The sequence below is a fragment of the Dendronephthya gigantea genome, unplaced genomic scaffold (assembly GCF_004324835.1).
Source record: "Dendronephthya gigantea isolate DGI-Jeju-01 unplaced genomic scaffold, DenGig_1.0 000060F, whole genome shotgun sequence".
Lineage (NCBI taxonomy): Eukaryota > Metazoa > Cnidaria > Anthozoa > Malacalcyonacea > Nephtheidae > Dendronephthya > Dendronephthya gigantea.
Window position 1 is genome coordinate 257,863 of NW_021163070.1, and position 72,089 is coordinate 329,951.

The following is a 72,089-nucleotide window of genomic DNA, read 5'->3' on the forward strand; positions in this document are numbered from 1 at the left end:
CCACAATATCTTGTAAAAGACATTGAACGTATACAAAAGAGAGCATTGAGGACAATATATCCTGACTTGTCTTATAATGATGCTCTTTTCAAAGCTGGTATCTCCACCCTGGAAAAAAGACGTGAATATTTGTCCGAAAAACTCTTCAATGATATTGTATCAAATGCTGACCACAAGCTTGCAAAACTTCCACCATCGAAAGCAGGCAATAGAAAATTACGGAAAGAAAGAACTTTCCAAGTCCCACCTGCAAGTACGAATCGCTTTGGGAACTCTTTTATAAATTATTATGCCAAAAAACACTATAAGGAAACTTAAACATTTTATCTTTTTAAATAGTTTAAATAGTATATTATAAATAAATTAGTATTATAAAAGTATTAGTCAGTATTATAAAATGTACTATTAAATTGATATTCTATACTATATTCTAAATTTTGTATCCAACACATGTAATTCAGTCTTAAGACTGCGAGATGTTGTTTTTAATAAACTACTACTACTACTATTTCCCTATCGCATGGAAAACCACCTATATATTGCCAATACCCAAAGTGGGTGAATGCCTTGTGTCAATTCTTCCTGCGTTATCTTAGGTGTTTGAAAAATGAGTAATTCATCAGGTAACTGGATTTATGGATTAACAAACACTTTTCGCCGAGAGTATGTCAGGATACCGTAAGGGACACTCAACTGTGACAGCTCTTCTTGCTATAAAAGATGACATTGTTCGATCTATGAGACAAGCCTAGATGACACTGATGGTACAGGCAGACTACTCAAAAGCATTTGATACAATTAACTTTAAATCTGTTATACCGAAGATGTACTCTATGGGCTTTTTTAATAAATTTCTCGAGTGGACATTACATTATTTCACTAGCCATCATCATTTTGTTCAAATTGACAATAGATTTCTCAAGTGGACATTACATTATTTCACTAGCCATCATCATTTTGTTCAAATTGACAATAGGTGACCAGTAAACTTGTAAGCAATTTTGGAGTCCCACAGGATCGATATTAGGACCTCTTATTTTTAATATCTATGTGTCACATTTACAATCTGTTATTAAATGTCCCTGTCATCAGTACACAGACACAACACTTTTACTTCAATCGAGTTGTTGAGGAAATGTGTATCTGAGATGAATGAAGCTGTGTCTAGATTAATGCTGTGTCTAGTAATTATTCTGTTGACTCAAACCTGGCTTTTAAACTAAATAAAGACCAAGTGGATGACGTTTTCGACCCGGCAAACGTTACAAGTGCACTCACTACAAAAATATGGTGTAGTGATCAGCTGTAGAGGAGTCTTGTTGGAACATGTCTTGAAGACAAACCTAGTAGAGGTTTACATGGATGAAGTGGGAGGAAAAAGTTTCAACTCTTCTGTCATCCTGTTATGCTTCTTTGTCTGTGATCAGAAAACTATAAAATTTAGCACATATCATGTTCGTAAGCATTTATTTGGTTGAAAGCTTGGTTTTGTCTAAACTTGATTTTTGCAATTCAGTGTAGAGTCCACTTCCTGATTAACAAATAAGGATTCTCCAAAAAATTCAAAATTCTAGTGCAGCATTTGTATTAAAAAAGTATGCTAAAAGAGACAATTTAAACAAACTTAAATGGCTTCCAGTTGATAAAAGAGTTGAAAATAATATTTTGAAACTTGTTCACAAAGCATTATATAAATTGGCCAAATTAGGCCGGTGTTAAACATTGTGCAATAAACAAATTTAATGCAACCTATTTGATTTGTCTAAAATGCAACATTTAGCACAACTAAATTTGTCAACATTAATTAAATTTGTCTGACACGATTTTTTCATCCTAAGTGGATAAATTCTTTTTCACCCATAGGAATGCTTGGCACGCTCGATTGGCACCAAAACAAATGAATGAATAAAACAAGATGGCGGCATGTTCGATGTGTGGATGCTATTCCTGAAAATAATGAAGATAGTGTTGGTTGGATTCCTCAAAGGAGCATTGCTTATTGTAAATTATGTTCTGCTGATAAGAATCAAGAACCACAATACTCTTCTAGTATGAACAGAAAACATCAAATGAAACAAATTAATGATATTAGTACTTCTGGGGAATCAGATCTCGATATCAAAGAACATAATCTGAAAGCAGCAAAGAAGGCAAAAAGTCAGAAGGGCAGGAAGGCTCTTGGGAGAGCACATTTCAAGCTCAAGCTGCTGAAGCTTTTAAAAAACTACCAAAATACATTCACTCCTTAAGGAGTATGGTAGATTTTGCAGCAAAGTAAGAAATGATCTATTACAGTTGTGAAGGGTAACCTGTCCTTTTATGAGTATACTTTGTAACATAATATATAAACTGTAGATAACTTCAATATAATTTTAGATTGCATATCACTTGAATTAACAGGCGAATAGTCACCTTGTGGATGTAATATTAATAAAATCATCATTATTACTCCGGCGTCGCTCAGCGACGGAGTTGAAAATTCGCCTCGGTTTTATTATTTTTTTTATTATTTTTCGTCCTCGCAAGTCTGTAATGGCGTGAAATATACTAGTATTTGAAATGTGTATGTGATTGCATTTATCTATGTCCCAGTCTTGTCTCCAGAGAGTTGTGGTGCACAGCTTTGGCTAATTTTCCGATGCGTCCAATTCCTCTAAGAGGAACAAATAAATCTTTCCTTTGATGCTGTTCGATTAAGTTTAGATTGAATTGGGGTAAGAATATATTTAATACATGTAGATTCTGGTTCTATTTTAAAGTGCCTATATCACTTGTGGGATCTTTACGGATTTGAATAGAGCTTGAAAAATTAGTTTATAAGTTCTACAACCCTTTTTGATATAATTAAATAGTTTCGGAAATATTTACATCTAAACATGACGATTTGCCTAAATTTCCGTCGTACTCGAGGCCTGGGACTCAGGAACCGAGTTCTTGTCAAACATAATATAATCAATTGTAATTTTACTTTGATCTTCCAATAACGTAAAACATTTTGAGAAAAACTCGCCCAGTTGCTACAGCTATACACAACGCACCGTTCCTGCATTTTTGTTGAAAAGTGAAAAGTGCAAACTATATCGCCAGTGAAACTCTTCATGTTTACATTATAAAAGACGGCGTGTTTGCAAATCATTCCTGAGTCCCAGTACCCCCAACCGACGTATTTTCGAAACTATTTAATTATATCAAAAAAGGTTGTAGAACTTATAAACAAATTTTTCAAGCCCTATTCAAATCCGTAAAGATCCCACAAGTAATATAGGCACTTAAATAATATCGCTGCTATTTCGTTGTTTAACAAGATGTGGCCGTGTATGGGCACGTTGACAGATCAGTGGCGTTGACACATTGCAGTTTGCACAGGATTGAAAATTTAATATAACTTTATAAGCACAAATTCCAAAGGCAAAGTGTAAGACAAAGTGAATGTATCATGCGGTTTATTTACATTTTTGAACAATTAAACTTCTTTACTTTTTTAAAGTACGATGTGCTTCTGAATTTCACAATTGAACTGTTAGGTTCGCAAGGCATCTAAATGAATATGAACATTATTGTTTATGTTCAGAAGCTTTATATTGAAGACTGGCATGTGCGCACCACGCCGGAGTTAACGCCAGAACAGGCGTCTTGTTATTATTAATTTCACAATTAAATTCTTTACGGCATGTCACAAAAAAACAAACATTTTGTGATGTTTTAGATTTGACATTTTTTTATGAAAATTATTTTAACAATTTAGCTGAAATACTCTTCAATTAACAGTGGAGAACAGTCAAAGTAATCTGATGTGGTTGCACCAGAGAAATATGCCCTTGAATCCTGTAATATACATTTTTGCCACAACACTTAATTCAATTTTTAGTTGTTTGTGGAAATCTAAAAACTTGAAATAATTTATAATATTGCCAAAGGACCAACTGCACTTCTTGTTTCAATTCATCTGTTGTTCACTCAATTGTGTTCATCTGAATGGAGCTTGGAGTTGCTGATGTACAGGGTATGCCGGATCACCATAGATTAAAAAGAAATGACCCATCTAACAAGTACGATCTTACTATAGTGGACCAGGAACTGTGTGACCGAGTTTCTGAACTGCATTGTATTTACAACAATAGAGAGGACAATGTATTTCTAATCGTTTGCATTTACTTATATATAGTATGAATATTAATGATATGTATATATTATTTGCTGCACATAAAGTCAAGAATTGCTTGTAACTTGCTTAAACGGTCAAAAGTAAAAATTCTAACTCCGTCAATCGATGCGGAATATTGCTTAGAGTAATTGTGCCAAGTTTCATTCTGATCAAACAAGTAATGATAGAGCCTTAGGGTTTTTTTAAAGAGCGTCGCCCCCTAACAACAACAACGACAAGAAAATTAGCAGCGGTTAGGGACCAGTTCCTGGTCCAAAAATCCCCAACAATTTTGCAATGGTGCACCATGATCATGAATAGTTTGGGGATATTGTTATAAGCTCGCAGGTGAAAGCCATTCATCCTCAAATGTTTGAGGTAAATTACCCCAGCGGTCATAGGCGTACGGGGGGGTGGGGCTGGGGGGGCTGTCTATTCGGGCAAAAACGTTACGACGGTCTGGTGATTAGACGGGGAATCTATTCACCCATAACGCTAAACTGAAACTGTTGTGTATATTAGCATAGATCGCATAACTGGTTCAAGCATGTGCGTCAAATTAACCTTTATTAAAGGTTAAGTGCTATAAATTAACCGGATTTGGTTTTGATCACAATCGGATAAGTAATTTTATACCACACAGTTTAGACTAGTGTAACGGATATCGGATAATGGATTAAATGTAAATATAGGCTAATACTAATAGAATAAGAAAAAGTAAGCTGCCGCGGATGCACCATTGCAAGTGCTTCCGAGATTAATATATAAATATAGCAGTTGATAATAAATATAGCATTCTAGATAATAAAGGAAGCGTACACGCCCTATGGAATGAGAGCATAAATACCAAATGCGAAATATTGAATAATAGAGTTGGATCTAAACCACATGTGTGTGCATGTGAAGTAAACTTACACTAGTCTTTCCAGTTTCCTCAGGCCTTTATCTTTTTTGACCGCTTCGTCGCTATATAAATAATCGCCTGGAATATTACAAAACTCAATAACCAAGCTCTAATAAAGGGTATGGCATCTCGTAAAAGGCGGTACCGACACCGTGTTCGGTGCGAGGAATCCAATAAGGAAATCGATAGTGATTATCAAGAGGTGCATTCTCGATTGGTTCATAATGGTAAAAAAGTAAAATGCCATCCAGTAATGGAATCATCAGACTCATCCCAGTCGAAAATCAGTAATTTCTAAAAAGTAACATGACAACCAAGGACGATGACCTGCAGTATGACATAACCCAACCTGGAACTGAATCGAGTGGTAGTAAAGACTTTGCAGCCACAGTGTCTTTTGATGAAGATCTGCCGGACAAAAATGTGAAGGAACTCGTGAGCAAAGGACCAATAACGGCGTTCATTGATGATGTTGAATTAAATGCATTGTCACAGCTCAGAGAAAATAGTGAACAGAATACAGTGACAGATAGCGAAAATGTTACACCAGAATCAATGACGATGTCTAGTATTCTAGCAGCTACACCAATGGATGATCTTAGTTCACCAGCACATATTCTAGACGAACAGCCTGAAAAGGTTTCCATTCCCATTGAAAATACAGAACAGATCTCGTCCCCCCACGCCCCAAAACAGCCTATAATATTAGCGGAGTATCCTGCAAGAAAATTTGGCAATGAAACATTTGTGCGAAGATTTCAATCTGAATGGTACAAGAAGTATCCGTGGATAAGTTATGAAGTGGATAAGGATGCATGCGTGTGTTTTGCCTGCGTGGAATTTGGGAAAGATACTTCATTTGTGTTTAAGAATTGGAAGAAGTCAGCAAAGCTAGCAAAACACGGCAAGAGCGAGAACCATGTCAGGTCCATGGCAAGATGGCTTCAGTTCAAAGCAATGCAGAGAAACAAAACTTCCATCCTACAGCAGCTGAGTACTGCACACAAGGACCAGGTTGCCAGTAACAGACAATACTTAGAAGTAATCATACAATCCTTGATGTATACTGCGCAACAGAATGTTGAGATTAGAGGTCATGAAGAGACCCGGAATGATATATGGGAGGTATCTGACATAAATCGAGGGAACTTTCTCGAGTTACTTTGCATAAGATGCAACGATTTGCCTTGGCTGAGGTCTAAACTGCAAAGCCAGCTCCAGTTACATGCTCAGTGGACATCGCCTGTTGTTCAAAATGAACTACTAGAAATAGTAGCAAACGTCATGCTTGAGAGGATAGCAGCTGAAGCGAGAAGTAGCGACTATTACGGAATAGTTGTAGACGAAACAGCAGATATCAGTCGAACAGAGCAGGTATCCATTTTCCTTAGATATGTTTTCAATGGCGAAACTAAAGAGACATTTATTGGTTTCTATTCAACTAAATCCACGGAAGGGGAAGTATTATATGAGCTAGTGAAGACAGCCATTAGCAAGCTGGAGTTGAAGTTGAAGACATAGTTGCAGAATGCTTTGATGGCGCTGCAAATATGAGTGGCGCTCGTAAAGGGCTTGCCGCACGTATGAAGGAGTGTTCACCTCTTAGTATCTACGTTCATTGCCATGGACATCGGCTTAACTTGGCGCTACAAGATACTATGACCACAATTGAGCCACTTCAAAAGCTTTAGGCGTGATCCAGAGTCTCCATAATTTTTTGGAAGGAAGTCCCAAACGCCACGCTATCTTCAAGGATATCGAAGTCGAAGATGAGGCGAAGATTTTAAACTGACAATTAAATCGCAGAGCGCTACTAGATGGTCTTGTCGCTGGGCAGCTGTAAAGGCAGTGGTAAACCAAATGCCTAAGATCATCGAGGCTCTTCTCTCACTCTCGAAAGATCGTGATCCGAAGACGTACAATGACAGCAATTCCCTACTTAACTCGATTTGTGACTTTCGATTCGTTTTTGGTTTGATGGTATTAAAGGTTGTTTTGTCCAACACCGATGGTTTGAGCAGATACCTACAAGGAAAGCAGATGGATGTCGTAACGGCAAAGAAGAGTGTTGATGGCGTGATCAAAACACTAAGTGAATGTCGTACCCAGGAAAATTTTGATCTCTTGTGGTCGCGCGCTGAAATCATGGCAGACAAAATCAAGGAACAAATTGAGGGTACCGATTTCAATTTCAAAGATGCAAAGGTACCAAGACTCAAACAGCCATCACGCCGGCTGCAGACACTCGTCGGCGAAATGCCTGAAGTGAATGCAGAAGTGGAGTACCGAACAGTGGAAGACCACTATCGTATCACATGTTACTACCTAAGCATTGACAGGATTGTCGCTGAGATGAAATATAGATTTGAAGGTAATGATCAAGAGGTGCTATTGGCACTTGCAGACATAGTCTTCAGCAGCTCTCCGACCATGAAGAATATTGAGTTGGTATCAGACTTCTATAGTATCGACAGTGAGCTTCTTGGCAGTGAGAAAAACGTCTATGAGAATATTGATGCTGATAACCCTGTTCCTGAAAGAAAAAACGCCGCTGAAATTGTGAGGAAAATGTTTGAAAATAGTGTTCATGAAGTTCTTCCTGTTGCTTACAAAGTATTTTCGATTCTGGCCACGATCCCTGCAACATCCTGCTCTGCTGAGAGATCTTTTAGTGCTCTTCGCCGCTTGAAAACCTATCTTCGAAGTACAATGGGGCAAAAACGCTTAAACAGCATTGCCCTTATCAATATTGAGAGAGCTTATGCAAATAGTACTTTAAAGAACGATATGGAAAAGATAATTGACATTTTTGGACAGCGACGTAATCGTAAATCATATTTCTTCCAGTCTAGATTATAGTTTTACAAAACTGAATTCCTTGCATGTCTAGTGCAAAACATGACGGAATTTCATATATCAAATAAAATGTTATTATGTTAGTCACTTTTTCTTTCGTTGTAAATCGTAATGAATATACTTAGTTTAGAATTTAAATGGCTAGGGATGATATTTCTTTTTATATTACGTCTGTCAATCTTCAAAGGAAATCCTTTCATTTGTAGTCTTCTCAGATTATATAATTTTATGATGACGTCACAAAATCTATGACGTCATGTCATTCGGGAAATTGAGCGCAGCCCCCCTAAAAAAAATATGCCCGTACGCCTATGCCAGCGGTTGTAAACAAAGTTCATAGACATAGACAAAGTTCAGTGACAATATATAATACAATAATTACACTAATAAACTATATAAACTAAGGCTAGCTAAGATGTCATTAAAAATTATATTATTACTCTAAGATAGTTCAAACTCATTTCTGGGCTGGTTTTTTAGATTGTACTTAAAGTGCATGTCAGTAAAAATCGAGTATATGAGGTATTTTGCGGCCACAACTGAAAAATCGTTTTCGCTCAAATTTTACCCTGATATACCTCATTACATCCGAAAATGCACCATACATTTTTTTAGGTCAAATGCTTTTTTAACTTTGAGAAAATGCTGTTTTAACAAGACCACCTAAGATGGCCATTTTATCTGGGGAAATATGCTCTGTTTTTACTGATAAATTTAAAGACGATAACCGTTTCTAATCGATCTAAAACCCTAAGAATCTTGTTCTCGACTATTCAGAGGATTGGATATGTGACTTAAAGGAAATCTGAGTTGCTTTTAGATATAAACAATTATCTTACTTAATGAACGATAACCCCTTAACAAAACCGATTTTCACCATGGGATAAAGCTTTAAATCGCTTATGCTTCAACTTGTTGGCTCTTTAATAAACAAGCTTTCATTTGACGTAAATGTATCTTTGGGCTAATAAATACGCGATAAACTATAGCGTGTTGAAATGTCCCTCCCTATTTTTGACATCTTGCAGGTCAATTTCTGTTAATTTATATACAGGCTTTAAACAATATACTCAAGTATTCTAAGTGTTTTACACCTTTAGCGAAGAAGAAATATTCTTCAATGGAGACTTTTAGCTTTGCTAGGTTTACAAGTGGCCCAGTGGCCTCATAATAAACTCAGATCCATCACTTAGTCTAGGACCTGTAAAGGAGTTTGTATGCATTTCATTTAGGACAGATTATCTCAACTGTTTTAGGGTAAAATGACCATGGCGGTCAACATGGCATGTGTGCCAAAATGTGAATCCTGGACGAAAGTCCTGAAAATGACCACACCCAGAAACGGCATAGTCAACATAGCTCTAAATCCTGAATTATCAAAGCTACAGTCTTTCTGAATTGTTTATATGGTTCAGAATGGTTGCTTTTAGGGGTGGTCACTGGAGAGTGAAATTAGCCTAAGTTTCATATCTTACAAGAAAACGAATGTTTACTATTTCAGATCAACTGCTAATTATGCATAAAATTACAGATTCATCTGACAAAGTCTAATTTTCCCTTTTTTCTAAACATTTTTGCCATATGATGAAAAAACATGCTTATTTTAATATATTTATTATAAATTTCCTAGGAAATAACAATGTTTTGTTGCAATACGACATATTTCATTTTACTTACCCCCCGCCATAACATGATTTTACCCATATTTTGCAAATTTGATCGCTGTTTTTCGTCGTCCGTCGCAAGCACCATCCAAATACTGTACTTTAGCATGATTCTAGTGGACTACGAAGTAGTGCTATGTAACATTTTTTTTCATTTTTGTGTCCTTTGACATTTCATCAATTATATCTCGAAAATATGGCAAAAATTTTTAGAAAATAGGGAAAATTAGACTTTGCCAGATGAATCTGTAATTTTATGCATAATTAGCAGTTGACCTGGAATAGTAAACATTCATTTTCTTGTAAAATATGAAACTTAGGCTAATTTCACTCTCCAGTGACCACCCCTAAAAGAAACCATTCTGAACAATATTCAGAAAGACTGTAGCTTTGATAATTCAGAATTTAGAGCTATGTCAACTATGCCGTTTCTGGGTGTGGTCATTTTCAGGACTTTCATCCCGGATTCACATTTTGGCACATATGCCATGTTGACCACCATGGTCATTTTACCCTAAAACAGTTGGGATAATCTGCCCTAAATGAAATGCATACAAACTCCTTTACAGGTCCTAGACTAATTGTTCAATATGTCAACGATCAGCAGTTGTAAACTTTAACGGAAATATAAATCGATGAGCTGTTTAGGGACTATATCGCTACTAAATTTCCTCAAATTAGAACTACATCAATTGTCATTTTGTTCCTATATTTGATCCATAATATACCATTTATGTATCGACTATATAGTCGCCTAATGTTTACATTTATAAATACATACTGTAAGTTAATTATTAAGTTATTATAAAGTAAATTATTTTCCCAGGACCCCAGCTGAAAAGGGCAGGGGATACAAATTTTTAAGGGGATAAAAACCTTAATTAACTTCTTATTTGGCCTTTTACATGGCACTGGATGTTGTTACCATGCAGGATAAATGGTTGGTAAGAATATATATTTTTTTGTGTCTTTGTAGAATGTAGCAAATCAGTCTGTACCTACTGCAAAGAGATTTGTTGACACTCAGGCACTACAATGCTAGCTGTCAACCAAGTGTTTTACGCATATTGGTTTATGCAGTTAAGCTTGAATACTCAAGAAAGTTGAGGTATTACACATCGCAGCTGCAAGTCCCGATTAACTCCACATTAAGTAAATTAACAAATGGCTGTTTCTGTGTATCCTTGATTGCAGAAGTGTCCAACTCAAAAAACATGCATATTTCCTTCAGCATTTGTGTGGAGGATTTGGAGAGCTTTGAGCATTTACCTACACGCAATAGGTTCCAGAACACCCAGATGAGATATAAGACACAACATCCAGGACATTGATTTTGAAGTCGATTGATCCAGTTTTTTAAACATTTAGAACTGCTTTATTATTTTTAATGTGAAGCCCTAGTCTGAATTAAAAAAAAAACCAAACATTTTTTATATTCTTAACCTGGATTAAAATTTTTCATAATTGTATTTTATCTATATATCAAAATTGTCTATTGTACTGAAAACATTATATTCTTAATAATACTATAGTTTACTTTGTAAAATCTCACATTTTAATTAAAATTTATTACATTGAAAAAACATGGGTTTATGAATGCCTCGAATGTGTCGCTCCTCACTTCTTTATATTGTGAATATTGATCAAAGCCTGGTGGTGACATATAAGAAAAAAGCAGGTGTTTCAGGGGGTAAAACAAAACCCAAACCACAGAAAAGCAATGCTTCAAAATTGACAGTAAATCCTCAATATTTTTGTGAACTTACCAAAAGGAATAGAGAATTAACAAATAAAATAAATTAAACTGTTTAAAAACTTTACATTACTGATCATGTACAAAAAATTACTATAAGCATAAATCAACATACGCCCTGGAAAGTTTACACTATGACTGACTGACTCGGTTAAATTTCCGCCCCTCATCACAATACTGCAAAGTTTCTTTGCGCTAAAAAACAGTGAAACTGCAACGCCAAATGCAAATTTGTTCACGAAGTGTGTAATACCCTTTGTACTCTTTATGACTTATAAAAGCAGCAAGTCCTAATACAATCCCAAACCGGATCCTTAAGCAGTTTGGTCATAGCCATGCTGAACCTTCATTCAAAAATCACCACCATTTTTAAGAAATCACTTCCCCTCTAATGCTGTTCCAAAAATTTGGAAGGAAGCTATATCCTTTACCCCTTGCCTGTCTGAAGTGTTGAGGACTTTGTAAGCACTACGTAATTAGCTAATTACTTCGCTGTTTGAACCAAAACTTGAATGTTACACTGGTGATCCTGTAGTTTTAAATGAAAGTAAGGGGGCAAAATTCCACAAGGCATGTCCAGTTTCATATCCACTACAAAAAAGAGTTGAAAGCTCTCTATTAAAAATGAAAAAAGATAATGTCATTTAAAGAGTTTCCTCTGCTGTAAATGTGGCCCCTATAAATTACAGTTGGAAAAAAAGGCTGGGGATGAAGTTTGTGTTTGTGGTGATTTAAATGTCACTTATAGTTCATGTGCTGAAGTTGAGACTTACCCTGTGTCTAAAATAGAAGACAATGCATTCTGCATTGCAGGGTTGCCAAGTATTTAGTGTATTAAATAGACCTGAAGCAAGCTTATCATCAAATTCCTATTTCAACTGAGTCTCAGAAATTATCTTACTATCAATACCAACCTGGGCTTTTCACTATATTGGTGCTGCTGAATAACTTGCTTAAGAAAAATGTACCTTGGAGGTGGAGCCACAGTTGATAAAATATACATGGTTTAGAGACTACATAGAATTACAATAGAACTCATTAACTATGTCGGAGAACATTTATGCAAAAAATTGTTCTTATTCGTCACGTGTCCATTGTATTTTAAACAAATAAACCAATAATAAGGTCGGAATTGACATGTTGTTCAAGTCACGGTCGAGGAGCTAAGCCAAGCCATTGCTATTGGTTAGTTGGGCAAAAATACAATAGACATGTGACGGATAAGGAACCATTTTTTGCATAAATCTGGACAATAACATAGGTAATGAGTTGTATTGTACCATCTAGTCTCCAAACCATGTATATTCTAATAATTGTGGTGGACCAAAACAGAAGATACAGCTTTTAAAGCAGCTGAAAATATTTTACTTAACTCAAGAACACTAGTACATTATGATGAATCCCTGCCTCTGGTTTTGTCATGTGATGCTTCTTATGGTGCAGGAGCTGTATTGTCACATGTCATTGACGGAAAACACTGGCTGATAGCATTTGCATCATGCTGAAGTCCAGAAAAACTAATCACAGCTTAAGAAAGAAGCGTTCAGCATAATATTGGACTTAAATGATTTCATCAATATCTTTGCGGTAATTCATTTACAATCTCTGACCATCGTCCCCTTCTTATGTTATTAGGACCGCATTGTTTTGCTCCAGAGGAGGTTGGACAGCAGGCCGCAAAGCATGATGGGTATTGAGCGCTCAATTATGCGAACGCTTCATTTGACGTTTTGACTGTCGTGATGTGAAGAGCTCTGCGAGTATAGGAAAAATGGATGCTTTCGAAAGACAGGATTTTCAAGCTGCGATTATTTTTAAGTATTTTAGTATTTTTCAAGTGCAAAATACTATGATGTATATGTATTGTTGCAATCCGCATTACAACTCATCTTTTATTGTACCGAGTTTACCGTTTTTTAAGCTGCATGGGCTTTGCTGCCATTCGCATTTCATAACACTCCGTCTGAAAGAAGACTTTGTATTATAGCAAACACCGAAGCACCGCTTTCAAAGTTGAATGGCCTTAAATCTCCTTGTGTCATCAACGTTAAAGCAAGTACTATATTTGAGGTTAGTATAAAGTACTTGTCAACACCTCATTTTTTAATATTTTTTATTAACTTTTAAGGCTTGATTTGTGTATTAAAATTTAACTGAAACTTTTTTTTAGTTTGGATGAATTTATTCATTGTAAAGCGGAGAGAATGCTTTTAATTTGGGATTTTGATGTGGATCGTGTATTGACAGAAAATACGAGCGCTGTGGATGCGGTTACTCCTGATTTTGATGACATCGAAGAAACTCTGTTGCTTAATATCAACGCAGTAAGTTGCAATTGTTCAAACTTTTATCCCACTCAGAAAGTACTTCTACCTCCTTTAGATAACACATCTGAATCAGGGAGCTCTCAAGCCTCTCAAGAACCAAGTGAAAGTAACGAAAACGATTTTGGTCATGAAAGAACAGAAAATAGAGACATTGATGATCATTATTGGTTCTCTGATGAATCTGAAGGTATAGTTACTGTATAAAGTTTTGATAGTTCATTTCTGTTTACGAATGTTTTCTTTACACATGCTTTGTTAATGGTTTCATGCTTAAAGTAAAAATTAATCTCAGAGTCGTTCAATTTTATTTTTAGAAATTACTAGTGAGTTTTTATTTATAGACATTACAGTATTAGACGGGCATTTTTTTGTTTTGCTTTATAGAAAGAGATCTACTTGAGCATTTGGCTGAACTAGAAAATGCTGGAGAGGAGAATGGGGATGAACAAAGTAAAAGAAATGAAACTGTCAATGAGCAAATTAGTAATGAGGACAGTGAAGAAGATGAAAGTGAAGAAGTTGAAAGTGATGAGGAAGAAATCACTCATGCTCTACCATTCAAGTGCATTGGAGCTGCTCATGAACAAAGTTACCAACATCATCTGGAACAGGCATATCTTGCCCTTGAATATAATGAATCAGTAAATGTTAGACTAAGACCAGAGCCGGAAAATCCTCGGGACCAAAATGCAATTGCTATTGATCTTCATTATGGAACTCAATGGGAAAATGTTGGATATATAGCTTCTGAACATTGCAAGTATTTACATCCACTGATTGCAGCAGGAGATATACTAGACGTCTATGTTGAACACATCAAGTTTCGGGTTAACTTTTTAAAAATGGGATTTTATCCAAAAATCTGGATAAAGAGGCATGGTGAATAGGAAGGTCAGATTGTAAGGGCTAGTATGAGTGTACGTTGACATATAATTTCACAAGAACCAGGGTTTGCAAGTTGTGAATTTCTGCAATTATTTCCATTGGCTAACCTATGTAGATTTTTCCAGCATTTTTGCCATCAACTTGTTTTTAGTCTGGTTTCCATATGACAATCAAGTTGTTGCATAATAACTAATAATGATAGATATTTTTTTTAATGGTTAACACAACACCCTGGCAATGTTGTATGGAAACCAGGCTTTCTATTTTATATCCTCAAAACCTATTGTCTATAACCAAAGCACTTCACTGTCATGTGATATTTCATACAAACCCTTGCAGTATTAAGAAAATTAGAAAAATATTCATACAATACATGGTATAAATATGTAAATCTGTATTTATTGATGGAACAAATAAATAAACTCATCAAATTTTTTGATGGTTATAAAATATTGTAAGTAAAATTGCCTTGACAAAACAGCCAAGATTTTGCATTTATACATATATTTACATGATGTTCAAAAAAGTAAAAACCTGCATACACACACCATTGTTTTTTGTTTCTATGCTATTGTTTCTATGCTAATAGCATTTACCATTCATGCAAACTTGAAGATCAATTGTACTACAGGGTGTCCCAAAAAAAACGAAAACTATTGAAATCACCCAAAACAATGCAATTGTTAGAGTTTGAATTCCTAAGAATTCTGTTGGGACCCACAGGTGTATAAATGTTTACCATACTCATTTTTATGCATGCATATGATGCAGTAAAATTTGCTTGTTTGCAAAAATGATATTTATTAACAACATTTACAATTTACAAATATGGATGACAATATTTAAATGCGGATCTCAAGGACCATGACCTTCGACATGTCCCCTTTCTCTAGCAACACAAAGCATTTAGCATTTTGTAAGTTGCATTAAATCCCCTCGGGCTGAAATTCGTGAACACGGCATTCAAATTTTAACAATGAGTGATTTCAATAGTTTTCGTTTTTTTTGGGACACCCTGTAGATAAGGTGTTCATGCCTTTAGCTTCTCAATCAACCTAATATACATAAATATTGCCAGTTCTAACACACAATGGCTTAGTAATGCAGATCTTAACTCACACTAACTGTAAACATCAACAAGCATCTAAAGAACAGAACCAATATAAAATGTCAGTTTATTTTACTGAAGAAGTGAAAACATATAATCACACAATATGTTTCATATTTATCAATTTTGTGAAGGTGGTGGTGGTGGTAAGCCTTCTGATTGTTTGAAATGTGCTGATCTAACACTCAATTGACCACGTTGTGGATTACAGCTCTGTTGGCAACAAATACTCCAGGGTCAGCTCGCCTTGAAATACAGACACGATCTAGACGTTCTTCCCCACTACTAGAGGGTATGTTAAAAGATTGCAAGCATCCATCATTGTATCTATCATTGGATCCAGTGTAATAGTAAAATGGCAGATCAGGATCACACTTCTTTGTATATTCACTGATAACTTTTGGAAAAGCATCATGAAAATCCTTCTCATCAAAATCGGTCCCAGTAATCCATGTAAAAAGCAAAGATGCCTTCAACATCATCTGTTGATCCTGCCCGTGGGTGTTCAGGAGGAAGCCCTTTTTCAATACCATATCGACGTTCAAACTCCTACAAAAAAACAGTGATGATTAAAATTGCTAGGTTCCAAGATCGAAAAGCATCACCATAACAAAAACAAACAAACCTGACTCTCAATATTTGTTGTTAATGCAACCACAACTTCTCTGGTGAATCCACTAACTCCTCTGATCGGTCTAAAAGTTATAAACACATACATTAAATATGTCCATACAATATGATCTGACATATGTACTGTACCTGTTAACATCCATTGTAGAGTAGTCCCTTAAATCCTTGTACCATGGCATCCAGTCTTCTAGCAGATAATCCAGCATGGCCAGGTTGTTTTTTGAACGTTCTGTTTCCGTTAGACCACGACCATCACTTGCCTTATGCCAGTTTGACACAATCTCTACAAATCTACCTTCACTCAAAAAACCGTTAGCTTTCAGCCACTTAGCTACAGCAGGTGACAGCAATTTTTCAGCATCACCTACACTTTGCTTCCTCTTACCTGTTAATGTAGTATATGTCAAACCTGTATTGGGGTCATTCATTGCTTTCACAAATGCTTGGAGATCCACATTTGGGATGTGTCCTTTTCTTAAACTTCCAGCAATCCTCTTGCAATCATCATGGTTGTGATCTTCACGTTCATGTTGAGGTTCCCCTGTTTTTTCACTTACCTCGGGCACATACAAATGATTGCAGAAGTTAATACCTTGCTCACAGTACATACTAACCTTCTTCTTGTATAGGTACATTGCCATTAAGGATTTAAGGCTATCAGATTTGAATTCAGTTTTACCTTTAACAGAAATAACAAAGTTTGTGAACCTAACATTGCACCTACAACCCAAGGGTGAGGATCATAAAAGAATGGAAACTGTTTCCTGCGAGGAATGCTGATAGCATGGGTAAATGAAACCTTTTGTTCACCATTTGTGTATTCAGCCAACCACTGAACATCTTCCAATGGGACAGCCTCATGACCCTTTACTGGTAATATTACTCCTTCTGGTATGTATAAAATACATGGAAGAAAAGAACAAATTAACATGGTAGTAATACATGTAGGCTAGAGTTAACATTTCATAGACAACATGCATTAATTAGTATGTACTTAGTACACAACCTTTTTTCACAGACTTGAAGTACTTTTCAATCTCCTTGGAAGGTATTGCCTTTGCTTCATTCTTGGCATCCATAATCAGCTGAATGACTGAAACAGGTCTATCTTTTCCTTGTGTTCTCAACGAGTTGAATTCACTATCAGTAACAAAACCTTCAAAATATAAACAAGTACATATTAACGTAAATCAAACAATCCATTATTTAAATGAAATGGAAAATTATTCCTCAAAAATTTAATTCAACCTGTGCAAAAAACTATATAAAAAACTATTTACATAAATGCTGCTCAACATACCCACAGTTGTCATGCCAATATCCTCCATAGCAGTTTTTAACTCTTCTTTAAGGTCTCTGTCATTCTTGTCAGTAAGGCTGGTGTACTTAAGAACACGAACAGAAATAGCATATGGTTTGAAATTTCTCAATTTGTCACTTACCATGAATATCAGTATGTGAGATGCCGCTACTCATGTCTTTGAAGTAATTCCTTAACATCAAATATAACTATATCTGAATGGTAACTAAAGCCAATGAACTCGTTTTTATGAAACTTTCCAACTGACAACAACAGTATAGTCACATAAACATACTGGTACATTCTAAATCAACAAAAAGCTGCATGTGCACACTGATAATACCTTTAACATATTCCTGTAATTCTTCACGCATACTGGTCAAAGTTGCTCCCATGTTCAATGAATGATTGTCACCACTGTCTATAATGCTGATGATGTTTTTTAGTGACTGAAAGATGGACACATTTTTCTCAAATAACTTACTATATTCCTCTACTTTCCATGCACATGCAAACAATGCTTTCTCTGTAGTGTTGGCTATCTCCAATATTTTCTTGTACTCCTTTTTAGCATCTTCATGACCTGAGCTTAGGAACTCCTTCTCTGTGGATAGTTTAGAACACATCTCTTCAAGGTCTTTTTTTATGTCATCAGGTGAAGTCCTTTTGTTTAATCCAATATTGCGGACAAACTCAAGGTATTTTATATACTTAGAATGCTTAAGTTTTAACTCACCATCTCCAAGATCAAAGTCACCTGACCATTCATTCCTCATGGATTCCCTGAGTCCTTCTTGGATATCAGTGCCATCAGCTTTTAACCACCACCTTCCCCCAGGATGGGCTTCTTGAAGAAACTTCAATGCAGATGCCTGTGAAATTTCAAAATTAGTTAATTTTACATTTACAATTTACAAGTATATCTAATTTATATACAGTAAAATTCATCCGCACAATATATCATTATGCACCTGAATGTCAGTGCCTTTGCTAAAGTCGCAATCCTTGTTCATCCTTCGAATTGTCCTTGCAGCAGGTCCAGCTATATTGATCTTGGCCTACAAATACAATATATAAAAATATTACAAAACTGTCTTAGTCACTGTAACTAACTCATTGTTCATACTTTTATGTTACCATAAGATAATCAAAATCAAAGTTGTCATTACCTCTAGTGGATCACCTTTTATGGTTCTACCAGACTTAGGTACATCAGTTGTATCTTTTACTTTCTCCAGTGCTGATAATGGGTTTTCCATACTTACCATTGGTGATTGTGTGTCGGCCATGCTTGGCTAATAATATCTAAACTTAATGAAGAATCATTAGTAACAGGTACATGCTCTCTCCCAATCTCATAGGACCACATTGGTGCATTGATGCCCACTTGTTTCCAAACAAGGTATACATTGACTGGCACGAGGATTTATAGTCATCGGAAGCTTGAAGATTAGAAACATTGTCTGATCCCAAAAATTTCAAATCGTGTGCAATTAAACCAAATGGCATTCTATCCAATGGCATCCTTGAGCCTTCACCTCCCTTGCCAATCTCTCCAAAGCAACGAGCAGCATAGTAAATAAGATTGTCTTTCTTCTCTGCAGCACTGACGAAAGCACTGACATTGCCTTGGCCACAAGCCCTAAAAAGTTATGAGGCAGAAATTTAGCATCAAAAACAACTCCCTTATTAATGTCATTTACCGTCCACAATCGAAATAGGTAATTGAGTAGTTGTTCCCGTTGACGACATGACAGCCTCATAAAGCCAGATGAGATCACATCAAGAATACAACCTGGAAGTTTAGTAGCATCATTATCACGTAAGGAAGAGAAACCTAGCAATGGAGATCTTGCAGATGCATATGTAGTTCCAGAGATACCAAGGGGAGTAGATGGGGTCTTTTGGTCAGCATGATTGGAATCCTTTTCACCAAAATAGCAAATTCCATAAGCTTCTTCAGCATCAGCAATTGTTTTGAACTTTTCCTTCAAGAATCGCCGTACAACACTTTTACATGCAAGTCCTTATAATTGCAAAAAGGGATAGGGATATCATTGCAATACATTAAATAATGTCTCTTACTATTCATATGTATGAAAAATTAGGAACAAACAAATGACAAAGTGGCAGTGATTTCCTGGACAACTAATTTAAAGGAGGTAAATAGTCTAAAATGGTCCTTTACCAGTTCGCTCCTTGCCAATGTTAACACAGTTGACACCATTACCACATTCCCCCCAAAATTCGTCATCCTTAAAAAGTGGCCATTCACAAGTGGAATCTTCATCAGGAGAATAGTAAAGGGCAATATACTCAACCAATGCTGACAATTCTTCTTCACTCCATGTTGTATTAATCTATGTAGTATTAGCAAAGGTCCATACATAAATAGCTTGTGTCAATAGACTTTCATATTTACAATCCAAAAGAGTCCTACATTATTATGCGAGTAAAGATATTTCCAGCTGTTACCTTTGTATTTTTTTCCTCTGCCCTGTTCTCTAATTCATCTGTAGCTGATTGAAACAGGGATCTCTTCAAAAACTTTCCAGATGTAGATCTTAGTTTTGGTTGCCTTTTTCCAGGGGTTTGCCCAGTTGGAGGATCGTGTACCCTTTTTTGGGCCTCAGCCATACTGACCTACACAAAAGAGAAAAATAGTCTATTGAACCCCGAAATTACGCTATGTGCAGTTACCGAAACGCTAGGCGTTAGCGAATGAGCATAGGAGTAGTCACTGCCAAAAATGGAAATCTATATAAAATACAAACTAAGGATCCAAGGATAGTGCAAAGTTTTAGCTATAATGCAAATGCTGTTATAGTTGTGATTGTCGACCCATATAAGAGTGGCCTATAAACGGGTTATATATTTATATTTCATGCATACACACAATAGAAAAAATGCTTCAAGCCCACAAATGTTGCTATGCTGCAAGAAGGAAGGGGATTAGAAACTCACAGAGTGAAACTCAATAAGTCTAATAGACCCGAAAATATCACTCAACCGACTATATAAACAAATATATACATATATTAGCCGTTTTAAGTATAATAAAACGCTTTTTCGTGAGTCTAGGTAATTGTCGAGAGTCAAGAGTATAAAGTCGAGAGTATAAAGTCAAGAGTCGAAAGTATCAGGTCGAGAGTCCTAAAAATCCCAATTTTCGCACACAAGGGGTATTTCTACTTATATATTACGTTTATTTTTACTAATATTACACTCCAGTTTACTTGTGAATTGACGCTTCATGTTTCAACTTCCGAGGTAAAATATTATTATGATGCGTATTATATTATCAATATATTTCATCTATTATCGAGAAAACAAAAGCTACGGCAAGGTGTGCGTCTAGCTCAATTTTTACGTACATCATTATTTTGCGAGTTGTGCTTTTGAGGAATATAGCTCAAACAAACAACCCGTTCTCGCCTGAACTGAAGTATTAAATAAATGATGTAAACATTTTATAATAAAATATTTCTGAGAAGAATCCCACAAGATACTTTCAAATTGCACTATACTGTATAAACCTTAAAGTAAATAAACCTTGCATGATTTACATAACCGATGTGTGAATCGATCACTTGTCCTGACAGCACGAAAATATAACCAAACATACTCAAATTACATTAGTATAGTCGCGATATTATATATGGATATCAACCATAACAATATAATTAGCCTTGAATGCCTACTGTGTGGATCCACAGTTTTCATTTTGAAGCATTTTTTATGACAGTAAAATTGGTTTGTGCATAGGCGTACGGGACTTTTAAAATGTGGTCGCGCAGACGAAACATGGTCTAACGTAATTAATGTATTAGTTACTTTGCCCTTCTTTTGGACTGATTGGACGCCTGTATATATTCAAAACCGATCCGTCTATTTACATAACCATATGCGCGCAATCGCACTATAGCTTACCTAAATAAAATACAAAGCACTAAATAAATATAGCTCTATGAAGTTGTGCTGTAAGAAAACGAACTAAATAATATTAGCACTTAATTGTCAACATTTTAGCGTGAATTAACTGCAATACGTAAAATACAAAACAATCCTATGCTTCATGAAGTTTGTGTTGTCTAGCACTCTATTCAATGAAGTATACGATCTAAATAAATCGCGCAGTGTAATATTCGATGCGTGTGTTTATAACACGATGCGCGCATCAATGGATCAGTTCAAATATAGTGTTTATTACGTGTAGTAATAGTGCATGTCGTGTAGCACCTTAGCATACCATTTAACCTGATAATACTGATCGGCACTTGCTAGTAATATCGCCATTTGCTTCAGATTTGTACATTTTAAACAGAACTGTCTCGCTTCATTGTTTCTCTATAAGAAATAGTAATTATTAAGCACTGTTATGGTTAAAAAATTTTTAACCTCCATAGTCGATTATACAGCAGTATCAATTGCTATCAACACATGTTAGATTCGTGAAGTACATTATCAAAATAAGTCATGTATATTATGTTATGCGTGTAGTTAAAATACGATAGTGGATGTGGACGTATTCTTTCTTGGTTCTGCGTTTAATGAGTTCACAAATTCTCGAACATTTGCTCGCTTTTCGCTTAAAATATTTCAAAACAACACTTCGTCGCTCCATCGCTCCTTATTGTATTTTGCGCTTCTGAATATTAATCGCGGCCTTATGCGCATTAATGCGCTGTTCAAGATGAAATCGCGTGTACCGGGGGGAACAACACACATATCATCGTAACGAATGTTATAAAATTTACAATAACCACAGTAATTCTTTCATATTTTGTTTAAATTGGAAAATGCTAAAAGAATATACAAATCAGAAAACTATATGCTTGATCAAACAAACTTCCTGATACCCACCCACATAGGATCAAAGACAACAAACAAAAAACACTCCGCCCCCCGGAGTTTACACTATGACTGACTGACTGACTGTCTGATGTGAATTTTCGCCACTCACCACAATACTGCAAAGTTTCACAGAAACTTTGCACTAAAAAATACTATTTTCCCGTCTAAATGTTAATAACTAAGGAAGTTAAACCATGAATACAAATAAAATTTACATTAATATTACAAATTATGTAGTTGAACAATATTTGAAAGGGAAATATCCCATTGACCTGAAATGCGCTATTTTGAACATCTCAAAACAAGAGTGGTAAATTCAAAGCCCGATATCTCGGAAATGGTGTGGGGTTCGCAATGGGTCGATCCAGCCGATTTTTTTTTTACATACTAAACTTCATTCTTACAAAGAATCTCAAAAATCGAACTGCAGGAATTCGAGATTTTTAACTTTGAAAATTGTGAACAGACAAGCACATGACTCATCACTTCGGAACGACCCGACCAACTTCAGTTATAAAAATCGACTTAAAAAGTAACGCTTACCTCGATAATCTCGACAGATATCGCCAGTCCAATGAATCTTTTTTCAAAAAATATGCGTTTTAATCAGTAAACTTTAAAAAATATACTCAATATTTTTATGTTTCTCCGTCTTATGTATATTTTCTCACTCAAAATCTTCGCAAGCACGCTTGGAAAATAGCGCAATCTCATTGGTCGAGAAATTCATGTGACAGCTGTCCAACCTCCTCATGTTTTGCTCCGACTCGCACAGCTTCACAACTGCAAAGATGGGCCCTTATCCTAGCTTTGTACCATTACAACATTGAATACCGATTCTTTCCCTTGTGTACAAATACATGCAATGTGAATGACTTTCTGTAGTTGATACTAATATGGTCCCATACAAGAACAGATGTGATCAACTATTCATCAAGAATGTATTCTCTGGGGAGCTCGGGTGATTGTCCCAACGTCACTATGAAGTGCAATGCTTACTGAATTACATGATACCCATCCGGGTATTACAAGAATGAAAGGGCTTGCAAAATCTTATGTCTGATGGCCCACAATTGATTCTGACCATGAACAGACTGTGTCCACTTTGTCCTGTTCGCCAAAAAATGCAATCAAAACCAGGGAAAGCTCCAGTGCACCCTTGGACCGTCGATTTTGCTGGGCCCATTGCTGGAAAAATGTTTTCGGTAGTAGTTGATACAAACTTCTGAGCATACACAAACCTTCCACGAATGGCCAGGCTGAACAAGTGGTTCAAATTTTGAAATCTGCAATTGAGAAAAGCTTGCATTACCAAACAAGATGTGAATCTGGTTATCGCTAAGAGCCATTCTTTACATACAAGACAACAAATTAGGATCACCTTCAACATTTTTAAAAATCTAATAAGCTGTTCACTCAATGTTTGGTAGAGGAAAGATTCTTTGTAGTGCCATAACTATCGCTATAACTATTTGTACGTAATTGTAAATATAAGGTAATTGTACCCAATTTTGGTCCTCTTAGAATCAACGGTTCCTATATTATAATCAGCAGGTTTGAAATGTATGCAGAAGCGTTTCGTCAATTTGATTTAAAGACAAAGAAGAAACATTTGAAATCATTAGGTACTGCAGTTCCAGGGGCCGTCAGGCTCACCAGGCAATTGCTATCTCAAAGTGGTTAGCTCATTTCAACTTGCGATTCCTGTGAAAATACTTGACCAATTTTAACAAAAATTAAACCATTCTAAAGAGGAAATTGTCTTTAGTAAATAGATGTTTTTTTAGATTGATACGTTGCCAATTTGCTATGATATTCTCTTTCAAATAGGTACGCGTACATGTGGGTAGCCTGTAAAAGGCTAGCTTTAAAACAGGGAATCGGGGAATCCGGGAATCGGGGAATCCGGGAATTTCTTTGATAAAAAAACATTTTTCTTGCGAATAATTACATATTGTTTATATCAATAGATTCGTCATGATGAGAGCTATCGAATGGTATATACATCAAATTCACTTAGCAAAACTGTGCTACTTTATCTACATGAACAACCTTAACTCACAAAAAGTTCTTAGAAATGGCTTTTTAACCCTTGATTTTCTCTATCTGGCGGTATAAAAATCTTTCTTCTAGCACTAATACTCGCGGAACAAAGCACAGTTTTGCTAAGTGAATGTGATCCAATACACAAACCATAGAGCATTCGATAGCTCTTACCAAGACGAATCTGACTGATATAAAAATTATGTGTCTATAAGCATTTCTGATTAAGAATATATAACTTTCTTAATTCATTCACTGTTCCTGTAGATTGGGAATCGTGGAATTTAAAAAAGAAAAAGGGAAGTAAATGGACGTTTTATTGACTGGACACTAAAGACTGCATACTATTACAAACAACTGCTAGGATTTTACAGAGTTTCGCGGACAGTACGAACGATATTCATTTTCACGTCTTGAATTGAATGAGATACGCCGTCGCACGATGAGCTCTGACTACGTTTATTCTGACGATAATCCGATATTTTGTTGCTTGGGTTACTGTGGTAGTAAGGTTTCGTCTTTACTTTTATCATCGAAAATGTAACACAATGCCCGATAAAATTATTACAATTGTTTACAAATTTTAGGATGCTTACTAGTAAGTTAAGGTATATATACAGGGTGTATCAAAAAAAAATGTCTTAAATGTAAAATTTCCGTTTTTCTGGATATTTTGCAGAATTTGGCAATTTTTTGTGTTCCTAGAGATAGTTAAGACTTATCTGGTATACCTAGGCCAAGTTTGGTTTTTCATTAACAAATTATGTTACCGGGGGGGGTGGTTCCTTTCCACTGATATTGAGAGGGCTTGCGCGCGAAAATGTGAAGCTGAAATTGAGATATTATTTAGCTGTTTAAAAGTAGGAAAGCTTTTTAATAAACTGTCAAAGTTTCAGGAAAAATAATGCAAACTGGGAGCAACGCGCGACCCCTAAAGGTGAGAAATATTTCATTGCGCGCGGTGGATTAAATGCATCGTTGATTTTAGCGTGACCGATCTCATGCAAGGCTGGGCAAATGAATAAATTAAAGCGAGAAACTGAACAAGAAGACGAAGCGATTTAATAACAAGATTTTTATACATGATTTTAATCCTCAACATTTCCACCATTTCTTTCTAAGCAAACTGCGGCTCGTCTGAGCATGGAAACACTGAACGGCGAACCACATTTGTCTGTCCTGGCCTCAAATTATCCATTTCGTTCGAAATTTTTTCTTGCAAATCGCCTATACGCGACCACCGGCAAATCTAGGCGAATGGACAGACAAATGGTTCGCTGTTCAGTGTTTAGTATGCTCAGACAAGCCGCAGTTTGCTTAGAATGAAATGGTGGACATGCTGAGGATTAACATCACGAATAAATCGCTTTGTTTTTGTGTTTAGTTTCTTGCTTTAATTTATTCATTTGCCCACCTTGTATGAGATCGGTCATGCTAAAATCAACGATGCATTTAATCCACTGCGCGCAATGAAATATTTGTCACCTTTAGGCGTCGCGCGTTGCTCCCAGTATGCATTATTTTTCCTGAAACTTTGACAGTTTATTAAAAAGCTTTCCTACTTTTAGACAGCTAAATAATATCTCAATTTCAGCTTCACATTTTCGCGCGCAAACCCTCTCAATATCAGTGGAAAGGAACCACCCCCCCGGTAACATAATTTTGTTAATGAAAAACCAAACTTGGCCTAGGTAAACCAGATAAGTCTTAACTATCTCTAGGAACACAAAAATTTGCCAAATTCTGCAAAATATCCTGAAAAATGGAATTTTTACATTTGGGACATTTTTTTTGATACACCCTGTATACTTACTTGCAATTTATACTTATTGAATGTATGGCATGTTGCCAATGTTACACCCGTTTTCATAATTACGCGAGCCTGGAAGTTCATAGTTGTGTTGCGAAAATCAAGTTTTGTGCTCACAGGATGGTGGATATCAACACTATAGACTCTATAGTCTATTGCTGGCCAAACGGTGAATAATTCATCAATACTGCAAGACAATCCATGGCAATGTGGAATCTTATGTCAAGGTAAGCGAAAAATAACTATTTTAAATTATCCCAAAACTTGACAATGGATAATACATATTTCTGTCACGCCGCATTAGTATGAAAACGGGTGAATCTCATTCAATCGTGTAACTACATTGTGAGGGCGTTATCATTTGTTCATGGATACAATTAGTCAGTAACAAAACAAAACGAAACGAAACAAAACAGTTATGAAATAGTTTAGGAACATTGTCACACTTTCGTCGAGCTCTGTCCACAAATCCACAGTGCACCATCATGGATCTATACATCCAGAAAATTCCGCTGTAAGCCTTTCGATGTGTTGCGGACGAAATTGTGATCTAAAATCCCTTGGCACCAGCAGAGCACTGGAACCAGGGAAATTAGGATACCTTGTTCGGACACACGCGGCTTTCAGATGAAAATGCGCATTTTGGGGCGCCTGCGAATATTGTAGTTGACCTGTATCTTTGGACCTGTATACCCTCACATCGCGGTAGACGATGACCAGGTCATCTTTTTATTTCTTTGTTGCACCCATAGCAACGTGAAATAGTTAGAAGGGACCGAGCTTGACTGTTGAGGCTGACTGGTCTGTGGACGTGAAAGAGGCCTGGTTGCTTGGTTGTGTTGCTGCGTTGAAGGAAACGCAGAGCAAATGTTTGGTGGAATACGTTGCAACAAGACCGGGTGGTTACTTGGATGCAAAGATATAAATTCAGGATTCTGTGAAACAGGTAGAACAGGTGGAACAGTTGTCGTGTTCGCTGGATTAACAAGGAATGGGGCTGGGCCTGCTTGCATTAAGACCAGGGTGGAATTTGGATGTAAGGACACGAAATTTCTGGAAAATGCAGAATTTTGTGGAACAGGTGGAACATTTGTCGTCGTTGGTGAATTGACGGGCAATGACGCTGCATCTGCTTGCATTAAGACCGGGGTGGAATTACTTGGATGCGAGGATATAAAGGCAGGATTCTGTGAAACAGGTGGAACATTTGTCGTGGTTGGTAGATTGATAGGGAATGGTGCTGCCTCTGCTTCTTGCAGAAGGTCAGTGATGATTGTTACCGGTGGTTTTTCTTTGTTTGTTTTCTTGCACCTACTGGGTTTCTTTCCAGCGGTTTTGGGACCACCGTCCAAAGCCATGTTAAGAAGTTGTGGACCTTTATTGGATTTCTGGTACCATTTTAGAAACTCTTGGAATGACCCACGAGCGTGTGCCACAGCCAACACATGTTCGCATATGTGTGTTGACCGGTTAACACAGCCAGCGTCGCACCTCAATGACCCTCCTTTCCCTGGCGTTACAACGTGTATGGTGTTTTTGTAGCCAGCGACAACGTACGAACCGTCCGAGGCTCCTGGCTTTGGGACAACGAGATTGGATGTTTGGAGAAGGCGATTGGCTCGCTGAAACATGGATTATAAAATTGGCATTGGCACTGTCGTATCGCCACAAGAAGATGCAGTTACTGGCAATATAAGTTTTGTTGAAGTGAGCTCGTCTCTTCCAGGGTTACTTGCCTCCGTTTGAACCGTTTTCTTGTTATCCATGTCACTCTTCAAGAATGTTTCAAGCTTTCGCATCTTCTCTTCTGGTCCGAGCTTGCTCCATTGCCGATCATTGACAGCCAGATGTTGGAATTCGGGTCGAACTTCATATGCGCCCTTTCCAAAAACAGCTCGGTCTTCATCGCGAAATTGCGCATCTACGACATTTTTTATTTCCTCTATAAATTGGTGAGGTTGCTTCGTGTCAAACTTCAGGCAATGTTTTATCATAAAATTTCCCTCTTCCGTGTCATTGTTTGTGTATTCTTTCGGAGGGTCACCAAGACCGGCTTCGATACGAACTGACGAAAGCATCGAGGTCTTCATATCATTTGCCTATTAAATTAATAAAATTGAGTAATATTGTAAATAAAGTAGATCTCATTCAACATTTATTTAACAAGAGTGACGCTTGCGCACACGTCACGTCAATATATTTCAAATATTTTTTGTAATAGCGCCCGCATTTTGTCGCTTTTATGGATGTAGACAACATAAATATATTTATAGTGAATTTCTCTGGTGGTGGTACTAAGGAACTTGTGTACACAATTTTAAAGCCCGACCGCGAGCAGTTGCGAAACTGTAGGTGTTGGGCTTGAACCAGTGGCCCTGCGATTCCGGTTGGACGCATCGTAACATTTAAAGTGAAGGCTATTCACCCACACTCGGCACAATGCACTCTACCTTTACACACACATACTTGCGGTCATACTCAGCAACCGGACCATCCGTAGCTCAATTGGTTAGAGCTCTGAGCGAATGGGAGTTTCTGGGGCGCGATCGAAGGGTGGGGAGATGATAATCAATTTTTCGAATATCAATATTGAATGAACCATAATGGTGATCTCATGCAGATCTAGCGCGATGTCAATTCAATTTCATGCGGCATGTATGATGTCATAACCAGTGCCAAAATGTTGTTCACGTGACGTACACCAGCCTTAATCGTGAAAAGTGTTTCAATAATAACTGACGCGATTAATCAATCAGGAACAACAATATTACGTGTTCAACATATGACAAAAAATACCATCATACCATTTTATTTTTAATTTCTTAGAGCATAATTTAATGTTTACCTTTTCCCGGAGAAACCATTCGTGAAATGTTGTCGATTTTCTAGAAGAACATTCCGCCGATTCTTGTTCGTTCCACCCATGTTCCAGAGCTTGAAATTTGGCGTCAAACTCTTCGCTGCTGGCACAATCAACTAGGCCTGAGTACTTTATATCCTCCTCTTGTTTTCCAAAGATCTCGGCAAGAAATAACCTCTTGGTTGCAGGTAAAAATCCTCGTTCTTGTAATTCTCGCTTAACGTTGTCCTTGAAGTGTATGAAACACCGCAAAAACGTCGCAAAGCGAAAATTCCGCTGGAATCCTTGGATGAGAGCTTTCTCTCCGTCGGTACCACACGCTAAGATTCCCTCAAGATCTGGACAGAGAGTGATTAGCGTATTGGCAAATCTAGAGAAGGTTTGCCAATCCTTGCGCTGGTGCATGAGGATAGGACCGAGAAAAACGGGAGGTTTCTTTGTTGAACCGTGACGAAGCTTCAAATTTCTATACGTAGTTACAGTCAAGCTGATGTTTTCCTCGAAAATGTTAAAAGTCGGATCAGCTCCAAACACGCAGAACTTGCTCGGGTTTGTACAGAAATGTTTAACTTCACGCAACTGCCGATCGGTAGCCAGGATAACGAGGAAATTGGGGTGTATTGTGCATTCTCTGATAAAGGCAGAATCACCGTTTCCTTTTTCTTCGCTCTTTGCTTTTTCGAGCAGTTCCCAAATTCCCTGAACTTTATTCGCCTTCTCAGCTTTTTTCTTCGCGGCACATCTGGCACTGTAGATATCACTAGGTCCCCGCGGAAGTTGCCCGGCACTTCGAGCTTGGGTTACATCCCCTACGGAGCAATACACCTTGTCTAAAGCAGCCTTAACTGTTTCATTTCCTTTAATGGACTCTTCCAATGCTTCTCTGGTACTTATATATATATATATATATACACTGCATATTAGCCTCTTAACAATCTCAAAATTGCCGAAAATGCCATTTCCGAGGGTCTGGATTCAAAAAATTTCCGGCGGGGTCCCCCTTTCATTTGACACCTCGCGGGACACGTTTTAAATCCTAGCAACACCACTGTAAATCGAACGACATTTAGCGTAAAAAAATCGTCATTATTTTCTAATGGAAGATTATCAACGTCAGGCTTGTTTGTTTTCCTATATGTTTTTTGACCACAAGAGTCGTACTATGCTGCCCAATCGGCGAGTGTCACATTTTGCAAACAATCAGGTTGTTCTACATATCTTTTCATATCTAGATTCATCAGACATTTTCTCTATTTCACTTAATGGTTTTAGTAATTCGACTCTTTTAGAAGGAGTAGATGTGTTAATGAAAATTACACTATGAGAAGATTTTCGCCATTGGAAGTTGCAGAACAATATAAACTGCTTCTTGTGCACATATTTCAACAGAATTCAAAAATTTGTTGCCGATATCACGAACTTGCTGTTTGATGTTTGTATTCCCCTCTTTCGCTTCAGCACAAGCTTTACGAAGTAATTCACTCATGCCTTTTTCACCTTTGGAAATATATGATACAATATACATTGCACATGCATATACATCTAAGACATATTGAATGTCCATGTTTGCTCTCCATGCCCGAAGGCAAACAGGATTGTAATTCTTAATTCATTTGGACTTCTTTTTAAGAAGATTGTTGGAGTATTCAAAGATGATCGTATAGCAAGGATATATTGCCGTTCCGAGACACCTAACTCTTGCAGTAATTCATCAAAACTGATGTCTTTACCTTCCTTAAAATCATTTAGTTTCGTTTTAATCTCTTTCCACAATTCTTTGCTGGCTTTAGCAACAGTCGAAGAGATATCTCCATCGAGTCGATAAAGAATCTGAGTACATCAGATTGGTGGTTGTGGATAGTTGAATCTACAGATATTTTTAGACTTTCTCCTTCAAGTATGAGAATGTCTGTGTGTTTGTCTATTCACAAGATCAAGTAATTCTGTATCATCTTCGGGTTTGCTACAGGTGATTATGCTGTCAATATAAGCAACAACATCTTAATCTTTATCAACACCAAACACTGGTGCATTTTCAAGCCATATCAACATATGAATACGAGGTGATCCCCACTGTTGGTATTCAACTCTTTAAAACCAATCTTTAATTTTTCCTAATGGAGCAAACTCACTCATCAAAACATCTTTTAAGAAAGTATTGAACTAAAAATCAAAATGTCTTGCACAGGTTACCGGGTCACTTTGTATTAGTCGACACCTTTCCTCCCAGGTAAGATTGTTCAATTCGTCATCACTATAATCCTTGTGATCAATAAGTTTACCAAGAATTCTCAATAAATGATTCCATTTTGTTTCTGCTGATGAGAAACTGCAAAATATAGATGCTGGTCCTAACTGACGAATCATGGCAAACAAGTCCTTTTTGGCTCTTTCAAAATAAGGCAGTGAACCCCTAAGAGTTTTCAAGAATCTGAAACCATCATCATGGTTTATTAAACTTTGTAAACCTTCTGTGGTTTTTAGGTCTCCAGCAGTAAGTGTTCTGTTACCTACATTGTGTTTTTGGAGCGCAATCTGTGACTGACCAATTAAGAATTTCATTAGTAACTTCTTAGCCTTAAAGAATATATTTTCACCACACATAGCAGCTCGACGATCAGATCTTCTTAACTCAGATTTACATATGTCACTATAGTATAAACACTTCTTAGCCTTTGTTTATCATCTGGTCTTTTTTGTCCAAGAAATATTCCTGGATATGCCATTTCTTCAGAATACTGATCTCTAAATATACTCAATGGCCTATTGCCTTCACCAGGAGCAACATTATAGATTTCTTGCTTTTCACTATCACTAACAAAGTCTGGAGGAGTCAACATACTATCAGTTACTCCAGCTGGTATTTCTGCTTCATCTTCACTCCATTCATCTTCCGGGAGATTTGATGTTGTTAGATCATCTGCACCATTTCATGCTTCAATATCACTGGTCATATCCAATGACTCTTGCAGGTTTCTCAACCAATTCTGGTTCATAATGATTCCTTGATCTTGATACAAAGCACTTGTGTTAATTAACCATGTACAGTAGTTGCTTGCATTACTTTGTGAGGCCTTATATTCATTGAAAGTGCAGAGCTTTTGTATTGTAATCTTCGTTTAAGTTGAACTTTAATAGTACCTGTCTCATGCGATAATCTGGGCAGCACATTCACCGTGCTGTTTACATCTGTAGGCGCATTGACAACATTACCAGTAATTTTGAGTTTACCACCCCTTGGTGCCTGAAAAATTTTTTGAAATGCTAACCGAGGAGCAATAAGTCGACATTCTAGTTCATTTAGATCAAAGAAAGAAGGTCTTTTTGGAAATTGCATGCCATTAGCAATTGCACAAGGTGGGAACTTTCCTTTTTTTTAAGTGGTTGTTACAGGTTTGACAAACCCATTCAATATTATCAACACTTTTTATATTTTGTAGATGCATAGTTATGTCAGGATTTACCAGTATTAGTTTGTCTGCAGGCAAAACACTATGTTTATACCATAATTGGTCACAGCAAGTGCAAATGTACAGGGGTCCAGCAGATACAGAGTTATGAAACTTTCTCACAAGAGCCAATTCATTACTTTTTTCATTAGACAAGCTATAACTCACAGGGTTTGAAGTTTCATTTCCAATTGATTGTGATTTGTCACCTTTCCTCTTACCTTCTTTTGAAGAGCAGGAATTTTTTTAGAAGCTCTCTTTCTTTCACGATCTTTTGCAAGTCTTGCTTCCTTTTCTTCGTTTGCAACAGCCTGTCTTCTTAAATTAGTATTCTGTCTTCTCTTTTCAAGTCTTTTCCTTCTTTCCTCAAGAGACTCATTTTCTTTTGTTGCGTTTACTTTTTTCTTTTTCAAATGGTAATATTATTTTGCTTTTAGCAACCTATTTGTATGCTGTTCGTCAGATTCTCTCTGTCTTTTATTCCTTTGACGTTCACTTGGCGTTTGTGGAGAACTTTGGACTGTTGTGACATCTTTCAAGTTAGTGTGAAGTGAGTCTTTATTTACAAGTGCATTACATGTCCCAGTACTTGGATAGTTTTGTTTTGAAAATGGAATGTTTATCTGATTGCTTCTTAACAAATTACTCTGGTTTATGCTAACACCCTTCAACTCAAATGGAGTTGCAATATTTGTATCATTAATGTAATAGTTCAATGTTGCATGAAAATATAAAGCAAGGTCTTCCACACCTTCAATTGAAATCAAAAGGCTATAGCCCAGTGCAGATGGCATTCCATACCGATCATGTGAATGAGAATCGAACACATTAAACACACCAGGAAAAGGCATTATGATGGCAACAGTATTCATATCCACAGTTAACAAAGTACTTTTGTAATTCAAATTAAGAAAAACCTTGTTAAAAGCATTTTTAAGTGTAAGACAAGGGAAATTGTTGTCACATGTTGATAATCCTCCAGAAAAGGAATCACTTTACTGTAAATGAAAAGTGTGGTCATCTATGCTAACAAACATGGGGACATCTATTAATAGTAAATAACTTTTATTGATGCTCTTACTAATTATACTATATAAATCATTACCATAATTTAATATAGTGTTAAGAACTGATTTATCCCAAATATTGACTGACTTAATTTCTTTATTAATAATAGCACAGAGTGACATTGTAACACATTGCTTACAAGCATTTGATCCAAAGAGTAAATCATTGCCTTGATTATAGTCACCACATACAGTGAATGTTGGATCAACTATATCATTAATGGTTTGGGGACCAGGATTTTCTTCAACATCATTCGATAATTTTAATAACTTTGGTACAAAAACAACTTGATAGCACATCATTTGCAAATACCCCATACATACTTTATTACTTTTTTGGGCTTTCTTCAACTGTGATATAAAATGTGGAAAATAACTTTTAACAACAATTCGTTTGCGTAAAACCAACAGTAAGATGGTGTTTATATGTATTATTATTATTTAATACTTATGTGCGAACTATGTAAATTTTTTTGTTTGAATACTTCGCTCATACGATTTGCGAGATTCAGGCATTTTGCCACCCCCATGTGGCACAGATACTATCCTTCATAAAAATTATTCAGGATCTTATGTATTTCTTAACATTCATGTATTTAATACTTATGTGCTAATTATGTAAATTTTTTTGTTTGAATACTTCGCTCATACGATTTGCGAGATTCTGGCTTTTTGCCACCCGCATGTGGCACAGATACTATCCTTCATAAAAATTATTCAGGATTTGACCCATCATCTGTCTACAAAACGTTAATATAAAGCAATAGTTTTTTTTTAAACTATGCCTTAACATTAATTTTTCTAACCTTTATAGTGTGGCAAAAGTGACATGGCTTCCTCTGGTAAGGTATTATCAACTATATTAAAATAGTGTGTACTGTGAAATTTACCTTTTAGACTAAAAATAACTATTTAAAATGTGATGTTTTAAAATGCATATTAAATTTTAATTAATATGATTCTTGAAATCATGTAAATTGCCATGCAATAAAGTTACTTAGTACTTAAATTCTCTTAAAATGTATAGTACTTATTAGTAGGCATGCCTACTAATTTCACACTTGTCCTAAGAATCATCAAGATGAATGTCAGATAAATGTCAAGAATCATCCAAATGAATGTCAGATTCACTATTTTTGCACGGATTTAAGTTTCCAAGATTGGAAATCACTAATACATTGGCATAAAGGATAATAATTATTGGTAAGGCCTAGTGTAACATTTTGCACCCTGAGCAAATCTGCAAGGGCTAAATACATATCCTAGATTTTCATTTTAAAATGAAAGGCTTCTCTATTACTGCTAAAATTTAGGTAATAGAGAAGTTGTTTTTGTATTATTCTTTTTGAGGTTTCTATATTTACAAATGGTCAAGCTTGGAACATGTATCTTATGGTACAATATTCCTCCATTTCTTTTTTAGATGAAAAAGTTTTAGCCAGGCTATATTCATTGTTTCCAGTGCTTCCATATTTGAAAACCGAAAATTCCTTTTTTTCTCCTTATTTGACCCAAAATATCCTTCATAAATGTCAAAATTTCCTTCATATTTCCTTCAACAATTTTACAACTTTTGTCACCAAAATCAAAAGAGATATGCGAGATCAGTTAGAACATGGTTAAAATAAGCACTTTGCTATTACTCCCTGGATCAAGTAAATGTAAATATCACGCAAACGTCACAAAATGGGGGCAATAATTAATTAACATTAAACAAGCTCAATCCGGTTGCAATATAAAAACACAATCGTAATTTTAACATGAACAGTGATGCTACTCTATGATAAATTCTACTTTGACCTAGTATCACACTTCGAAATATAGAGCTTGTATGATTATAGGCTAGTTTCCATCCAGGAAAATTCTCCTTTGGATCGGACAGGACAAGAAAGTTTCCTTTGTATTAACGCCGCCTGCGAAATCACTGGCAAAGGAAATTTCCTAGAAATTTCCCTGTCCGTTCCGATCCAAAGGAGATTTTTCCTGAGTTGAAACTAGCCTTATATCTGATATTTAATCTAAACTACAGTTTTTTAAGAAGGTCATTTCTTAGTTCTCTAACTTCCTCATCCGTAGCACTTGACTTCATTTTTGAAGCAAGCTCCAAAACTCTTTTATTTGGTTTGAGGCTGGCGGCACACCAGTGGTTATTCTTCATTTGCATCTTACTTTGGAGTAACGACACCAAAGTCGTGGACTTTAAAGAATTTCGGTGATCGGTTTTAACCAATTTAAGTTGACTAAAGATTCTTTCTACAGCTACGTTTGCAAATGATAAAGACGCAAGAATTTCAAAGAATCTTATGAGAAATGGGTTTAGTGAATTTCCTGCCTCCCAAAGGAATGTAGTCCACTAAAAGTCACTTTTCTACAATTTATTTCAAATACTAATAACAATCACAAGTCACATTCTCATCACTGTCTCACGTCCCTCAGAACACTTTTCTTTCCCCCTCGTCCCTTGTATATATATATATTAGATTATATCGTCTCACTTATGATTGGCGCGTCTTAATTGCATTATGCTAAATCAATACCCAATTAACCCCAGTCTCCGACACACTCCCCCCATGTAGCTCCTATATGGGAGATACATGTTATGAAGGAGACTTTAATAGAACATAACAATGAATATATAGAAAAATGTCGATAATGTCAGGGATGTCTTTAGTCTTAAAATAGTTTTCGTTCAAACTCTGCGATCTTCATAATTTGTTCATCAGCTTTTTCAGCAGCTTTTCGCTTTGGTCGGAAAGGTTTAGCATCTGGATTCAGTGTGTTTGTTTCTGGTTTAACGCTCTCGCTTGCAAGCTCCATGGGGTAAAGATGCTGGACCGGTCTCTCGAGTGTTCCTTTAGCTGTCTTCAGTTTAACTGCGCGAATGACTCCGTCTTTCCCCGGAAAGACTCGTTGTACAATAGCCAAAGGCCAATTTCCTCTGTTTTTGTCGTCACTCTTTACTATGACCACGTCCCCTACCGAGACTTTGAACTTCGTTGTCTGGTGTGTCAAATTATGTCTCTCTCTAAGCGCAGTGAGATACTCTCTCCGCCAGCGATTCCATAGGTTCTCCTTGCAAGTGATCAAAAACTTGGCCCGCTTTCGTAGGGATTTCTCTTCTTTTCGCCAGGGCTCTTGCTCGGGTAGTTGATTCGACCTTTGAAATAGGAAGGTAGACGGGGTAAGAGTTTGGAGCTCAACGTCATCTTCCACGTAGCTCAGAGGGCGTCTATTTATCTGGGTCTCGATATCTAACATGACTTCGCTTAACTCTTGCCAAGTGAGCGTTGCTCCCCCGATCGTCTTGTGCATTGCCTTCTTCACTATACCTATCAGTCTCTCGAACTGCCCGCCCCACCAGGGTGCTCTTGACAGGTTAAATTTCCATGTGATGCTACACTCTTCTAGGTGGCTGTGGAGGCGTTCGTCTTCCACCGCTTGAACCAACCACTTCGCCGCTTTCACAAATGTCTGACCGTTGTCTGAGTAGATAACTCGAGGTCGACCCTTCCGAGCCACTAGCCGTTTCAAGCATGGGATAAAGGTTGTCGTTTCAAGATTAGGAATGACTTCTAGGTAGATAGCTCTCGACAAACTGCAAGAGAAAATGACCAGATAGGCCTTTCCCTCTTGCTTCGCAGCTTTTCTATACCGTATTGGCCCTGCGAAATCAGTTCCCACGACTTCGAAGGCTGTTTCTCCGGTGGTTCGGTCTTCTGGAAGCTGACCAGGAGGGGGTGTTGCGAAGGCCGTTGCTCTGGACCGCTTGCAACCCCAACAATCTCTTTGGATAGACTTTACCAACCGTCTGAGCTTTGGAACCCAGTAATCCTCTCTCACTGCGGCCATAGTTAACCCAACGCCACCATGCAGTGTCTCGAGGTGCACTCTCTGCACCAACTTCCTCGTAAACGGCGCGTCAGGAGGTAGATACGTCGGGTACTTCCCTTGTATTCTTCCCCGACACTCGAGCACACCGTCGACGTTTTTCTGCAGGTTGAGGGCGACTTTGGTTTGCTCGTGATGTGGTGTTGAACTGTCTTGGAGTTGGACACGTTTGATCCACCAAGTCTTCATCTCGCTCACTTCTGGAGTTGTCAACGGACCGCGTTGTTTTTGCTTGCTTTGACAATTGCGAACAAACCGTAGAATCCACGCACCGGTTCTCAGGACGCGTCGTAAATCTCGTCTTTTGAGAAGGTCATCGAAGTCGTCCGTCTTCATATCTTCTACTCGTGCGACACACAAGACTTCTTTGATGATCTTGGCTTCAGCCTCTGAATCTGCTGAAGCTTCGGTAATTGGGTTGGTTGGCCAACGATCGTGGTCTTGTAGCCACTCGGGCCCAGTCCACCACAACGGTGTGGTCACTGTCCCTCCGCAGCTGGCTAGGTCAGCAGGGTTGTCATGGGTAGGCACGTATCGCCACTCGATTTCTGAATGAAGTTGGATCTTGGCGACTCTATTTGCCACAAACTGTTTATATTGTCCGTTACCGCGAATCCAATGTAGGGCAACTGAGCTGTCTAACCATCCGAGTACTCTGGTCTTCGGAAGTCCTTGTAAGGCGCTGCCCACGTTCGTCACAAGGTTGGTGGCCATGTGTGCTGCGACCAATTCCAACCGAGGGATAGTGAGCCCTTGCTTAGCGAGTCGACCCTTCCCAGCTACAAGTTGTTGCGTAACTCCCGACTTTTGTCTCACGATTGAGTAGACCTTGTGTAGAGGCGTCTCCAAACGCGTGAAGTTCTAGCTCATCCACCGGTTCTCTATGGTCTACAATCGCCCGCGGTGTCGTCTCCATCTTGGGGGTGATTTGCTCCCACTTCTTCCAACGCTGAGTCAGTTTGTCATTGAGTTTGGCATCCCACGGCGTCTTCGACTCGCAGGCTGCTCTGTACACCAGCTTCCCTTCTAGTGTAAGTGGTGACACTAGACGGGTCATAGATCTTTGCGATTTGCCGGAGAATACCGCGTCTGGTCACGGGATGTTCATCTTCAGGAAAATTGATCGACAGGGTATCCTCGACTTTATTCCATTTCAAACCAAGCATCTTCGTTTCACCAGGTTGCACTCCAAATTGTTGTTTCGCAAACGATTGTTCGTCATGATTTTGGGACCGATCACCGTCTCTCTCTAACTCTTCAACGTTCGAGTGCCACTTGTGTGATTGGAAAGTGGCATCGTCCAGGACTTCAATGGCCTTTTCCTTTCGCGTACGAGCCTGCAGTACAGTTTGGCCCCCGATCAGCAGATCATCAACGTATAAACTGCGCCGCAACTCTCGTATCAGGTCCGGGTATTTCCCTTCCCAGGCGTCAAAATGGCTTTCGAGCACTCCGGCGAGAAGAAATGGCGACGAGATCAGCCCAAACAATGCTCTTGTGAAACGTAGAACTTCGATCTCTAAGTGTGGTTCTTTCTGCCAATGGAAACGGAGGCAATCACGTTCGTTTTCTCGAATCCGAATCTGCAGAAACGCCTTTCGAATGTCAGCGGCTACTACGACTGGGTAAGCGCGTTGTTGGACCAAAACGTCCCAAAGTTTGTTCTGGAGGGGGGGACCGGGGTTCAAACACTCGTTGAGGGATGGGGCATCAGGTTTGGCTTTCGCGGAGGCGTCGTACACGATTCTCATTTTGGTACTCTCTGCACTCTCTTTAACTACCGCCTTATGTGGAATGTAGAATTCCTTGTTGCTAGGGACTTCCGGTGCTTTCTCAACAATCCCCTCGTTCAGTTGTTCTCGGATGATGGAGTCGTACTCAGTGGTAAGGCCGTTTTGGTGCAGTCGCTTCGTGAGGTGGTTCAGACGACGTAGACTTCCTTGTTTGTTGTTTGGCAAGGTTGCATGATTTCCTCGCCAAGGCAGCCCCGTTACGTACCATCCTGCTGGATCTCTCGTTAATTGCTCTTTAAATTCGGAGTACACCGTTCCTTGATCGTGTGTTGGAACGTCAGCTAACCCGAGTACGTCTAGACGACAGAGTTCCTTGTAGTCTGTCTGGCTAGTTTGAGTCATAAGCATAGTATTTTTGTCGAATTCCTCTCCTGGTGACATTATGAACCAGCCCAGTCTAGTGTATTCTGCGATCGGTTCACCCTCTTTCTCGACGTGAGGCTTCGTTTCAGTCTTGATCCGAGCGTATTCTCCCCCACTCAACACTACGTGGACCGGTAAGCTGGCTTTTTTGTCTCTTTTTTTTTGGTAGCATCTCAACCAATTAAATAAAAACCTAATTATTTAAACTATTGTAAAATTTAAGAATACATGTACATGCAAAAATAAAAAGGTTGATTTTCAGATGGCCGTGTGTTAACAAAGTTAAAAATATTAAAAGAAGAACTATTAAAATATTAAAATATTAAAATATGGAGGAACTATGTTAAAATATCATTATTGATATTGAATATTGTTCCAAATTGCAGCGCCTTTATAACTAAAACTACGTTTTAATGCATTAGTGTTAGGCTTAGGCATATGGAGAGTGTGATTGTTACTTCTCAATTCATACGTTTGGTTATTACGGATCGTAAAAAGATCACAAAGGTAATTATCTGAGTTACCTTTCATTATTTGAGTCATTAAATTTTCCAACTGATTCTCTCTCCTAGCCTCTAGAGTGTCCCATGAAAGCTTAGTTCTAACAATATCAGAGGGAGTTCTGTAGCAATCACCTGTAATTATTCGACCAGCTTTATTTTGGAGCTTTTGCAATTTTGTTTGCAAGGTTTTGGAACAATTATTCCATACCAGCGCACAATCAAAATGAGGTAAAACAAAAGCATTATAAATGGTTTTAAGCGTATCTTTATCAAATAAGTGTTTAGATCGACGCAACATTCCTATCCCTTTTGCAGCTTTTTTTGTCACTTTGTCAACATGGTCTTTCCAGGTGATGCATTCGTCTACTACAACACCTAGTGTTTTGGTTACTGAAACACGGTTAATACCCTCAGATCCTATAGGTATAATTGGATCGGCACTAACTTGGGACAATCTTTGTCTAGATCCAATAAGCATATACTCAGTTTTGCTAATGTTTAAAGTTAATTTGTTGGCTAAAAGCCACATATGAACTCTATTCAGTTCTCTTTCTAACTTATCTTGAGTCTCGCTTGCGGTAACACCACTAATTGTAATATTAGTATCATCAGCAAAAACTGCTGGTACCGAAGAATCGAGACAATTTGGTAAATCGTTTATATAAAGTAAGAAAAGAAGAGGACCGAGATTTGACTCCTGCGGCACGCCTGTTTTGACCTCTTCACTATTTGAAACAGACACCCCCACTTTGCATACCTGTTTTCTATAACTTAGATATGAGATGAACCAACGAAGGGCATTATTTTTAATGCCATAAATTTCTAGTTTTTTTATCGATATATTGTGATCAACCGTATCGAAAGCCTTTTTTAGATCTAGAAAGACAACACCATTTATTAAACCATTATCCATATTGACAAGCCATTGATTTGTTGTTCTTAGTAAAGAAGAACAAGTAGAGAAACCTTTCCTGAACCCTGACTGAAACTTTGTTAAAACCTTATTGGTAGAAAGATACTGACTTAACTGTTCAAATACAATTTTTTCAAAAATTTTGGATACGGTGGATAAAATGCTTTTGGGTCTATAATTATCGCATTCCTCTCGGTTTCCGGATTTGAATATCGGAGAAACTCTAGCTTTTTTCCAGTCGTTTGGAAAAATGCCTTCCAATAGGGATTGGTTAAAAATATTGTTCAGATAAGGAGTGATGACGCTGGCAGAGTCCTTGATCAGTTTAGAGGGGATTTTGTCTAATCCGATTGACTTATTAGATTTGAGCTTCATTAACTTTCGATAGACTGTTTCATCCTTAATTGCGGTGAAATGGAAACTACAGTCTACTGGGTCCATAAATTCAGAAAAATCTCTAAGACTTGTTGGTATTTTCTCTGATAGTTTTGGGCCAATTTCTGCAAAATATTTGTTGAGTTGGTTAGCTATTAGTTTTTCGTCGTGGATTGTATTACCCAGATCATCCTTAATTGTGGTTATAGTGGTGGTTTTAGAACACCGACCTTTTCCACTGATGACCTGGTTAATGTTCTTCCACATCTGTTTTGGATTATGTTTGTTTGACTCAATATTATCCTTGCAATATCGAAATTTTGCAGATTTAATTAAATTGTTAACTTCATTTCGCTTTGCTTTATAGGCCCGATGAAGGCTTTCCGAATTATTTTTAACTGCTCTCTTTTTTAAATAGTCTCGCCTGTTCATCTCACATCTTATCTCGGTAGTTAGCCATGGAGCATATGTGCTGCTGACTTTTCTTGTTTTCATTGGAGCATAAATATCCGACACATGATTAAAAGCATTCTTAAATTGATCCCATAATTGGTCTGGATTTTTGTGTACCCAATTTAGACTACCCAGCATGTGAGAAATATGATTATTGAAATCATTGATGTTGTAGTTCTTTAAGTTTCTACTTTCTATAATCTTAGGTTTTTCACGAGGTAGAGATATCTTGAGACAGACGTACACGAGACTGTGATCGCTGATTCCTAGGTGGAAAACACCACTTTCCCTCACTTTTTCAGGGCGATTTGTCGCAATTATATCAAGTAAAGATTTTGTGGTACTTGTTATACGTGTAGCATCTGTAATTACTTGTTTCATTTGAAACAGTTCAAGAATATCCAAAAGCCTACGTGAATGAGATAATAAATGTAGAGGAGAAAGGTCACAGTTTAAGTCCCCTGTAAGAATTAATTCTTTGTCTTGCTCGTCCAAAATGTGGAAATAGTTTTCTAATTCGTCCATAAAGTTAACATTAGAACTCGGAGGACGATAAACAGTAGTGATCAATATCGGTTTAGATTTAGGCTTAGTAATCTCTAGACAAACGGCTTCAATATTTTCAGGGACAAACATAGACTTTTCTCTCACATTCAAGATGTCCCTAACATAGATAGCCACACCACCACCGTGCCTGTTTCTATCTTTTCTATAGAGGTTATATCCGTGAATATATACATCTGTATCGCTGATAGACTCATCTAGTCTAGTCTCGTTGAATGAGAAAATATCTAATGGTTTGTTGACTAGGTAAGATCTTATTTGATCGATGTATTTAGGGAGGGAGGTGACGTTCAGATGAGCTATTCTAAACCCTTTTAGGGTATCCAGTTTGCTCTTATTATAATGAGTTTCATTTGATATAGAATCATTACTATTCGCACACGAATATTTAGGCGTGCTTTTAGAGGTCAAATCATGTATTGGTAGGCTGCTGCAACTTGGAGAATATACAGGCGCTATGCTAAAAACGTTTTATTGTTTCAATAAAATTTTTTGCTAAAGTAGAATCCCCAAGTTTATTTAAATGAAGCCCAGATTGATTTAGGCACTCACTGTCAATATTGGCATGTAGCAAAAAGTTAAATTTCTTTTCTGAACAAAATGATTTAAGTTGCTCATTTACCTCAGTGATTTTCTTGTTTAGGTCATCCTTTCTGGTAGTAAGCGAGGATACTGTGATATGAATATCCGGACATTTATCGAGGATATGATCACACAATTCCCCCATCTGTTTAGTCATTCCTTGTGGATTTCTATTACGTAAATCGTTTGTTCCACAGTGTATGATAACATGTTTCGGCTTACAGGCTAAGACCGGAACGCAATAATGCTTTAAATCTTCGATTTTAGCTCCAGGAAAGGATCTAACCAGCGTTTTAGTTTTAGTAGCTTTCGTTATTAGGTGCTGGTGAATTCCTTTAAGTATCGAGTCGCCGATTAACACTGAGGACCCATGCTTTTTCGGCATACGAGTGAAGTTGGAATCCTTATCCTTGTCTCCTACATTAGTTGGCTCATCGAGATCAATCACAGTCTTTCCAATTTCGTTGTTTTGAACGCTTTCATATTGATTTGAGGTAGGTATGGGATTCGATTTTTGAGTTTGAAAAGTTTTCCTTTGTTTTGGTTGCTTTTCAAGTTGATGGATTGTTTTGGTTTGATTACATGCCAGGGATGAGGATTTATATTGTCATCTTTATCATTAAGTGCTTGATTAAACTCATCCTTTTGTATTTGTATAATTGTTTTGAGTGATTTGTTTTCCTTTTGAATACTATTTATCTTTCTTTCTAACTCATCGATCTTATTGTTTTCAGCTTGTGGTGAATTCTTTGGTTTCTTTGTTTCTTGAGTTTCATTATGCTCGTGAATTGATTTTTTTGCTTTAGTTGTTTTTCTACTTTTTGCTTTGACATGATGGGGTCTTAGCCTTTCAAACTTGACTCTCTGGGTCGCCTTGTAGTTAGTGAGCTGATTTTCAAAATTTCTATGCAGGGGATTTACACGGGATTTAACTGGTATATCTTCCTCGGTAGTCTGGGTACCTATACTTGTAGCAGGTGGAGCTCCAACATTACATTGTTGAATGTTAGTTGGATTTGTGTCGGTATTTGGCTCGTTTAAGGTGATATGGAGCATTTCCCAGTCATTAGATTCCAACGCATTTTCGTTCATAGGCGAAATGTGTTCATTTTTATTGTTCTTAGACGAATCGGTTAATCCTTTTGAGACAGAGGGACATCTGGTATTTGCATTCTCGTACTGCTCAACGACAGATTTATCCGTACTTTTGATCTTAACTTCATCTCCTTGTTCTCGAGAGATTAAAGAGGTTAACTGAGAAACAGAGAATGCAAGAGATTGAATTAATTCACTGTTTAACGTTTGTCCTGTTTTAAGGCTCTCAATATCATCCATGTATGCATCTGTCGTCATGCTTGATTGCAGTTGCGATGGCGGCGTTAGCAAGGTTAAGCTATCTTCGAGTATTACTTTGCAAATCTGTTTCTTGATTTCATCTGACTTTTCACCATCAATGGTTAGTAATTTACTGTTCTTTCGCCACACCATAGTTGAATTACCAAAAGTAAGCTTCTTCCTGTCCGCTCCAGGCTGTGACCATTCGCCGTCTAGTTTGAGGATTTCCTTCGAGAATTGCTTAAGTGAGTCCAAATCTCCTGTCCAGGCAAGGAATATTTTCTCAATAAAACCCGACATTCTTTCAACTATATATCCAACACTTGGTTACGTGTTGTCTATAGTTGTTAAAAGGTGTTATATATCGTAATTTCAAACCACTATTTGATAAAAGACAGACTAAGTATCACAGAGCAATTTTAACACGTCTGTACACCACCGTGGTTGATCAACAATGTTTCTTTCTAATTCTTTCTAAGGAACTTGGCTTGCGATTAGCAGCATTGGTAGGCAAGAGACACTCTACAATTCCGTGTACTTCTGCATCTAAATCGAATCTTTTTTGTATCTGCGAAATACTTTCGATTAGAAAGTTTTTACAGTCTGTAAAAAATTTGTCGACGTCTTCTTTGCTGGCTCCGGCTTCAATTTCGTGACGAGTAGCTGACGCACCTAAACCAAGATAGGTTTGGTGTAATGGCATGTGTTGACTGACGTCCACAGGATTGAGATCTTTGGGGAGTGGTCTTCACGATTTCGACTTTCATGAAGTCACATGCAATCGATTTGATGAAGTTCTCTACTTCATGTTTTAGAGTATGAAGAAGAGGTCGCTCACTTTGAAAAAGCCGATTAAAACCGTTCAAACGACTGAGCTGAAAGCTTAAAGTGTATATGAAATGTCACCACGGTCTCAGATGTTTTTATGGAATATTGTATTTCATGATTTTATAAATTTTTTGATAATTTTTTTAATCTGAAATTTTGAGAAGAAAACAATAAAAATTGCCTTCAAAAGTATCCTCGTTGAGGTATTTTTTGTCAACCGGAAGTTTTGCGCATGTGACGTCACAGTATGGATCAAATTACTTGCGTGTTGATTTTTATATACAGCATTAAGGTAAACAGCTGAAGTTAGACAAATTTTCGTCAAAATAATCCATTTATTTATAATGTCTGAGTCGGACACTAGTTCCATAACATCCACTGATGTTAGCGATTCAGCTGAAAATAGTTCAAGCGATGGAGAAGTAGATATTGGTTCGATAGAACCTTACCAAGATGAACCTTTAGCGTCTGAAAATGATAGCAGCGCCAGTGAATCTGAAAATCTTTTAGAGAATGACGATCCCGACAACATCCCAAGAATTGTTTTAGAACGTCGTTTTGAAAGGACAATATCTGTGCAAGATTGGTAAGTTTAATATTTTTTATACCGTATCAATAAGATTGGACTTCTATGAGAAATATTAGAGACTAATAACAACCTTCCCTTTGCACACTTTACGATCCATGAATCGAAAATGTATTTTTTGGATCATTAACAAATCTATTTACACGAAAATGACCAAATCTATTCACAAAAAACCTAGGAAAAAAACCTGTCTAATTGCATATACATTTGTAAAACATAGCTATTTTTAGCATAAATCTCTCAGGCTTTCCAATATATAGTAGTGGCAATTTCACAATTTCATAGTGCCATTGGTAAGCTCTGTCTGACTGTCTCCCATCCATTATTTCATATTTTTGAAGGGTTCAGTATTGGGGGTCTTTGATGGAAAACATTCAGATTCACAAAATATTTGTTTTGAGGATCATGTGCCATGGCCTTTGGCACTAACAGTTTTAAAAAATTTTATTTTTAGGTGTACATGCAACAATTGTAGTGATCAACACTTAGTGGCTCATTGGAATTCCGATGCTGCAAGGAAGTTGGTGAAGCCATGGAAAAATACTTTTGAAGGCCGGGAACCTGAATGTATAACAACACATGCGGAATACAATGCTCTGACTGTAAGATTGTGTGGAACAGGTCGGTCCACTTCTGAAAGGAGAGATGGGCGATATATGCGACGGGAACAAAACACACCAATGAATGAGTTAGTATTAAGGTTATCTATTGCCACACTATATACTATTGTTAATATATTTTTCTTAAAAACATTTCTTTCATCTTTTCCAGGTACCTTCGTGCAGTTGGTATCGTTTTATAATCCGTTGGTTGTGTGGAACAATGGGATGGGATAACACCCGGCCACTGCCAGCATGCATTTATCACAACCTTAGAGAAAGGTTTGCTGTACAAGGGGCACAGACAGGTTATTTACCTTCAGCAGCAAGGGAATAAAATGAAAGAACATGTTTTGTCAAGGACAATGACCTCTGGGATGACCTTTCATTGGCTGTTTGCATTTTTTACACCTTCTTGTTTGCCTTCTTGCTCCTGGATTCTCTTGTTGACAAGTATCTGCATGCAACTCTTTTTCTTGAGTTTCTTGTTGAGAGGCTAAAAATGCAAATCAAAACTAATTGTGAATTTTATTGCTTTATACTTTTTTGTTAATCTTCTATAGTTAGATTTACCTTCAGGGAAAAGTTTCTGGACTTTACTTTTCCTTTGTTGTTGATATTCTATAGCCTCTTGTCTTGATCGCTTCTCTTTGAATTGACTAGTCAAGGGGGCTGGAATCTTTATATCATTCAAACCTTTTCCAATTCTTTTTTGTCGCTTGAGAGTAATGTCTCAGCAATATCCTCAACATACTCTGTAAATAGTTAACATGAAAATAACAGAATAAATTATTTTTCTACCATATTACATTGTAGTTTCATTACTAAAATTTTTCTTCAGAACACTTTAGCATTTTAATTTAGGTACTTACTATAGGTGGGTTCTACTTTAACTTCACGCACAACTTCTTCTCCCAGTTTGTATTTTGGATAGGTGACTGCAGTATATACACTACCATCTTTTGATTGCTTGGATGTCCTTCTTAGGTTTTCATTATAATGCAAGCATGCTAAAATATGCCTATCATTATAAAAAAAATATTCATAATCCAGTAAAAGAATCTTATCAGTCACATGAGCTACAAATGTACTGTAATTGCACAGTTCTCAAACTTTTGAAACTAAGATATATCACATTAAGTTACCTGCAATATGTGCCAAGCCATGAGAAGTGCAACATCTTTGGGTGCCAATGGTTTAGTGTTGAATGCAACCCCTCGAGTTCACTAGTCTGGTGATCAGGTGATAAATGGGCGATATCTTTCAACAATTTTTTGTCCATGATAATTTCCTGAAACTTGTCAAATGCAGGAGTTCCTATAACAGTTAGAGGAAAAGAGATTGGTTTCCTTACTGCAGCAATTAACTTGAATGATTTGGACCAGCAAAATGATCTGAAGTTAGATCACTGCTAACTGATTTCTTATAATTTTATATATCTATATGTGATGATGCAATCCACTTAGGAATCCAAATTAATGTTAAAATCTGTGGTTCTTACCAATTTTAATCCATTTCCTTTGAAGAATGTCATCATCATGAGCACATTGTGGGAAAAGTTCACCATGACTGTCATGTCTATTGGAAACATGCCGGACAAGAGACACCCATTTTGCAATGACCAGCTCATGGAAGTTAGCCTTTGTTGATTGGACACACCAGTAAAGATGGTTTCGCACTGCCTTTGTCCAATATTTTAAAATTTCATGCCCTTTCTTCTTGCTGGCCTTCACCAATTTTTTTATGCAAGACCGTATAACATGCCAGATGTCATAAAGATGTTTTGTACCAGGGTGTTTTAACCTAATCTATTTAGCAATACCTTTATGACGGTCAGATACAAAGGTATCAATTTTTATACCTGAAGAAATTACATGGTCGAAACTTCTTTTGGCACCCTCAAGCTCCATCTGTGTGCTACCACCAGTTTCATTTGCCTAAGAAAAATTGTCAAACTTAATTACTATGTTCTATTGAAATATGAAGCAATCTCGTATTAACATCCTATAACAGATTTCAATTTTTTTACGTAAACTTTACCTGCACTAATTCAAAATGTATACATTTATCAATGTTGCTACAAAACATGGTGTACACACCATATTTTGCACTGTGCCCCATAGAGTCAAACCTCCCATCTCCACACCATGTCAGGTTCTCTTTCCTCTTTAATGACTCCATCAATGTAGTGCTGTAAGATTGCCAATGTTTGACAATAGCAGGGAACATATACTTTTTCTGATGTAAAGAAATGTTCGAACAGTGTAGACCATCAAGCCAAGATGCTTACAAATAAGTAGCACTTTGCTAACAGAAGCACCTGCCATGAGTATTGCCAAACTTAGAAGGATGTTACCAGCAGGATGTTTACCAAGCAAGTATGGCTGACTCTTCCACACAAAAGGATTACCATTACATCTGTCACACTCTTGGAACACAGTTACCATTGTGCCATTCATCTTCATTGACACTTTTGGTTTTCCTTCTTTGCAATTAAAGCAAAACAAATTAAACAGAGAGAGCAGACATGAATAAAATACAAGAAATTTCCGCTCTTTTTCAGGCGACTTCTCATCAGTCCTGTAAAAAAATTAGTACAAAAACTAGTAAATTATACATATATATTTATTATGCTCTGGATTTCCATTGAGCACTCTGCCTAATGTTTTCATAACCTTCTCGCTCTATATCTACATCTTATCAAAATGTTATCTTACCGAATAAAATTTCTTGTTTTCCTTTTTTGCACATTTTCTTCTTTTTCACTTTCATCTTTGTCATCATCGTCATTGTCATCATCACTTTCACTAACCAACTCTTCCAGCTGTGACCAATCAGGATCTTTCACATATTTTTCAACCTCACTTTCACACGAGTCAACATCAAGCAACATATCAGAGATGCAATCTTCTTCACTGGAAGAGGCATCTTTTTTTGGTTCATATGATGCAGATTCTGTTGTCACATGTGGTACATCATGTGTTTCCTACAAAACAAACAGAATTTCTCAGTGTTTGGGTAAGAAATAGTTGCAGCAATAAGGAATATCTGTATCACTTTACCATGACACAATAGAGCTATCACTATATGGATTTTAGATAACAAACATAACAAAAAAGTTTCACACCTCAAATTCATTCAGCTGGTTTTCGAGTCTTTTAATATATTCCCGCTTCATTTTGTTTCGTCGCTTGCATTTGCTGAAAGCACTCCTGAGTCTTCGAATTTCAGCTTTGTGCTCCTCACATTTCTCGCAGCTTAGACTGCCTGCTGGATCACCTTCGTGTGTGGTTTCACCAGTCATGGATTCTTCACTATCCATAGGTATTTCGGCCGCACGAGAAATAGAGGCTGTTGCATCACGTAATATCTAAACATCGCATAATAATAAGTTTTAAATGAGTTTTAATAATTTAATGTTTTATTCATGAAAAAGAAATCATAAAGACCTTTCTGCGTTCACGTTGCGACGGTATTGAAGCTACTTGACTGCTAGTGGTACCAGCGACGTCTATGGTGGGAACCGCATCTTGATTTAAGGTTCTCCTTGAATGTGATTCATCAGAACCAAAAGTAAATTGTTGCGTGTAACAATCCGATGCAAAATGAACAGAACAAAGGCAAGATGTTGTCGAGGGTTGCCACATCGGTCGATGCCTTTGAACAAAGCGTATCCATTGTGTTCGGACATGCTTGCGATTCTCTGACGGGAATTTGTGCATCGAAATTCCCTCCGTGTATGCCCCATTTGTACAACTAATGTTGCCAGGGCCTCCAGCAACACAGTAAGACCCACCACGACGCTTTTTCTTTATTTTTAATTCAGTTTCCATAAATGAAACGAAGTTTAAACGTATTGCAAGCAGTAACAGCTCATTTAAATTAAACATGCTTATAAGATTACAAGCGCAAAACAACACGCAAGTAATTTGATCCATACTGTGACGTCACATGCGTATAACTTCCGGTTGACAAAAAATACCTCAACGAGGATACTTTTGGAGGCAATTTTTTTTGTTTTCTTCTCAAAATTTCAGATTAAAAAAATTATCAAAAAATTTATAAAATCATGAAATACAATATTCCATAAAAACATCTGAGACCGTGGTGACATTTCATATACACTTTAAAAATTCAAGATAAGCTTGAACGAAACGGTTTTGCAAGGAGGCTAAAATGCGGTCATTGGAGTGGGACGGGTCGTCTCTGGCGGTCAGTGTGAAATAATGGGTCAAGGCCAGGTATTGTTCAAGGATCCGGTTTACGCAATCTTCCAAAGAAAGCCAACGCGTCTGGCAGGGGGATAGCAGCTTCAGTGGTTCGGCACCAAAAAAAGCTTGAAACTTTTGATATACATCCTGTCTCTTTGAGGACCGATGGAAATGGGCGTATATATCTCGGCATAGATCTTCAACACTCTTTGGTAATTTTAGAGCAGCCTGGGAGGACACCAAATGAATTAGATGTCATGAACATTTAATAATCTGTACGTGGGGAAATTCAGACTTTAACAATTGAGAGACAGAATTGTACTGTCCGAACATCACGTTGGTTGTATCAGACGAGTATCCAATTATGTTGTCCATTGGGATGTTAAGTCCGTTGAACGTCTCTTTGATCTTTGAGTAGATACCCAGTGCGGTACCATCTTCTGTCTCAATCATATCCACCAACCAGTATTGCATTTCAAATTTGGCTACATTGAAGAAACAGGCAACAATTGCAAGTTGTTTTTTGGTACTTTGATCTGTGGCTTCGTCAATTATTATGCCAAATTTTCGCGCTCGCAGCAAGGACACCATTTCCCCGAGGTAGTCAAAACCCAGCACCTGACGGATGATGTTTGTTGCCTTTTGCTTGCCAAGCATCACTTTTTTTAAAGCGGAATCATTAGGGAATAGATGTCAAGTCATCAGACAGTGAAAGAGGTAAATTGTGTTGTACGATAAATGCACATAGTTTTATTTCCATAGACATTGTAGCATCAGCACTTGTTGCTTGCGTTAACATTTGGAGGACGGATCCTGATGTGGTAGTCGTCTTGGCATTTTCTTGATGCTTTTTGCTTAAAGAGTGCCGTTTTATGCCGGTTTTTGAGCATGTTAGGAATTTTTTGCAAATTCCGCAGTATGGTTTCACCTTTTTGTTGCTTCCAACTTTCCTAACTAGCCAGTTTCTGAACTCTTCAATTTGCAACCAGCTGTCCATGAAAAGTGGTGCTTTGTTTGTTGTGTGTTGCTTTGTTCGTTGTGCGTTGCTTTTGTTCGTTGTGCGGTGCTTTTGTTCGTTGTGCGGTGCTTTTGTTCTTTGTGCGGTGCTTTTTTCTTTGTGGGGTGCTTTTTTCTTTGTGCGGTGCTTTTTTCTTTGTGCGGTGCTTTTTTCTTTGTGCAGTGCTTTTTTCTTTGTGCGGTGCTTTTTTCTTTGTGCGGTGCTTTGTTCGTTGTGTGGTGCTTTGTTCGTTGTGTGAAGATAATGTCCTTGTGACATTTAACTCAAGGAAGATAGTCAAGGTACATAATTCATTGATAGAAAAGGCTGCATGATTCACTGTTCGGTGCCCACACTTTCCAAAAATAATAGTTTGTTGTTTAAAATATTGTGTTTTTCGTAAACATGTGAATCAAGCGGCCCTACATCAGGCGCTATAGCCATAGGTTAATTGCGTTAATAATAGATTCTAAAATATATAGCATTTAGTGGGAGAAATCGTATTAGATATAAAGAGACATGGATAAATTTAGATGCATGCATGTCATATGTGTAACGGTAATGCTAAAAGATATATTGCAATTATAAGGATAATAATTTTCTTTATATTTTCTTAGACCGGTTCGTCATTGATGGATATACGTCACTGCGTATAATGTTCTAAGCCTGTATGTTATAAGCACAGCATATAATAGCTTATTGCATTTTATATCCGCACATGGGGCACTGAAGAATACGGAAATTCCGGGTAAGGCGTAGGAATAATGTGGGATCGGAAATTCCAGGGGGCGTTTGATTATGTGCATTGAAGTACACATTCTGGTTCAGTAAAATCAATAACAATAATCTTATCTTCTTCTATATGTCCTTGTTGTACTTGCGCACTGTACCAGCCTGTTTTCCAACTGCTGTCACCAATTCCGTCCTTGCTCCACTTAACTTTTACTTTTTGGTTGATACTAAAGTACTCTTTATAAGGGTCAGATGTTATATTTGACAGCTCATAATCATCTGATTTGTTATTCTTCGTACTAAATAACATTTTGTTTCTCTTATGTCTGACGTCTGTCTCAATTGCTATATACTCTTTAGGTTGCTGGAAAACATCTTGATGATTTTGGAATGAAAGGTCATAAGAAACTCCAAGATGATTGCTACATTTCATTTTCATAAAAGTCTTTTTCTCATTAGGTTATGTGGATGAAGAATAATCTGCTTTTTTTCTTCAAGAATGATATATTCGGCCAATGAAGCCGTCTTTAGAATTTCTTCCTCTTTCTTTCTAAAACATAAGTAGTACCTGCCTTGGGACACCAGTAATAACCGTAAAACAATCTCCTCTTTGTACCAGATATCTGAATGCCATGATGCTTAAATATGTGGTGTCAATCTGCTGCAGAAAATTTAAGTAGTTCTGAAACTGTTTTCTGAATTGAACCTATGTCCCCATTATAGCTTAAATCATATTGCTCTGCAGATTCTTCGTTGTAGCTTTTAGCATGTTGTCCTACAAGGCAATGTTTCAAGCCTTTTGTGGGTGGTCCTTTCTTACATAAAGATTGTAATTCCTCGACTTTCTTGGCATAAAAAGGGTGATGTTTCCACTTCTCCCATAGAACATCTTGCTGGCGTTCTTCAGTCATACTTTCCTGTCTTTCGGTAACCAAGCAATAGTAGCAAAGTGTTGGTACATGTCCTGAAGTGGATATGGATTTATCTGGATCTATGATATCTTGCCTTGAACATTTCCAACCAGGATACTTTTGAACGAATCTAGTTGCGCAATGTACCGGCAAAGTTGGTCATCCTCGACTCGACGACTCGAAGTGGACGCATTTTTGATGAGCATCATCTGCAACCATCATCTGCAGGATAACCTTGGTCTTTGTTTGGCGGATATAGCGTGGTCTTTGGGCATTTTGGTCATAGTAGTTAAAAATCTCATGAAAGGTCATAGTCGGTAAGGTCTATTAAACGTTTGTTTAAAATTGTAGGCATATTGATGGAAACCACAAACTAACCATACAGGATAGTAATACATGGTGGTATTGCAGGGTATTCATGAGTTATTGTTTATTCAAAAGCATCAACAAATAACAGGGCTAATACTGTCGCAAGCCTTTTCAGAAAAGCCATTGCAGTATACAATATACCATCTCGAGTACAAAGTAACCTAGGTCTGGAGAATATTGATGTTGCTAGGATCATGCTCATGGAACATGGTTTAAACCGAGGCATGGCATTATCATCACCGGTACTTCAGCTCACAATCAGAGAAATGAGCATCTCTGGAGGGATGTAAGTTATGGATGTAAGATATGGAGGGGTGGTTAGTCGTTTCTTAAATATATTTTTGTATCTAGAAAGCGTCCCATGGTTGGATCCTGATGATGAAATTCACCTTATGGCACTGCATGCCACATGCATCCCAATTATAAACCAAGCTATAGAGCAGTTCATCAACCAATGACCACCCTCTTTCAACTGAATCCAATTTCAGTCGCAGGCAACTTTGGACACTAGGAATTCTGGATGCAAGTAATCCACAAAGCTGTGCTGTACAAGATGTTCTCCAAGGGAACAATGATATTCACTTGTTTGGTGTTGAAGAAGAGGAAGACATGCTTACAGCAGATGACAACTTGGGAATTGTAGTGTCAACATGCCCTTATGAAACCACACCCAAGATCAGGGGGATGAGATTGAAAACCTTCTGAGATAATTTCCAAATGATGAAAATGGTACTACAAGGCCGTCGTCTAATGGGCAAAAAGTGTCAGTTTCGTTGCACACCTCTTTAAACTAAAAAAAATATGTGCTTCTATAGAATAAAATATGCTGAATTCAAATTGGAAAGTTCCCATGGTTTACTGATGCAGTTTCTTTGTAATTTAAGATTGAACCATTGCATGAGAAATAATCAAGTATGGAAGAAGATGTAGCCTCATGTATTATTCATTTTGGTGATATTTCAAATGAATTCTTGCGACAATTTACCGTTGTGTCACTTTCGAAGTTTATACATTGCCGGAAACTATGGTTGACTTTAACTGGCGCTCAAAATGAGGTTGCAGTAAATTCTCTAGAGTACTTTACAGACCTCGACAAAGAAAAATTCTCTAGCAAAGGAACAATTCCCCAGCATTGCTTGCAATGTCACATCCACTGTTACTGAAGGTTTAAAGACGAGACTAAAATTGAAAGAGCACAGTGTTCTGCTAAAGCTTTACCAGGCAAAAGCAAAATCGGCTAACCTGCGGCGAAAAAAAACCAAGGTTGACACAACGACACTAGGTAGACTTTCACGAACTGCTGTAGCTGGATCAAAATCCACCCATGTCTTAACATCCACCCATGTCTTAACACAGTTAAGACTGTAGACTTTCCATTTCCAAGACCAGTGATGTTGTTCTCGAGCATGCATAGGCGGCCCAGAACTGATCTCACTGACCTCGTGCTACGCTCATGTTGTCTGAACAGTCTTATATTATGACAAGGTTGGCAACTCTCACGCCAAATAAGCTAAAAACGCACGACGGTTGACCCAAACACCTTCACAAAACCGCAAATATTTCCTAAAAATATGGCGAATAAGAAAAAAAAAAGTACAACACATTAAACTTGAATAATTTTACTACATTTATGCTACTATATTTTTAGCATTCAAATGTATTCCTATGCATGTATAAAACGTGAATGTTTTTTAGGTTTGTGGCAGATATATTTCAAAACCTATGCTGGGGACACCTTGCCTATACCTTTGTCATATTTTTAAATTGAGAATAGAAAGCTGATTGGCTCTTTTTAAACGACAGCCAATCAGCTTTCTATTCTCAATTTGTTGTACTTTTTTTTTCTTATTCGCCATATTTTTATGAAATATTTGCGATTTTGTGAAGGTGTTTGGGTCAACCCTCGTGCTGCGTTTTTAGCTTATTTGGCGTGAGAGTTGCCAACCTTGTCATAATATAAGACTGTTCAGACAACATGAGCGTAGCGCGAGGTCAGTGAGATCAGTTCTGGGCCGCCTATGGAGCATGTGGCTATTCTTTCCTGGCATATAGGCACTAGACAATTTCTGGAACATGTGGGCAACTGCTGGATTGGTGTCATCTGTAAAATGGTAACTGGCAATTATTGGTAATTTCCGAGCTAGCGTGAATGTTTTACAGATCTGTTTTGGAACATGCTGAGTGCCATTATACATCTTCAGAAGCATGTGGTTATTTGCTTCAAACATAAAAGCAGATGTAGCCCACAATCGACCATGAACCAACAAAAATACTTAATGACCAGAACTTGTCAACTACTAAATGCAACCTCAATAACTATTGAGATATTACTAAATGAGATGCTATTGTTTTATAATTATGGGGACAACCTTAATTGGAATAACTTTATTTACCCTATCATATATGACACTAATTCTTTTTTTTAAGATAATTATGAAACAATAAAAGAACATTTAAATAATTATCTGAACACTGGTGATGCCAAAACACCTAACAGAGGAAGAGGTCAGCGGGTTCCAAAAAAAAAATTCACGCTATGTACTTGAAAGTGATCCAGAAGATGAGGTCACCTCAAGTCCTAAAAAGGTTTGCTATTAATATAGGAGTAATACTATCACAAGTGAATGCCAGGCTCTAATTCATGCACCAGATCTATGAGTCTCAGAAAACATAAAATAACATGTATCTATTTCACCTTAACAGCGTCGACTCAAGAAGCTTAAATATATGAAACATGCCAAAGATGATTTGCTCAACATGGTGCAAGACAAATATGGGCTAGGTGATGAAACTGTAAGAAGATATTTTTAAACTAATGTGATGGTTGAATATCGTCAGTAAATTCCTGAAGGCCCAGAGCATTCAAGTCCTGAAGGCCCAGAAAAAAATGTTGGACACAAGTGGGGAAGCAAAAGTGTATACATACACCTTGATGGAGATGCTATGGTCAGAAGTGATGGCCATACATTCATTGACTGGAAGAACCTCTAATGCCCACAAGGACAAAGTGCCAAAGCCATGCTTGGATCTCATAAAAGTTAAGGCATTATGTGGTAAGTTTTTCACTGTTGTTTTCATGTTTTGATCTGTCTGCATTCCTTTGTATACAGTTTGTGTTCAAACCTCGCACATGCGCGTAACATTTGACCGCGGTGCTGGAAATTGCAGATTGTTGGGGAGATTCCCTTGCAAAATTCCCCTACATGCACCTTGCAAAATTCCCCTACACACATTGTACTGTATTATGTCATTCTTTTTAAATTATATATATTTATATTAATGCTGTTTTAGATTTGGTGATGAAAAAATATAATTTGGGAAGTGAACATGTGAAAAATTTAAAAAGGCAACAGCTGTTGGACAATGAGAACTATTATTATTATTGTTAGCGTTTCAATAGTTAAAATCTGTGAACACTCTGTAGCATTTTTAATATAATTAAATGAAATCGTATAGACATACTTATCATTTATTCATTCATAAGTAATGCAACTGAAATTTCAATTTCCAACAGGATTTCCAAATTCCAATGGGAATTCCAATAGCATTCAATTAGAATTCTAATTGGAAATTGGACTAATTTCCAATAGGCTCCAATTGGAATTTCAACTGGCATTCCTCTTCAAATTGCAATTGGAATTCCAATTGCATATTTTTGTAAGGGATTAGCTTTCATTTTTGCTTAAATTACTCTGTTTAACTGTTTCATAATATATAGTAGAAGAAGCTCATATAGGAAAAAACTGATGAAAGCAGCAAGCGAGAGGGACAAACATGACGCTCTTCTGGTTCGGTTTTCATGTCATTACTTCACTTTATAGTTACATGTAAATACACATATTAGAATCAAATGTAACATAAAAACTTACCACTTCGTGATGCAATGGCTTTCATCGACAAACACGGCTTTTAAGTTGCTTTCCAGCTGGCGAAATATGTGACGGTAACTGTTCAGAAGAGCTTCGGGGCTCCCAAACACAATTCTGGCCTTGAAATTCAAAATATCTGTCAGTTGATCTTACGAACAGTCGTCCCAACATATGAGGCAGGAATTCCAGGACTAACTAAGTTGCTTACTTGATCTTTCATCAGCGAGACCAAGGGAATGACAACGAGAACCATTGATTTCTTGTTTTCTAATAAATGCTCGAAAGCGTATGGTGCTAACTTAAATGCAAGGCTTTCCCCAGCTCCTGTGGGCGCCGAAACGAAGACATCTCTGTTTGAAAGATATGCCTGAACAGTGTTCTGCTGATACTCTTTCAGTTCGGAGTAACCAACAGACTTCTTTGCTTTGTCAATTGCTTTGACTTGTAGCAAGTCTACTCCAGCCAGTATGTAGATATGTATCTTGCATAATTTATGCGATCATATGCAAAATATGAAGGCCGCATTGCTCTAATTTAGATACGTGGAGCATCCAGTCGGAAGTGCGTGTTGCTCTGATAAATGATAATTAACAATTATACCACGAGCTCGAGTCGACGAGATATACGACGAGAGCGAGTGGTATAATTGTTTTATAATATAGCCAAGTCCATTTGTTGAGTGGCAAATATATTTATTAACAATTTAATACATATTTACACAAAAATAAATAATTAATTCAATTATGTGGGGCACTTCTGGCATGCGTATTAATATGGATGTAATTTATATTTTCGAAACGAACAAATAACATTAAATTTTAATCTTATTTTTGTAAAATACTGGCAAAAAGTACAACATTTGTGAAATTAAACAGATTACAACTATCGGTAACAAAAGATGAAGCTACGCTAACATAGTGTTCGATAAACTACCCTTAAATCAAACCGTCAGTTGTAAATTTGAACATTGCAGCTGTGGAAATTGAACGTGGGGCCGCTTGGTATGATCGTTGTTTGCTTGTTTAAAGTTATTGTATGATTGTCACCATCTGATTTCAATTGAACCGGCGATTGAAGGCTAGAATCGTTGTGGAAACACTTTGACTGCGAGGAAGATTGAGATGCAGCTGTTTCTGGTCGAATGTAGTTGGCCAGCGTGCTCGACATTATTTCTTGTTGGTTTATCGAAGGACGACTGTTGTATGATTCAATGGACTGATCGGATTTATGGCCGGTGACTGATTTAATATAATGGGTTTGGATATGAGCTTCGGCAAGGGCAGTTACGGAGGTAGCTCGTATGCAGTGGTTGGTTAACGGTGGTTTGATGCCTGCTCGGGATGTCATATTGAGAAGCATTTTTCCTAAAGTTGACTCTCAGACTGGCGAATTGCAGTACCAAATCATGCCATTTTTCTTATTCGGTCGCTGGAAAAGGGCATCACCATTGGGATTCAGATGTGTCAAATAATTCTGAATTGTGGCTACAGGACAGAACTTTGAATCTGGCTGGGCAAATATTTTCCCGTCGGACTCGTCCTCGACATTGGTTAAGCCTCCTTGGTGGTTTTTTGTCGAAGGAATTGAACCAGCAACTTCTCTATTGAGCTCCAAATACGACTTGCCGTCTGCTGTTGTTCTTAAAATCAGCATGTTGGGTTTGAGATTTCTCTGGTTTTCTCGTCCTCTACGTCCTAAGTAAATTCCAAGATAAAACCAAACGGTGCGAAGCAATTGTGATGGATCGATTCACCGTTGTCAAACAACAACTTGATTTGATCTTTCGTAATTGCTTTTTTGTGGACAACACCAGCAATCTTCATCCAGTTTTCCTGAGATCTTTTACGAATGCATCTAATTTGCTTCATTGGATGCTGGGTTGCTAATGACGGAAAATGGCTTGTTGCTTGGAGGATTTTTCAAAAACCTGTCAATGGCTGCACGGATGCTTTTCATCGATGATTTCTGTTGTGTTTTCTTGTCTTTATCTAAATCTTAGATTCATTCGGATTGCAAAGTATATATTTTCTATAAGTTCTGATATTACAAAGAGAAGCTAGCCTATTTATAATACATACAAACCCGGAAGTAACTAGCCGGATGTGAGATATACAACATCCTCCTTTCTTAAAAGATATATATATATATTTTTCTTTTCCTAAATTATATAAAAAAACTTATGATCTAAAATACTTATGCTGAAATTGTCTTAATCAATTGTTTTACTTTATCTTAATTATTCTAATTCTATTTAATGATATTATCTACTTATATATTAGTCTGTCCGGCTTCTTTACTATGCGACCTGAGCGTGTTCGGATTTCTGGCATCTCTTCCTGTCTCACATCACCCTGGTTCTGGGCATCACGATTTATCGTTCAGGTGTCTTCTGTATATCAGGCTTGATTAACTGTCTATTCCTCCGTAACTGAACTCCGGATCCATCCTCTGTAATATAAGAACGAGGAGTTGGTCCAAAACCAACTACTCTCGCTGGACTCCACGTTTTGTTAACAGGGTCTTGAACTTGTACCGCTTGATTTTGAAAGAGATTTGGCTTCTCCTTCGAATCCCTGTTATATAGATTTACTTGTTTTTTTGTTGTGTTAATAACAAGTCTCTGGTTTCGTACCGATCGCTTGGTGGATGAATTTTACTGGTAATGTTGACTTGAACATTCTTCCATTTAGTAGCTCTGCTGGAGATTTGAGTGTTGTACTTAACGGTAGAACGCAACGACAGTAATGCAAGACTAGGATCAGCTCCTGATTCCTTGCATTTCAACAGGATCTTCTTCACAGTTTGGACCTGTCTCTCAATGAAACCATGCCCCTTTGGGTAGTGAGGTGACGAAGTGACTACTAAAACCATATCTCTTCGCTAGGTCTTGAAATTGGGCAGAAGTGAATTGAGATCCATTATCACAAATGAGCGTTTCTGGTATGCCTTGTCAGAAAATATCGATCTAACCACATTAACTACAGTGGTTGCTGTTATTTAATTTCTTCACAAATGGAAATTTCGAGTAATAGTCAGCAATAACAATGTACCAGAAATTATTTACCTTAAACAGGTCTGCGCTCACAGTATGCCATGGTCTTGGCGGTACTTCGCTTGGAATCATGGGTTCCTTTTGCTGTGAATTCTGGAATTTCTTGCAGGCACAACAGGACGCCACCATACTCTCAATCTCTTTATATATACCGGGCCAATAAACGCAGGATTTTGCACGGAGTTTGCACTTCTCCATCCCTTGATGACCACTATGGATTTCTCGCATTATCTTCTGCCGGAGTGATTCTGGAACAATTATTCTACTGCCTAAGAATAGAAGTCCTTCTTGGATAGAAATGTCATCTCGGTTATTCCAGTAAGGCTTTACTGCTTGCTGTATTTTCTTTATGCTATCAGGCCACCCTTGTATAACTTGCTCGCTGAGTATTTGAAGAGTCCATCTCTAGCAGTTTCTTCTTTTATCTGTTGGAGTCGACAGGTGGAAATTCTACTAGATGATGAATTTTCACACGCATTCCTGGGATTTCGTCTCCCTCCCTTGGTGACAGTCTCGATAGGGCTATCTGCCTGGCTTGTATTTGATGATACAACCGTATGGTTGCAACGTAGAAGCATTCTTTGAAGTCGAGGAGGTGCCATGTCGAGATTTTCTTCTGGATCTGTTCCAAAGGACGATGATCACTTTCCACAACGAATTGCCTCCCATATAAGTAAGTGTGGAATTTCTCACATCCATATATCACTGCCAATAACTCACGCTCGATGTTGGCGTACCTACTCTCAGCAGGGGTTAAGGCTTTCGATGCAAACGCAATGGGCTTGTTCTCTTGTAATAGAACGGCTCCCAAGCCTTTACTTGATGCGTCTACTTGTAGCACAACTGACTTGCTTCTATCGTAGTAGGAAAGTGTAGTTTCTGTGCTTATTTGACACTTGAGTATGTTAAAAGCTCTTGTATGTGACGGAGACCATTTAATCAACGTTATCCCGGATTAACTCTCCTCAAAGGTGCCGTGTGACTCGCCAAGTTGGGCATAAATGGCGCTAAATAGTTGACCATTCCAAGGAACGTGTGAAGTTCTTTCTTATCTTTGGGTGGTTCCATGTTCTGTATGGCTATGACCTTCTCTGGATCAGGTTTGACTCCATTCGCGTGTATACCATACCAAAAAAACTGCATTCAGCGGTCTTGATGATGCATTTCTCTCGGTTGAGTTTGATGCCAGCCATTCTTGTACGTTCCATTGCATCATGAAGATGTAGATCGTGATTTGACTCATCTTGGCCATGGACTGTGATGTCGTCTGCAATCCCAGCAGCACCAAGACAGTTCCGATAGACTTCATCGATCTTGAATTGGAAGACATCTTGGCTCATTCGAAGACCAAACGGCATTCTTAGGAATCTATATCGACCATTTGGTGTATTAAATGTGGTTAGATATGATGATTCGTCATCTAACTTAACATTCCAGTATCCATTACGAGCGTCTAATTTGCTGAATATCTTAGCTCCAGCTAACTTTGGGGTGATTTCCTCTAAGGTGGGTGTTGGATAGTGGTCCCGCATAATTGCTTCGTTCAGGTCTTTGGGATCCAAACATATCCGAAGCCTTCCATTAGGCTTCTCCCTTATAACTATAGAATTTACCCACTCGGTTGGTTTTGTTACCTTTTCTATTACACCGCTCTTTTCCATCTCGTCAAGTTCGAAATTTAGTTTATCTACCAGCTCTAATGGTACTTTACGAGGCGCATGAATAACTGGTTTAACTTTAGGATCTAGGGTTATATGGTATGTGTAATCTTCAAAACATCCAACTGACCCGTCAAAACATTCTGGATACATCTCGATCAGATTCTCTTTATCCTTTATACGAGGACGGTCTGTGATTGGCACAGAGGGTTTAATATAACTTCTAGACCGACTTTGTTGCTGATTTGCTATCTTTGCTTGATCCGCAAATCTAATACTCTTAGTGGACTTAACTTTCTCTTCACTAGGCCCCTGGGCAACACCTTGAGGGATGTTTCTTCCTCGTACCACTTTTGTTTCCAGCGCACAATGGAGTGAAACCAGTCCGAGGGCTCTACACGCTTTTATTCCCAATATAGCTGGACCTACTGCATCAGTTACATAAAAAACACAATTAAATTTTCCCCTTTTGTGCTGACATGGTATTAGTACTTTTCCAAATTGGGTAATCTCAGATCCCCCATACGCAGTTAAGATAACTTCACTTCTTTGTAGAGCACCGTCCCTGGGCATCCCTTCAGCATTAATTAATTCAGGATATAGAACACGAAACAAATGAATGGGCAACACATTACTCTGAGCACCCGTATCAACTTTGCATTTTAAATTTATATCCCCATTGTTCTTACGGTTAACACGCAGGGTAGTAAATACTTCCTCACTCATAGTATTATTATCCTTTACCACACTATTTATTTCAATAGTGCCAATTGTTGGAATATCGGCATACAGGTCTTCCTTACTTTGTTCCTCCAGACTATTAATGAACTTTTTATTTTTTCGGTGTGGCGACTTTGATCTATGTTGGCTTTTAGCTGATTTGCATACTAATTGCCAGTGATTTAATTTGCCACAATTTCTGCATGTAGTACCATGGGCTGGACAGTTCCCTTTATGTGGTAGCTTATGACTTTTACCACAATTCCTACATTGTATAATACTATTTTGATTTTTATTATCAGCGTTTAATTTCTTGCGACTAATGTTGTCAATTTGCTGAGGATTTCCTTTATTTTGATTTGATAATGAATTCATTTGTCGTTTTGTTGCTTCGTAACTTCTAGCAATATCTATGGCAGTATTTAATGTTAATTTTTCATCGCGTCCGATTAAGGATTTCTGAACTTCAGGATCATTTGTACCCCAAATTAGTTGATCTAATAATCTATCCTCGAGCTCTTCATTGCCACTGAACTTGCATTTAGCTGCGATATTCTTTATCTTGGCAATAAAATTATCGATTGACTCACCTCGGTCTTGTCGCATACCTTGTAAAGTATACCTGTGAATTCGATGATTTGTCCGTGGTTCCAAATGTTCCATAAATCTATCGAGAATCTTTGCTGGGTCTTTTTTGTCTTCCCCGTCTTCAAAGCTCCAACTATTGTAGATGTCGAGACCCTTCTCGCCAACCCATAGCAGGATATAGCTGACTTGTTCCTCTCCTTCAGCGTCTTTGAGTATACTTTTGAACATCAGCTCACACTTTTGCTTGAATTTGCTAAAAGCTATGGTCGAGTCGTCAGCTTCCCAATCCATTTGAGGTGCTGAAAACGGTGCTTTGAACGCCATTTTCGAGTGTCTTATTTCAAAAATGTTTATATCCAATATTTTCTTCCGTCTTTATCGCTAGTGTCAAAAAATCGCTCACGTTAACAAGCTGGGGCTTTTATCCAACCGTTGCCACCATGTTGTGTTTTCTTGTCTTTATCTAAATCTTAGATTCATTCGGATTGCAAAGTATATATTTTCTATAAGTTCTGATATTACAAAGAGAAGCTAGCCTATTTATAATACATACAAACCCGGAAGTAACTAGCCGGATGTGAGATATACAACAATTTCTTATAGTACGAGCCGTCAATTTGCCTCACTGATGTATAAAACAACTTTAAACAAGAATTCAACTCAGCTGTAGACATTTCAGCAATATAAAAAACTCCAGAATAAGTGGGGACAGGTATAAAACCAATCTAATAAATTGAAATATAATTATTTTCTACATTTTTACTTCACTCCTTTCAATGTTTTCATGTGAAATATTACTTTAAAGTCCATTTTTATGAAGAAAAACATTTTTTGTTAGGCTTTATTCTTACCATTAAATATTTTCATGCCATATTTGGTGGATTTTTTTGTGTTTCTGGGGACAGCAGCCTCCAGAATTCTGTCAATTTCTCCTTCATTTAGCTCTGCAAACCGATAGCCATTTTGCTTTTTCTTTGCTTTTGCTACCCACCGTATATGAGCTGATATACGGTGGGTAGCTCGACCAATCAGATTGCACAATAGCTCATATACAGTGAGTAGCTATATTATAACACCAGGTATACCATGTCGATATAGCATGACCATAACTGAAAAGTAGCACTCCTCTGACTCTCATTTTCGATGAACTGCTGAAATGTATAAATTAAATTGCTTGTAATGAGTTATTGGCTTTCCATTAAGGGTGGGTACACATGTTGCTCATCTGATTTTCAAAACAACAAGACGCCTGTTCTGGCGTTAACTCCGACGCACGTGTCAGCCTTTAATATAGAGCTTCTGAACATAAACAATACAGTTCATATTCGCATTTAGATACCTTGCGAACCTATAAATGTTCGATCGGGAAATTCAGAAGCACATCGTACTTTAAAAAGTATAGAAGTTCAATTATTCAAAAATGTAAATAAACTGCATGATACCTTCGCTTTGTCTTACACTTTGCCTTTGGAATTCGCGCGTATATAGTTATATTAAATCTTCAATCCTGTGCAAAATATGATGAGTCAAAGCGCCCATACACGACCACATCATCTTGTTAAACGGCGAAATAGCAGTGATATTACTAAAATAGGACCAGAATCTACATGTATTAAATATATTCTTACCCCAATTCAATCTAAACTTAATCGAACAGCATGAAAAGAACGTTTTATTTGTTCCTCTTGGAGGAATTGCCGTATCATGCGAGCGAAATCGAATCGCGCATCGAAAAATTAGCCAAAGCTGTGCACCACAGCTCTTGGGAGATAAGACTGGGACATAGATAAATCCAATCACATACACATTTTAAATACTAGTATATTTCGCGCCATTTCAGACTTGCGACGACGAAAAATAATAAAAAAAATAAAAATTAAAAAAAAAACCAACAAAACAAAACCGAGGAAAATTTTCATCTCTGTCGCTGACGCCGGAGTAATTATGTCACTACTTGAAAATGTTGAATTCAGAATTTTACATAGTCAGACTAAATACATGAACATATCTCAAAAAGATTTTAAACCTATCTTCTTCAACCTCTTGTATTGTGACATTTTCTACATAAGCATCAAAATGTTCTTTATTTAAGTTGCCACTTATTTCTTTCACTAAGCCAATGATTTCAGACTTTTGAAGAGTTGTTTGAAAGTCCAAAAAAGTTTCAAAACGAAGTCTTTCCATCGCTTCAAAAACCAACTTGTGGGCACGGTACACTTATAGTGCTTGCCACTAAACACACCATTTAAAGATCCTTGTGCAACAATTTCAGATTCAGTAAATATATCCTTTAAAAGATTTGAAAAAGTATATTTCAGTTTTATTTTTAAGCACACTGTATTCTCTGGAGCAAATTTCTTAACCACAACCTAAATTCCCAGCCCTGTTGTTTATAAAGGTAATAAAATTATCATCACACACTAACCTACAAGCCAGCATCACGAAAGCGACATTGTTATTGCTGTAGCATATGACATGCATGAATGGAATTCTCCCAAACGGACAATGAACTTGACATAAACTCCTCATATTTCCGTCGTACCTGTTGTATCTTGGCATAAACTGCTTCGTCGAAAATCAGCACTGCATATTGAAGCTGTAACTGCTTGGCAATGTCTAAACTTGTTCTTAATATGCCAAAAATAGTTGCAAAGTCAGTAACTGGTGCATCTATAACAGGAAGATAACCAATTTTGATACACTTGCAGGCTTGTCATTCATCGGTGTATTAAATCCTGTCCAACCAGGAAGTATCACAGATAGGTCATCACAAAAGAATTTGCAAATAACATATATAAAGTCCAACATCAAACTTTGGTTTAGTATGGGCTTATAAGCAACCAAACTTGTGCTGATTTCATCTTCTTGTAAAAATTGCAATAACTTTGGTGATTCTCTCTTGCCTAAAACAAAAGTTTGCAGTGGTTCCTCAGGAGTCTTCAAAGATCGCATAGACTTTTTGATGGATTTAGGTGTAGGCCTGATGTTTGGTTCTTCATTGTCGTTTGTCTGCTGAATTATGATATACTGTTAGCCATGTGTGTAGTTCCAGCACCAGTTGGTGTCTCCTCAAAGAAATCAATATTATCCCAAACCATCATGGTAAATTTGCTTGGAATAATTTCTTCTGGTATGACCACTGTGTTTCTTTTAGCTTGTAAAGCTAAAGCTGTATCAATTGACCTGACCGGATTGTTGGATGTGAGACTGAATTTCCAAATCCATTGAGAATTTTTGTGAGTTGATAAGATCCTGTAATCTGTCTAACTGCCATACCAAAAGAAAAGGATTTAGGAGTGTGCTTTCTACCATTTGAGCTTACATATATAATGTCTTGTGCAATGGAAAGCATTTTCAAATAATCCTCCTTGAGTCTCAAATGTTCATCCATGAAAGGAAAAGTGCTAATGAAGGATGAACCATTGTTGCAGCATTCTTTGTGGTGAACGCAGATGGTGTTGGTGGCCAGCTTCAATAAAAATAGGCACGCAGTGCGTACATGTGGGTAGCTTGTAAAACATTTGCAAAACATTTGCAGCGATGAAGCTATGGTTTGGCAAAAAATTTCAAGTTGTGTTGAATGTCAAACTACAGGCTGCTATATAGTGGCGAGTAAATATCAAGTAATGCTTCATAATTTTACTTTCCAATGCCATACGCAATGGCAAAAATGTTAGTCAGTTGAATACAGTTATAACAAAGTCGATTTTATTGCACAATCTATATTAAATACATTTTTAACGACCAAATAAAAACATCTATGAAAGTATATTTACAAAAGATTGGAAATGCATAGTTTTAAAAATAGAATAATTGGACAGAACAGAAAAGAGAGTAAGGTTCCAGGATGGTGGCATAAATCGCCTGATAACATAAAGCTTAGTTTGGAAGAAGAGAAAGAAGGTTTTAGATGTTTAAAATTATTTCTTTTTGATGTCCCTTGATTATTAGCTAGCATATCGGAGGTTATTGTTCCAGTGCGATTATAAGGCTTGTTTGCCAAAGTTTTTGGCAATACGTATAGTATATTATCATTATAGCTGGAGATGACAGTTTGATTTTATAGATCCAGCAGGAAGGTGCAGGTGGTTTGCAATGTTGATTATCAATATCTTATCAGCATCAAACAGGTGGAGATAATAGCACCAGTTGGTAGGTCCAATAAGACTATGTGGCTTGTTGGTAAGTTTCACTGACAATATATCAGTCCGACAATCCGTTAACATTTAATGCCATAATTCATCACTGATATAAACGCGTAATATATAGTTACGAGGAAGGTATGATTTTTTCCTTTGTCTTGTGTGAAGTAGATCAATGTTGCTTTAAAAAGAAGAACTAGTTTGGCATTCGTTGCTGCAATGAACAGATTATGCAAAGAGGAACGAGGATTTCCGATATTTGTGTTGTGGTCTTCTCATCTGCGAATTAATTTGGCGTTGATCCACGCGGTTGGCGACAAGCCATCTCAACATTTTTAAAGCCTTTTTCGTGATTGTAGTTGATCTCTAAAAAGCAAAGACTTGCGTTATAAAAAAACGAAGACATGTAACTCGCATTTAATACTAATGTAGTATATACCTTTAAATTATTGGTGTTTAAGCTTCGATATAATTTTAATAATTTGAAAATATGCCACTCGAACCTAAAAAGGAAAGGATATGGTAAAATTGGAAGGAAACTAAAGGAAAAACCGGAAAAAATAAATGCTTACCTTTTGTTAAATTGAAGACAGGCCAATAAATATTGCCGCGGGTTCATCTTACCATAGTATGGTTGTTCTTCTAACATGCTAATTGGTATATATGTTTGGACGTGATTACCTCCTTACCTTAACAGAAGCCCAAATTGCTTTGTGATCACTAAAGTATGTTTCAAGAGTACCTGCCAGGATATCCTCATCAATCAAATTCGTATACAAATGATCAATCAATGTTGCATTATCCGTTCTTGAACTAGATATAAGTTGCTCGAGGCCATTGGCATTGATCATAAGATTGTACAGTGATCTTCGTTCTATTTCATGAAGCCAGTTGACATTAAAATCTCCCATGATTATAACTTGTGGAGAAGAATGTTCCTCCAATGTCGTGGAAATGGCAGCCAAAAGAGATGACATTGCAAGTGTTGGAGATCTGTATATTCCAATTATAATCAAGTCTGGACGTTCGACTGTCTTCATAATAGTTACCTCGATTCCATGGCAGTTTCTCCCACAAGGATATCCAATCATCATAGGAAGTTTAGAATAAACAGCTGTACCATGATATAGACGGTTGAGATTTGAAGTTTCGTCATTTCTGAATAACTCATAGCCTTCAATTGTGTACAATTCACCAGAATCTTCTGCACTAAATCTCGTTTCGGAAAAAATTAGGATATCAGCTGACGTATAATTAATATCTTTTCGTACATCTTCAATGTGTTTGTGCAAAGATCTTGCATTAAGATAGAAAATTTTTAAGTCAGTGGATTCAGCATGTACAATGGAGTGAAACAAAGATCTAATTTATACTCATTTCTCAGTAAGTGCATTTCTTCTACAACTTTAGGATCAACGGAAATCTTACTTTCACAAAGATCAGTTATATATAGCCCTTCGATTGTTGTTACTGGGCTTAGAGTGATGTAATGCATATGAGGAATTGCTCTTCTTGTATTTAAATTAACGACGATTTGTGACTGAGTATCACCTTGCGATCGATGAACTGTTTTCGCGGCAGCTGGCCTCAAAGGAAATTGCTTTCTTACTACCACTAGAGCAGACTTCGTTTTACCAACAGCAAATTGCGTTGTAACAGGTTTTATTGATGTCCAAGTACTTAATATAGATGTACTTTGAGCATAGAGAATTCTATTTTCTTGTCGGGTTTTCTTTCCAACATCTTCGTCGTCTAACTGAACCCAAATGATGTCAGAAGGTTTAGTATTATCAGTCAATTGAACATGTTTAATGACATTACTTGCACTGTTTGTCAGACCATCATCAGTGCGTATATTCACCGCAATTTCTGTTCGTTGTCCGACAGCAATATGCAGTATAAGCCAACTGTTTTTAATTTTTCAAAGGAACATGCGGTATTTGTCTCATTATCTTTTCTTTCAGTTCAGCTGAACAGGCTTCAATTACGCTATCTTGTGCCCTGATTATGCACGACAATCAAATGATTGATAAACTATATCATTGTATTCATCAACTAAAGCATTTTGAATGAATAAACGTGGGGCTTCTTTGGGGCAAGCACTCTCTTCTGTAGATCACTTGGAGTATGATTACCTTCACGAAGTCGATTAAGTATCTCGGCAAAAATCTTGCTTTCTCTCTGTTGCATGATTTCATCAAGCTCAAACATTCTAAAATATTTTCTCCATAAGTTCGGGGCAAGGACATCATAAGAATTTAAAGGCTGAATATCTGTAAGTATGTAAACATCCATAACAGGTTTTAGTTGAAATAGGTCACCGATAGTGATTATGCTGACACCGCCGAAATCTTCTTTACTACCTTTTAAATTTTTCAAACGGTTGTTCAATTGAATGGTGAACATGCTGTTGCCAACCATTGATATCTCATCAAGTAGTATTAACTTTAATGAACTTAGTTTGCATCTCATCGTAATTAGTCTTTCAGAATCCAATGCTTTACCTTTTATAAGATATGCAGCTTTTCCTGTTGGAGCAAGCAATAATATATGAACACAATGAAAATCTTCTCTCGCTCACGAATTGTAATACTTCAATGCTGCCTGGTATATCGATTAAATAAGGTGAGACTTTCCAACACCTCCACTTCCACTGAGAAATGCGTAATATGGTTTTATCTGATGTTTTTATCAAATGCAAAGCATGATAGAAGAATTCTCTTTGTTTCTTATTCAGCAACCAAACTAAGGCTCGATATTCGTTATCTTGCATTTCGTTTAAAATTAACGGTTCATTATTTGGTAACAAAGACCGTATGCCCAAATTTTCTGCAAGATGATCAAATGTTTCGTTTAAATCAGGATGTGTATCCACGCATCCTTCATCCTGATCATGCTGTTCAACATCTTGTGTCACAGGTGCTATAGTATCAAAGCATCATCATCACATTCCTCTAAATGATTTCCAACTTCATTTAAGTCTTCACTACAAACAGCATATTGCTCCATTTGCTTACTGATTTCTTCATATTGAGCTAAATAATGCTCTTCAAAACAAGAATAATTTCCCATCAAATCGGTTTGCTCATTCCGCCAAGGAGTAAAGAGCATAATTAACTCTCAATAATGTTTTTCAGGTTGAGCCTTTTTATTGAACCAGATGCTTCGAATTATTCTAGCTCGAGATCTTTTCTTTACTTTCTTATTTTCAGGAGCTTTTACAACCTGAAGTTTATTGTCATTTAACAACTCCTCGTCATTTTCTTCATCATTATTTTCTAATGGAAGATTATCAACGTCAGGCTTGTTTGTTTTCCCATATGTTTTTTGACCACAAGAGTCATACTATGCTGCCCAATCGGTGAGTGTCACATTTTGCAAACAATCAGGTCGTTCTACATATCTTTTCATATCTAGATTCATCAGACATTTTCTCTATTTCACTTAATGGTTTTAGTAATTCGACTCTTTTAGAAGGAGTAGATGTGTTAATGAAAATTACACTATGAGAAGATTTTCGCCATTGGAAGTTGCAGAACAATATAAACTGCTTCTTGTGCACATATTTCAACAGAATTCAAAAATTTGTTGCCGATATCACGAACTTGCTGTTTGATGTTTGTATTCCCCTCTTTCGCTTCACCACAAGCTTTAGGAAGTAATTCACTCATGCCTTTTTCACCTTTGGAAATATATGATACAATATACATTGCACATGCATATACATCTAAGACATATTGAATGTCCATGTTTGCTCTCCATGCCCGAAGGCAAACAGGATTGTAATTCTTAATTCATTTGGACTTCTTTTTAAGAAGATTGTCAGAGTATTCAAAGATGATCATATAGCAAGGATATATTGCCGTTTCGAAACACCTAACTCTTGCAGTAATTCATCAAAACTGATGTCTTCACCTTCCTTAAAATCATTTAGTTTCGTTTCAATCTCTTTCCACAATTCTTTGCTGGCTTTAGCAACAGTCGAAGAGATATCTCCATCAAGTCAATAAAGAATCTGAGTACATCAGATTGGTGGTTGTAGATAGTTGAATTTACAGATATTTTTAGACTTTTTCCTGCAAGTATGAGAATGTCTGTGTGTTTGTCTATTCACAAGATCAAGTAATTCTGTATCATCTTCGGGTTTGCTACAGCTAATTATGCTGTCAGTATAAGCAACAACATCTTCATCTTTATTAACACCAAACACAGGTGCATTTTCAAGCCATATCTACATATGAATATGAGGTGATCCTCGCTGTTGGTATTCAACTCTATAAAACCAATCTTTAATTTTTCCTACTGGAGCAAGCTCACTTGTTAAGACATCTTTTAAGAAAGTGTTGAACTGAAAATCAAAATGTCTTGCACAGGTTACGGGGTCACTTTGAATTAGGCGACACC

General features: G+C 37.3%; 3 protein-coding genes and 2 pseudogenes across 3 annotated transcripts; all 5 read right to left on the reverse strand.

Annotated features, from left to right (window-relative positions):
* Positions 1 to 16,070: 16,070 nt before the first annotated feature.
* LOC114530130 lies at positions 16,071 to 18,860 on the reverse strand. The gene is made up of 8 exons (XM_028551719.1): positions 18,741 to 18,860; positions 18,543 to 18,629; positions 18,069 to 18,443; positions 17,572 to 17,656; positions 17,278 to 17,427; positions 16,401 to 16,950; positions 16,267 to 16,336; positions 16,071 to 16,190 (listed from the first exon to the last, which is right to left on the reverse strand). Exons 1-8 carry the CDS (start codon positions 18,858 to 18,860, stop codon positions 16,071 to 16,073), a joined length of 1,557 nt encoding a protein of 518 aa, XP_028407520.1.
* Positions 18,861 to 36,327: 17,467 nt separating this feature from the next.
* LOC114530131 lies at positions 36,328 to 38,256 on the reverse strand. The gene has a single exon (XM_028551720.1). It carries the CDS (start codon positions 38,254 to 38,256, stop codon positions 36,328 to 36,330), a length of 1,929 nt encoding a protein of 642 aa, XP_028407521.1.
* Positions 38,257 to 38,504: 248 nt separating this feature from the next.
* On the reverse strand, positions 38,505 to 39,716 carry LOC114530132. Its single transcript, XM_028551721.1, has one exon. It carries the CDS (start codon positions 39,714 to 39,716, stop codon positions 38,505 to 38,507), a length of 1,212 nt encoding a protein of 403 aa, XP_028407522.1.
* Positions 39,717 to 46,821: 7,105 nt separating this feature from the next.
* LOC114530133 lies at positions 46,822 to 49,740 on the reverse strand (annotated as a pseudogene).
* Positions 49,741 to 58,473: 8,733 nt separating this feature from the next.
* On the reverse strand, positions 58,474 to 64,217 carry LOC114530134 (annotated as a pseudogene).
* Positions 64,218 to 72,089: the final 7,872 nt, after the last annotated feature.

Bases quoted from the DNA above. Each gene is read 5' to 3' on its own strand.
- LOC114530130 (XM_028551719.1), bottom strand. From the start codon at position 18,860: ATGGCCGACACACAATCACCAATGGTAAGTATGGAAAACCCATTATCA. The intron at 17,428-17,571 runs GTATGTTGAGCA...TATATTTTGAAG, and splicing joins TATTGGCATGACAACTGTGG to GTTTTGTTACTGATAGTGAA. The intron at 16,337-16,400 runs GTACAGTACATA...TATAACTTTTAG, and splicing joins TCTACAATGGATGTTAACAG to ACCGATCAGAGGAGTTAGTG.
- LOC114530131 (XM_028551720.1), bottom strand. From the start codon at position 38,256: ATGGCCACCAACCTTGTGACGAACGTGGGCAGCGCCTTACAAGGACTT.
- LOC114530132 (XM_028551721.1), bottom strand. From the start codon at position 39,716: ATGTCACCAGGAGAGGAATTCGACAAAAATACTATGCTTATGACTCAA.